The sequence below is a fragment of the Hippoglossus hippoglossus genome, chromosome 11 (genome assembly GCF_009819705.1).
Source record: "Hippoglossus hippoglossus isolate fHipHip1 chromosome 11, fHipHip1.pri, whole genome shotgun sequence".
Taxonomy (NCBI): Eukaryota; Metazoa; Chordata; class Actinopteri; order Pleuronectiformes; family Pleuronectidae; genus Hippoglossus; species Hippoglossus hippoglossus.
This window is the reverse complement of record NC_047161.1, coordinates 8,464,412-8,529,670: the sequence shown is the minus strand read 5'-3', so window position 1 is coordinate 8,529,670 and position 65,259 is coordinate 8,464,412. Positions and strand designations below refer to the sequence as shown.

The 65,259-nt window shown below is 40.2% G+C and overlaps 5 protein-coding genes across 12 annotated transcripts in view; 3 read left to right on the top strand and 2 right to left on the bottom strand.

Moving 5' to 3' along the window:
- LOC117770322 (cathepsin S-like) overlaps positions 1-2,579 on the bottom strand; it is a 3,331-nt gene extending 752 nt beyond the window's left edge. Inside the window, exons 1-3 of the mRNA XM_034599634.1 lie at positions 2,535-2,579; positions 1,389-1,509; positions 1,182-1,304 (exon numbers count right to left, since the gene is read on the bottom strand). Of these exons, the coding sequence (XP_034455525.1) occupies positions 1,182-1,304; positions 1,389-1,508 (243 nt within the window). The 5' untranslated portion in view covers position 1,509; positions 2,535-2,579. The remainder of the gene's footprint in view (positions 1-1,181; positions 1,305-1,388; positions 1,510-2,534) is intronic.
- A 2,682-nt stretch (positions 2,580-5,261) lies between these two features.
- On the bottom strand, positions 5,262-12,175 carry LOC117770321 (cathepsin L1-like). Its single transcript, XM_034599633.1, has 8 exons — positions 12,084-12,175; positions 10,936-11,056; positions 10,729-10,851; positions 8,041-8,193; positions 7,737-7,961; positions 7,228-7,393; positions 6,363-6,465; positions 5,262-6,239 (listed from the first exon to the last, which is right to left on the bottom strand). Exons 2-8 carry the CDS (start codon positions 11,053-11,055, stop codon positions 6,140-6,142), a joined length of 990 nt encoding a protein of 329 aa, XP_034455524.1. The 5' UTR covers position 11,056; positions 12,084-12,175; the 3' UTR covers positions 5,262-6,139.
- Positions 12,176-13,981: 1,806 nt separating this feature from the next.
- Positions 13,982-19,768, top strand: LOC117770314 (leucine-rich repeat and immunoglobulin-like domain-containing nogo receptor-interacting protein 1). Of its 2 annotated transcripts, XM_034599625.1 has the most exons (3): positions 13,982-14,221; positions 17,063-17,139; positions 17,254-19,768. In XM_034599625.1, exon 3 carries the CDS (start codon positions 17,277-17,279, stop codon positions 19,110-19,112), a length of 1,836 nt encoding a protein of 611 aa, XP_034455516.1. In that variant the 5' UTR covers positions 13,982-14,221; positions 17,063-17,139; positions 17,254-17,276; the 3' UTR covers positions 19,113-19,768. The 2 variants fall into 2 exon arrangements, with proteins under 2 accessions (XP_034455516.1, XP_034455517.1); XM_034599626.1 differs by lacking the exon at positions 13,982-14,221 and having other exon boundaries at positions 16,972-17,139.
- Positions 19,769-20,348: 580 nt separating this feature from the next.
- vps72a (vacuolar protein sorting 72 homolog a) lies at positions 20,349-25,264 on the top strand. 2 transcript variants are annotated; one of them, XR_004615372.1, is made up of 7 exons: positions 20,352-20,717; positions 22,327-22,479; positions 22,991-23,111; positions 23,221-23,397; positions 24,114-24,258; positions 24,399-24,911; positions 24,948-25,264. XR_004615372.1 is itself a non-coding variant. In XM_034599623.1 (6 exons), the coding sequence occupies exons 1-6, from the start codon at positions 20,601-20,603 to the stop codon at positions 24,787-24,789; spliced, it is 1,104 nt and encodes a 367-aa protein (XP_034455514.1). In that variant the 5' UTR covers positions 20,349-20,600; the 3' UTR covers positions 24,790-25,264. The 2 variants fall into 2 exon arrangements, 1 of the variants encoding a protein (XP_034455514.1); XM_034599623.1 differs by having other exon boundaries at positions 20,349-20,717; positions 24,399-25,264.
- Positions 25,265-31,472: 6,208 nt separating this feature from the next.
- Positions 31,473-64,130, top strand: LOC117770310 (ras/Rap GTPase-activating protein SynGAP-like). Of its 6 annotated transcripts, XR_004615371.1 has the most exons (21): positions 31,473-32,747; positions 35,815-35,915; positions 43,678-43,766; positions 44,213-44,358; positions 47,779-47,932; positions 48,292-48,390; positions 48,519-48,758; positions 49,056-49,391; positions 49,860-50,004; positions 50,937-51,081; positions 51,591-51,827; positions 52,260-52,461; positions 53,055-53,245; positions 54,273-54,477; positions 55,293-55,871; positions 57,891-58,481; positions 59,032-59,178; positions 60,353-60,564; positions 60,811-60,851; positions 61,780-61,852; positions 63,359-63,377. XR_004615371.1 is itself a non-coding variant. In XM_034599616.1 (20 exons), exons 2-20 carry the CDS (start codon positions 35,819-35,821, stop codon positions 63,395-63,397), a joined length of 3,927 nt encoding a protein of 1,308 aa, XP_034455507.1. In that variant the 5' UTR covers positions 31,473-32,747; positions 35,815-35,818; the 3' UTR covers positions 63,398-64,130. The 6 variants fall into 6 exon arrangements, 5 of the variants coding, with proteins under 5 accessions (XP_034455507.1, XP_034455509.1, XP_034455510.1 ...); XM_034599616.1 differs by lacking the exon at positions 60,811-60,851 and having other exon boundaries at positions 63,359-64,130; XM_034599617.1 differs by lacking the exon at positions 60,811-60,851 and having other exon boundaries at positions 31,476-32,747; positions 44,237-44,358; positions 63,359-64,130.
- Positions 64,131-65,259: the final 1,129 nt, after the last annotated feature.

Sequence of the window (65,259 nt, the reverse complement as noted above, 5' to 3'; positions counted from 1 at the left end):
CTTCTGGATTAATTTAATCAGATTGTATAAAGTCAGATTAGAGCTGTTCTATAGGTTGAGCTTTAAATCAAGCCTTTAAATTAAGCCCACATGGTGCAGGTTTAAATGCAGATTAACAGTGTTGCTCTGCCTTGTACCAGTGAAGGTCAATGGATTCACTTTAGCTTATGAGACAGTGTGGTGATACAGTGTGAGGAGAATTGTGTCTTCTGGCTAAATGTTTGTCATGAAGTTTGTGTCCACCAGAGGTCTCACACACACATTTCTGTCCTGAACAAACTCTGGTTCTGTTATTTGACCATTGTTTGGCTGCAAATTCCTTTATATTGAATATATGAAGTTATGGATTATTAGTTTTCCTTAGTTATATAACTGTTGGATCCTAAGCTGTTACCATAAAGCCATGTGAGTCGTAGGATGTGCACAGTACTGCAGCCAGTAAACTCGGATTATTACCTCCACCACGGAAGTTATGTTTCCACCCGGCTGTTTGATTTGTTTGTTTCAGCAGGATTATGCAAAAACTGCAAAACAGATTTCCATGAAACTTGGTGGATGTTTGGGACGAAGGCCAAGAAACTAACCCGTTCAATTTAGACACAGATTCAGGATTCAAACAGACTGTTGGGCCTCGGTGGAGGTTTGTGCTCCACTGAGATCCCTTCTAGTATTGAAGCAGTTATTCAGTTCACTGTTGTTAAGTAAGTAGATGAACAGAGCAAAAATAGACAGTTAACTACACAAAGTTGTACAAGAAAAAAAGTGAAAAATAGATAAATCAAAGTACAATAGTGGTAGATTTTAATCTGTGCAGATATTTAATTTGTAGCTCAAACAAAACAAAATATTAGAGTTAGGTTTTGATCAGATTTTACCTACGTTCACCACTGAATTTCAACACCTCACACCCACATTAATACACAGCACAAGAAAGGTGCTGCACTTGTCATTTAACACTTACTTGATTATTATAAATCATCTGTAATACAACACACACCTTCTACATAGTTTTGCTAATAATACGAACTGTATCTATGTGAATCCAGACAATAATAAGCTTATTATCTGTAAATCTATGAATTATCCACATTAACACACGTCTTTCTGTCATGATCCAAAACCGAGAAGTCTAAAGTTCCTCTTGTCAAAACATCAGTGTTTATGTTGGAGCAGAATCGTACCATGTCCGACAGGTGGTTCAGTCCCAAAGTGTAGCTGTGTTTTCCTTCTGAAGCCTCCTGGTTGTGTTTCAGCACCAGGTTCATGTTCTTCTCCCACACCGTTCTCCTGAAGCTGTTCTCCATCTGAAACATCAGCACTGACTGTGTGAACTACTAGTCTACCAGTGGGAGTTGTTATGTGTGTATATCGATAAAGAAAAGTCCCACCTCGTTGTCATAAACCCTGTGATTTTCGACTTTCCACTCCTCCCACATCTTGTCTACAGCAGGTGAAGAGTGGCCGAGGACCAGAAAGGCCAAAAGCAACACCACATGCAAAATGTGCATCCTGCGAAGGAAGAAAGTAAAACTGATCACTTTATGTGAGCGATCACAATCATGCCCCCTATATGAGTTTTAGTAGAGATGTGATTATTCGACTCATCAATATACTTTTATATAATTGATTAAATAAAAAATGTTCCCAGTAAAATTGCCAACATATTATTTTGTTAGAGGCTTTAAATTCCGAGGGTTTATGGTTTTTCCCCAAAAAATCACTTCAAACATCACTTTACTGGGAATTTGTGAAGGACCATTAACAGATGAGCAGATAACCAGGATTCTAGACAAAAATGTCATGATTTGGACCAAGCGCCAAAAATACACTTTAAAGTTTTTAGTAATTTGGCATCTTCTATCGAAGAGTGAATTTTATTTCCCATCCCGACAGTAAAAAACTAAACTCCCCCACTCGCTAGAAACTGTTTAAATAAAATGTGTTGATTGGATGAGTAGTAGTTCCATAAACAGCCTTAATATTAAACATAGAGATGTCATATTTCTATATAAATATTATCCTCTCCTTAAATGGAAGCTTAATATATTTTGGATAATAAAAATAAAAGTAATGATAATAAACATTAATTATAATGCAACTTTCAAAACCAGAGTTGCAATGTGCTTCACAAAAAAATTATATAATTGGAAAGATAAATCATCGGAAAACAGATCACACTCAGCAATGCAGTAAAAAACTGATAAAAGAACAACAATAAAACAATTAAAAAAACTAAGAGGAATAATCAATTCTAAATGAAACAAAAAATAGATCCCGACAGTAAAAAACTAAACTCCCCCACTCTCTGGAGTAGAAACATTCACAAGTACACATCAACAGTCATGAAAGCACTACGTACATGCACGGCTCAGTTAACAGAGTCTGAAACCTCAACATCCTGCAAAACAATCGAATATAGTCAAAGCTGCTGTAAGATGGAGCTTTACAGTTCAATAAGAATCAGAAACACACATTGATCCTGCACAATAGACGACACACAAATATTCTTCTCCTCAAACAGGAGGAATTCAAACCTGTGATCTCTCAACGTCTTTCTCTGCAGCACAAACAAGCCAAACAACGTCGTGTCATTACATCATATAAACCATCTACCTTGTTGCAGAATATCAGCAGGATATTAAGCCACAAGAAGAAAGTGCAGTCGTGTTGAAACGGACAAGAACACCTACACACTTTATAGAGGAAGTTCATTTTTCTTACAAAATGTTTTTCTTGTTTGTTTTTTTCCCACTGGCTCGTCTTGTGATTCTAATTCTCAACCAGCTGCAGCAGTGACCCAAAATATCTCTCCAGTCCGAGAAGTGCAAGCGACAGAGGTTGAATGTTAGGAAAAGGCCAGTAGATAAATGAAACTGCTCGTGGAAGACATGCAAGTGAATGTGAAGAGGAATCGTTTAGCAAATGAGGAGGATTTGTGCAAAGGAAACAGTGAAAGTGAATCTAATGTTAAATAGATCAGATAATCTGTCTATTTCGCGTGACGTGACCATCGCAGGAATTCATTACTTGTGATGGTCATGAAATATGTGACGGTAACGTTTGAACAGTCACAGTCGACTTTGATGCAGTGACAGAAAAATCCTGCAGATGGTCAACATCACTGCATTTCTCCAAACTAGTGCACTGATGTATTTCTGCGTTTGCTGCCCCCTAGTGTTTGGTTTAGAAACTGTTTAAATAAAATGTGTTGATTGGATGAGTAGTAGTTCCATAAACAGCCTTAATATTAAACATAGAGATGTCATATTTCTATATAAATAGTATCCTCTCCTTAAATGGAAGCTTAATATATTTTGGATAATATAAATAAAAGTAATGATAATAAACATTAATTATAATGCACCTTTCAAAACCAGAGTTGCAATGTGCTTCACAAAAAAATTATATAATTGGAAAGATAAATCATCGGAAAACAGATCACACTCAGCAATGCAGTAAAAAACTGATAAAAGAACAACAATAAAACAATTAAAAAAACTAAGAGGAATAATCAATTCTAAATGAAACAAAAAATAGATCCCGACAGTAAAAAACTAAACTCCCCCACTCTCTGGAGTAGAAACATTCACAAGTACACATCAACAGTCATGAAAGCACTATGTACATGCACGGCTCAGTTAACCGAGTCTGAAACCTCAACATCGTGCAAAACAATCGAATATAGTCAAAGCTGCTGTAAGATGGAGCTTTACAGTTCAATAAGAATCAGAAACACACATTGATCCTGCACAATAGACGACACACAAATATTCTTCTCCTCAAACAGGAGGAATTGAAACCTGTGATCTCTCAATGTCTTTCTCTGCAGCACAAACAAGCCAAACAACGTCGTGTCATTACATCATATAAACCATCTACCTTGTTGCAGAATATCAGCAGGATATTAAGCCACAAGAAGAAAGTGCAATCGTGTTGAAACGGACAAGAACACCTTCACACTTTAAAGAGGAAGTTCATTTTTCTTACACAATGTTTTTCTTGTTTGTTTTTTTCCCACTGGCTCGTCTTGTGATTCTAATTCTCAACCAGCTGCAGCAGTGGCCCAAAATATCTCTCCAGTCCGAGAAGTGCAAGCGACAGAGGTTGAATGTTAGGAAAAGGCCAGTAGATAAATGAAACTGCTCGTGGAAGACATGCAAGTGAATGTGAAGAGGAATCGTTTAGCAAATGAGGAGGATTTGTGCAAATGAAACAGTGAAAATGAATCTAATGTTAAATAGATCAGATAATCTGTCTATTTCGCGTGACGTGACCATCGCAGGAATTCATTACTTGTGATGGTCATGAAATATGTGACGGTAACGTTTGAGCAGTCACAGTCGACTTTGATGCAGTGACAGAAAAATCCTGCAGATGGTCAACATCCCTGCATTTCTCCAAACTAGTGCACTGATGTATTTCTGCGTTTGCTGCCCCCTAGTGTTTGGTTTAGAAACTGTTTAAATAAAATTAGTTGATTGGATGAGTAGTAAATACTATTATTGTTATTTTTATTCAATATAATTTAATCTGTGTTTAAAGTTTTTACTATTTGTACACACTCAGTTCCTCTAGATCTGAGCATATACCTGAAATATAAAATTTTAATGTTGTATCTTAAATCAATTTTTTTCTGAGGTTTTATTTTATTTTACGTGTTTGAGTAAATATAACATATTGAAAAAGCCTGAAATTAAATAAAAAATGTATGATGTGGCCACATTTAGAGCAGAAATAAATATGAAAAGATTTATGTGAAATATGACACTTTTAAAACAATATTAAACATGAGTCATGAAAATGTTTGTCTTGTATTGATCCTTCTCCTCTCCTTAAATGGAAGCTTAATATATTTTGCGTAATAAAAATAATAGTAATGATAATAAACATTTATTTCTATGGAACCTTTCAAAACCAGAGTTGCAAGGTGGTTCACAAAATAATTATATAATTGGAAAGACAAATCATAGAAAAGCCAGATCACACTCAGCAATGCAGTAAAAAAAACAGATATAAGAACAACAATAAAACAATAACAAAAACTAAGAGGAATAATCAATTCTAAATTAAACAGAAAAATAGACCAAAATGCAATTTTGATTCTTTATTAAACCATCACCAAATAAAAGCAAAATCCTACACAGTTGATGTTTGTATGTATAAGCTGTGAGTGATATTTAGCGTTAAATGCCACCACACGTCCTCATCAGTATGTTGCTGCTACATTATTCTGCATATAAATAAAATCTATTTGCCCTGAAAGATGCAGAACATTATGGAAAATGGCAAAAGCGGTCTTTTAAATCTGCCTGCAAACAGCCTTCCCTGTAATCACAACATCTAATAAACAAAACATGACATACTCAATGTAACAAATGCCTGGGAAATGCTGCCACTTTGATATTGTAATTTGTCCAGGAGACGGATGATGTTTGCAGTAATTGTGGACCCGCAGATAATTGAGCATTTAAGTCCGTGTGATGCTTCATTTGGTGCAAGGTTACACCGTCTCCCTCTTTCTGCTTTCAGACTGCATGAATCAAACAAGAGAGGACAATCTGATTTTCTGTTCTCAATTGATTCAATATGAGTCTGAAGTTTTACAACAATCAAATCATGAAAAAGTCAAACTTCTCTTCGAACCACCGCTGAGAGAAAAACTGTGAGATCTGAGGAAGAATAATGTGATAAATGAGACGTAGAAGGATGGTGACAAGTAATTCTATGAACCAATCAGATGAAACTAAAATTAAATGCAGCAAATAAAAAAACAATTTCTATCTTTTTATGTTTTCTTCATTGTCAAGAGAGTTATCTAATCACTTTGGTACATTTGACATCTTGTACATTGTCATTGAAATAAACACAGCAACTCAAAAATACACTTAAAACTTATGAGATATGCAAAAGAGTACAAAGCAAGTTTTTTCTTGATTATCATCCAAGAATTAAAATCATCTGTGAGAAAGGCCACCATGGCAGAAACCATAATTTTTGTGAAATTTGGTTTAGTTTGTTGGATATTTGCTTCATTTTTAACGTTCAAGACAGCATCTGCAATTTAAAGAGAAAAAAACATCTTGTCTCTGATATTAAATTTAAAAAAGAAATCTTCTGAGAGATGATTCCGGTGACGTTTTCACAGAATTGGATAAACTGCAAAGTTGGCGATGCCGCAGAGGTTATTCTTGTTCCTCGCCATTCGGATGTAGCCTTGCTCTCCCCATCCAGTTCCCCAACTGAAACCATAAGAAAAGAGTCGGATTCAACATTGATCATACACGTGGATCCACATGTTTCTTTTCACATATGAGTGAAGGTGGCAGGATTTCAACTATCCAGTCATAAGAGGCAGCAGTCACCTGTTTTTCACCAGCCAGTAGTCTTGTCCGTTGTCGGTGCCGTAGCCCACAACCAGGACGGCGTGAGTTACAGAGCTCGAGCATTTCGGGTCGTTGTATATACCTGAAAGGTTCATAAGTTTAGTAACATGACACTGTTGATGAGAAAATTATCAAGTGTCACAAACCCTCTTGAAGTTTGAAGATTGAGTGAAGCCTCAGAAGTTATTTACTAAGGATGTAAATGTAAGAGATGAGTTCATAAACTGTAAACTTACTGTTGTTCTGACAACTTCCAGTGAAAAGACATTATATTTGATTTGCCAAACTAAACTAACAGAGGCCTTGTTAAAATAACCCAAATCCTCCTCACTTAAAATACATCTATCTATAGATAGAGGACCTTAATATAAATCTTACCACCTTAATAAAAGTTAAAACTTAGATTTGTTCACATATTGCAAAGGTTCATTCATCTTTAGAGACTTGGGAACAGTATAAATGCTGAGATAACAGTATTTATCCACTTTATAATGACAGTGTGAGCTTCAAATGCAGAATCAGAGGAAAAGATCACAAAATATTTCATTTATCAAACAGAAATATTGAGAGTATTTGTATTTTACAAAGTACAATCTTACTTGTACTTTAAAATCATACTTAATCCTCGTTTGACAGATTGCCTAATATAGTGGATACCTCCACAAATCTGAAATCAACAAAGGATAAATGAAACAAAATGATTTAATAAAAGCGAAATGTCAATGTGAAATAATTGTACATGTCATATAATCATTATATTTACACAGAAACCTCATGTACAGTGACCGATTAACTTCACTACAAATAAAGGGTTTTAGTTTTCTCAGATGAGAACCAGCCTCACCTGCTTTGTACTGGTGGAACGACGGCAACTTGGCGTCCACAAGCACAGAGACAGGTCCCACTGATGCTGTCTCGTCCCGCAGAGCGATCTCGTTTCCTTTTGGAAGGACTTTAAAATTAGAGCAGTGTCCAGCTTTTCCTTTCACATCGTAACGACATTTCCCGTCCTACAAAGAGAAATGAGAAGAATGAAATCAGAAATTTGATGAATATAGAGTTGAAACATATATAACATCACAATATTACACAGTAAATTACACACATTATGCAACTACATTATGTTCAGTGGATTATTATTCACTTTACACATCAAAACAGGTTTGCAGCTCTAAAAAATAACAACTGGTTATAAATGTTATTCCTATTGTGTAAAAAATTATCAAATATTTGGAAATTACTGCAATAAAAAAACAAAAGAATCAACAAACAAACAAGTTAAAACTAACAAAAACTAAAAAACAGCATTTCAGGAGGAAAGAAAATGTGGCCCTGGTGTTTTCTGAGGACAACCTTGGCTTCGTAGGGGTAAGATATGTCAGAGTCGACGCCTTTGTTGCGGATGACGTAGTTGAAGGCTTTGGAGAGGTATCCTTCAATGCAGCCTTTGTTACCGTCGGTGGTGCTGCAGTCCACCAGGTTCTGTGGACTCAGGGGGACGAGGGCGCCGGTTAGCTTCGCTATCTGCCCCTCGAGAGCCCCCATAGAGCTGAAGGCCCAGCACGACCCACATAAGCCCTTTTGAAGAGAGGAAAACATAATGACCGCATTTCTCATCGTAGGTTCTTCATCAGATTGTGCTCAGCTGATTTCTTACTTGGTTCTGCACAGCACTGACCAGGCCCGACTTCCTCCAGTCAACACTCGGAGGCGCCACTGAGCCGCTCGCTCTCTTGAATGTCTCGTTTCTGAGAAGATCCACCTCCTCCGGCCTCGCACCGTTCAGCCTCTCGTTGATCTCCTCGGTTGTCTTAACAGAAAAAGGACTGTAAAACACTAGAAAGGAAATAATACAGAAATGTAATATATATCTCTACTTAAGTCTGGACCCATTGTTTTCTTGGAATATTGTGTATCAGCAGGTTAAATGTATTTACTGTATTTTTACAGCACTTCTCATCGACCTCTCTAAGTGCTTCACAGTACAAGTCACATCCACCCATTCAAACACAAATTCATTCAGCGTTACTATACACAGCGCTTTTTCTACAACACGTCGTTCACACACTGTCGGCACAACTGTCAGTTGCAATCTGCGGTTTCAATGCACTTCGGAATGCAGACTGGTGAAACCGGGGATCGAACCACCGACCACCATCTGTGGCATAGGTACAGCGGGTTGTCCTTTAACCACAAGGTGGAAGTTTCAATCCCAGTTTCCCTCGTTATCTCCTGACGTAACCATGACAGAGAAAGTGCTGCAAACAAATGCACTGTATGAATGTGCGTGTATATACTGTCATATACATGTTTTATTGATTTGTGTCCAGCATTATTATTATTATTATTATTATATTATGTCCTGCACTTCACTTACATTTTGCTGCAAAATCCTCCTGTGTCTCCTGTCAGATTGGACAATAATCCCACTTTAATTGATCCCAACACCTTTATTTGTCTCAAAGGAAACTGTATCACCTCGTCCTTCGGGATCTTTGACTGGAGGCCAAACGCCTGAATGTGTCCAAATCATTGTTTCCAGTTTCCTGCAGCGTCAACACGTCACACCTACACACCTCCACTCTCCTCTCCTGAGGCTTCCTGCTGTCTTTAGGCTCATCACACAAAACAACCTCTTTCCGGTACCTTCCAGTGCATCTTTATCAAGGCCCCCCCCCCCCCCCCTTGTGTTTACTCCACACATTCTCCATTCCCTCACACGTCAAGTATTAATCTGAACAAAGAGACGACACTGAAACATGAGGAAATATCCTGGCGGCCAATATATATCTTTTTTTTAAATATTATGTGTAATTGCTTCTTGTACTGTATCTTGTTACATACTATACATAATTGTTTTGTATATATCAGGAGATAATAGAGTTAATTGTAATTTCTTTATCGATGAATTGCTTGATTGCTTTTCCCACTTTTAAATCCATATTTATTTAAATGCCAGACCTGAAGTAGCTGAAACTGTGATGTCAGAGCAACTATTTAATTATAGAAATTATAATATGGAACAAAATGCAGACCTATAGTAATTATATATATAAATATTTGACTTTTTATTTGAATTTATGTAACTTCATTGCCTCCCCTCATGATCTGTAGGTCATATAACGCTACTGATTGTCGAGATTGGCCCAGCAGCCTCTTCTGGATTAATTTAATCAGATTGTATAAAGTCAGATTAGAGCTGTTCTATAGGTTGAGCTTTAAATCAAGCCTTTAAATTAAGCCCACATGGTGCAGGTTTAAATGCAGATTAACAGTGTTGCTCTGCCTTGTACCAGTGAAGGTCAATGGATTCACTTTAGTTTATGAGTCAGTGTGGTGATACAGTGTGAGGAGAATTGTGTCTTCTGGCTAAATGTTTGTCATGAAGTTTGTATCCACCAGAGGTCTCACACACACATTTCTGTCCTGAACAAACTCTGGTTCTGTTATTTGACCATTGTTTGGCTGCAAATTCCTTTATATTGAATATATGAAGTTATGGATTATTAGTTTTCCTTAGTTATATAACTGTTGGATCCTGAGCTGTTACCATAAAGCCATGTGAGTCGTAGGATGTGCACAGTACTGCAGCCAGTAAACTCGGATTATTACCTCCACCACGGAAATTATGTTTCCACCCGGCTGTTTGATTTGTTTGTTTCAGCAGGATTACGCAAAAACTGCAAAACAGATTTCCATGAAACTTGGTGGATGTTTGGGACGAAGGCCAAGAAACTAACCCGTTCAATTTAGACACAGATTCAGGATTCAAACAGACTGTTGGGCCTCGGTGGAGGTTTGTGCTCCACTGAGATCCCTTCTAGTATTGAAGCAGTTATTCAGTTCACTGTTGTTAAGTAAGTAGATGAACAGAGCAAAAATAGACAGTTAACTACACAAAGCTGTGCTAGACAAAAAGTGAAAAATAGATAAATAGATAAATCAAAGTACGATAGTATTAGATTTTACTCTGTGCAGATATTTAATTTGTAGCTCAAGCAAAACAAAATATTAGAGTTAGGTTTTGATCAGATTTTACCTACGTTCACCACTAAATTTCAACACCTCACACCCACATTAATACAGAGCACAAGAAAGGTGCTGCACTTGTCATTTAACACTTACTTGATTATTATAAATCATTTGTAATACAACACACACCTTCTACATAGTTTTGCTAATAATTAGAACTGTATCTATGTGAATCCAGACAATAATAAGCTTATTATCTGTAAGTCTATGAATTATCCACATTAACACACGTCTTTCTGTCATGATCCAAAACCGAGAAGTCTAAAGTTCCTATAGTCAAAACATCAGTGTTTGTGTTGGAGCAGAATCGTACCATGTCCGACAGGTGGTTCAGTCCCAAAGTGTAGCTGTGTTTTCCTTCTGAAGCCTCCTGGTTGTGTTTCAGCACCAGGTTCATGTTCTTCTCCCACACCGCTCTCCTGAAGCTGTTCTCCATCTGAAACATCAGCACTGACTGTGTGAACTACTAGTCTACCAGTGGGAGTTGTTATGTGTGTATATCGATAAAGAAAAGTCCCACCTCGTTGTCATAAACCCTGTGATTTTCGACTTTCCACTCCTCCCACATCTTGTCTACAGCAGGTGAAGAGTGGCCGAGGACCAGAAAGGCCAAAAGCAACACCACATGCAAAATGTGCATCCTGCGAAGGAAGAAAGTAAAACTGATCACTTTATGTGAGCGATCACAATCATGCCCCCTATATGAGTTTTAGTAGAGATGTGATTATTCGACTCATCAATATACTTTTATATAATTGATTAAATAAAAAATGTTCCCAGTAAAATTGCCAACATATTATTTTGTTACAGGCTTTAAATTCCGAGGGTTTATGGTTTTTCCCAAAAACATCACTTCAAACGTCACTTTACTGGGAATTTGTGAAGGACCATTAACAGATAACAGCAGATAACCAGGATTCTAGACAAAAATGTCATGAATTGGACCAAGCGCCAAAAATACACTTTAAAGTTTTTTGTAATTTGGCATCTTCTATCGAAGAGTGAATTTTATTTCCCATCCCGACAGTAAAAAACTAAACTCCCCCACTCGCTAGAAACTGTTTAAATAAAATGTGTTGATTGGATGAGTAGTAGTTCCATAAACAGCCTTAATATTAAACATAGAGATGTCATATTTATATATAAATAGTATCCTCTCCTTAAATGGAAGCTTAATATATTTTGGATAATAAAAATAAAAGTAATGATAATAAACATTAATTATAATGCACCTTTCAAAACCAGAGTTGCAATGTGCTTCACAAAAAAATTATATAATTGGAAAGATAAATCATCGGAAAACAGATCACACTCAGCAATGCAGTAAAAAACTGATAAAAGAACAACAATAAAACAATAAAAAAAACTAAGAGGAATAATCAATTCTAAATGAAACAAAAAATAGATCCCGACAGTAAAAAACTAAACTCCCCAACTCTCTGGAGTAGAAACATTCACAAGTACACATCAACAGTCATGAAAGCACTACGTACATGCACGGCTCAGTTAACCGAGTCTGAAACCTCAACATCCTGCAAAACAATCGAATATAGTCAAAGCTGCTGTAAGATGGAGCTTTACAGTTCAATAAGAATCAGAAACACACATTGATCCTGCACAATAGACGACACACAAATATTCTTCTCCTCAAACAAGAGGAATTCAAACCTGTGATCTCTCAACGTCTTTCTCTGCAGCACAAACAAGCCAAACAACGTTGTGTCATAACATCAAATAAACCGTCTATCTTGTTGCAGAATATCAGCAGGATGTTTAGCCACAAGAAGAAAGTGCAGTCGTGTTAAAACGGACAAGAACACCTTCACACTTTAAAGAGGAAGTTCATTTTTCTTACACAGTGTTTTTCTTGTTTTTTCCCCCCACATTTAGTGCTGATGATGCTGATAATATCAGCATCATCTTATTCTTATTTACTTTATCCACTGCATGTGCTTGATTTCCTGGCCTGGATCATTGTTTTTCTGTCACTGCCAAGTTGTCAGGCAACGTAAACCACCATAAAACCACAACAAATCATTTTTACACATTTTTTCTTGTGCCGATCTAAGAAATAAGATGTGAAAAGATCATAATATACTCGATTGTGAGTTTGATAGATGCTAATTTTGTTTGTCTTATTTTAAGCCATGCTCGCTGTTTCCCTCGTTTCCAGTCTTTATGTCAAGGTACGCTAAACTACATATCATGAGAGAGGAATCTAATCATCCAACTCCCAGCAAGAAAGAAAATAAATAATATAAATAACTAATAATAAGATAAAAATATGAGTAATTGTGCAATCATTTCTATTCGTTTTTCGGATTTCCAGTTGAAATATGGGAGAAACTCAGAAAAACACCATCTACAGGAGGGAAATTCCCAGAAACCACAGCCGGCATCACTACGGGGATGATAGTACGTCAGGAGGATATTATGCAACGTGGAACTTTGATTTGGTGGAGGCCGTATAATTGGCGTTGATCTCTGATCTCTCCTCTTCCTGAATCCGGGGTTGGATGGAGATTCGCTGATGAGCACAGCGTCCCCGAGGTACCAGATGGTGAGTTCCTGACTCAGCAGTGGCCTCTTCTTCTGTGGTGAGCGTGCATCTTTCCTGTCGACACACACACACTCACTCCTCACATAATCCTGCAGCACTGAGACGGGACGTCCCACTCACACACCTGATTGTTTCCGTTCTTCTGTTGCTTTAAACTTTTTTATAGAATCTGCAGCCAGCATTAATATAAGGTAACTGAAAAAGATTCCTACATGGAAAGAGGACTGTTCCTTCACTGATACAGTTTTTAAAATATATATTCACCAATAGTAAATATGTGGTAATGCCATGAATATAATGATAGAGATACCATGTGTTGTGTCTCTCCCCCTGATCTCAGTGCTTTGTCGGTCTGTGACACCAAACTTGTATTTAACCTGTTGTTGTATAGTTTTCATATTGGATCTGCAGAAATATAATCATTGGCTAAAGATAAGATAAGATGAAACTTTATTGATCCCTCACTGGGGAAATCCACTTGTTACAGCAGCAGAGTCAGTACGAGATAGACAAGAGAATAAAAGTGAAAAAGGCAAAATAATAAAAAATAAAATAAAATAATACAGAATATGTACATAATATACACATCTCAGCTTGTATAGAAAAGTGCTTCAGTAATGTTAATTTAATAATCACTGATCAATGATATAACTGTAGCCTCAGAGCCTGTGTCCACTACATTTTGGCTTGATTTAAATACTGAATGTTCACCTCATTCATCATCCGCCAAGTGATCATTGATTGTTCAATTACTGTGTTAACCTGCAGCACTAAACCATGAATTTACAAAAAAAAAAAAATTAGTATATAGATCACAATCAAACTTTCAAACGGCTGCGAAGGAGAGAAAGATAAAAGATATTCTTTAAGTGTCAGTTCTTAAATTCGTGCCCATCTGGTGTTGCCCCCTAAATCTCTGCGTTTGGCCGACCTGTGCCTGCCTCCTGTCATCCAGCGCAGCGCGTTGGATGCTGTCCAGCAGCTAGTGCATATAATCCCCCAGCATGCACTTGCGCGTCCAGAGCCAGATTGTTGTTGTTGCCATGAGGACAGCAGAGCAACAGGGGAACTGAGCTGCAGCATCACAGCGCCTCCAGTTGGAAAATATCACAATGGGAGGATGAGGCGTTTTTCTCACCGTGCGTGTGTTTCTCTCACGTTGCAGGTTTCATCTGGATGTTTTTCTGAGGCAGGGAAAAGTGACATACTGCAAACACAACAAGAAGCCCTCCACAGTGAAGAGACGGTGAGTCACAGTACTTGATTTTCCTCCTTCTTTACTTGAAAATTGCTGCAATTTTGTGTTGTTTTTTTGTGTGACATAATTTGAGTTATTGAGCTTCAGCTGTGAAGCCACAGCAAGTGACTGCAATTCAACCGTTGTGATCCCGGAGGAGTTCAGGAGCAGTCAGCCTCCATCACTCCAGCTTCTTTCATCAGCAGCAGTCAGACTGTAATACACAGGGTCCATTCAAATATCAGGACGAAGGGGGGGGGGTCATTTCCTCCTGCCTCACTCTGTCCTGTTTGTTCGATGACATCTTGAATGTCAGACCAAGTTTCCTCGGCCGCCACAAGTTTCAAATTGAGATGATTTATGTGGGAAATCACCGGGAGATTTAAATTAAATCAATAATTGTGGCGCCAAAACAAATTAGTTTGCAGGGATGAGAAAAAGCACAAAATAACATTCACTCTTTACATGACTAATATTAAATGTTCCTAATATCTCTACTGATGATGTATCTGCAGTCAGTCGTCCTGTTGGTCCTCTTGTATCGTCTCTGTCCACACACGCTCTTTAAGTGTTGCATCCTCCTGCACAACAACATGTGAGGGGAGCTGCCAAAGCTGAGGGTGGCTTCCCACTAGAAGGTGTTATGTATATTTTTCTTTCTTCTCTCGCTCTCTTGGTGGCTGATATGTGAACAGCACATTTTGTCCGAGGAGCTGCTGCATTAGTCATTTCTTTTTACAGACTTACAGTTTGTCTGCTGCCTCAGATTCTTGTTTCCACATGAGAATAAATCAACTGTTTACGTATTTCCTGTGACGTGACCATCGCAGGAATTCATTATTGTGATGGTCATGAAATATGTGACGGTAACGTTTGAACAGTCACAGTCGACTTTGATGCAGTGACAGAAAAATCCTGCAGATGGTCAACATCCCTGCATTTCTCCAAACTAGTGCACTGATGTATTTCTGCGTTTGCTGCCCCCTAGTGCTGGGTTTAGAAACTGTTTAAATAAAATGAGTTGATTGGATAAGTAGCAGTTCCATAAACAGCCATAATATTAAACCTAGAAATGTCATATTTCTATATCAATGCTATTATTCTTGTTATTTTTATTCAATATGATTTAATCTGTATTTAAAGTTTTTACAATTTGTATTCACTCGAGTTCCTCTAGATCTGAGCATATACCTGAAATATATATTTTTTATGTTTTATCTTAAATCTAAGAGAGGTTTTATTATTTTATGTGTTTTAGAAAATAAAGCATATTGAAAAAGGCTGAAATTAAATTAAAAAAATTTGATGTGGCCACATTTGGAGCAGAAATAAATATTAAAAGATTTTTGTGAAATATGACACTTTTAAAACAATGTTAAATATAAGTCATGAAAATGTTTCTATTGTATTGATCCTTTTCCCCTTCTTAAATGGAAGCTTAATATATTTAGCATACTAATAATTGTAATGATAATAAATATTTATTCCTATGGCACCTTTCAAAACCAAAGTTGCGAGGTGCTTCACAAAAGAAAATTGATTTGGAAAGATAAATCATAGAAAAGACAGATCACACTCAGCAATGCAGTAAAAAAACAGATAAAAGAGCAACAATAAAACCATAAAAAAATTTCATTTCATTAGAATGCAATTTTGATCCGTTATTACACCATCATCTAATAAAAGCAAAATCTTGTATGTATAGTTTGTATGTATAAGCTGTGAGTGATATTTAGCCTTAAATGCCACCACACGTCCTCATCAGTATGTTGCTTCTACATTATTCTGCATATAAGTCAAATCTATTTGCCCTGAAAGATGCAGAACATAATGGAAAATGGCAAAAGTGCTCTTTTAAATCTGCCTGCAAACAGCCTTCCCTGTAATCACAACATCTAATAAACAAAACATGACATACTCAATGTAACAAATGCCTGGGAAATGCTGCCACTTTGATATTGTAATTTGTCCAGGAGACGGATGATGTTTGCAGTAATTGTGGACCCGCAGATAATTGAGCATTTAAGTCCGTGTGATGCTTCATTTGGTGCAAGGTTACACCGTCTCCCTCTTTCTGCTTTCAGACTGCATGAATCAAACAAGAGAGGACAATCTGTCGTGACAACCTGTTCCTGCTTTTCATGTGATTCATTCCCGGCAGAGCTGTCAAGTTGAAATAAAAACCATCCACAGGACGTCGGGCCTGTTAGATGAGTCAGTCTAATGTAGCATCATTAGAGTTGCATAAAGTTGTGTATAAGGGGATAAGCTCTGCTGATTGATTGGTGTTGCTCTTGTAGAGGTCAGACATTTAATTAATGGTGGTTTAGACGTTTAGAGGTTTATCGTGGTTAAATCACAGCCAGACGACTTGAGTCTCACAGAACAGCTACAAATTAAAATCTCTACTTAAAATGTTGAGTGTGCTTTTCATAAACTAAACTACAACTTGTTGAAATATAGTGAGGTTTTTTGTACGTCTGTGGTGCCAGCAGCAATATTTGGTACAAAAAACTACAACCAGAGAATGGAGTGCTTAGTTGAACTTTGTATATGTATATGCCGTTAATAGAGCACAAACCTCATAGATATCAGTTCCCTAAATGTGCCTGAATTTTTCCATCAAACCATTCTTCGAAAAATTTAGGAACCTGTCGAATAATGTATATCACAATGTTAGAAAAAAAGTATTCCAAAATTGAAAGACTTCTGTCCTGACTCATACCACATCTTTCTACCAAGTTTCGTGGCTATCATCATCATCATCATCATCATCATCATCATCATCATCATCATCATCATCATCTTCCAACATTTGACAACGTCCTTCCTGTCTTATTTTGTCTCCAGTATTTGTGAGTCTATGAAGACAGGCCCAACATCAGCAGCTGTCGGGTTATGAAAAGCTACTTCCTGTTCACTGAGAGGTAAGAAAAAGGCATTTAATACGTATTACATATTTTCAGTTTGTTGAATTATTGTGTTGCAGGAAGTTGAATTTTCCTGACGTGACATGAATCCCTCTCTCACTCTTTCCTCAACTGCCTCTCTCTCTCTCACTCGCATGCAGGCACGTCACCAGATGTCCGAGGCGTTTTCTTTCCACCGACGCCTGTGCTGGGGAGTTCTCTACTTGTTGGCAGTCGGAGTGGCGTTGACCTCAGAAACACGCCGGCCGTGTCCACAGTCCTGCCGCTGCGACGCCGAGCTGCTGGAGGTGAACTGCTCTCGCGGCCAACTCAGCACGGTGCCTGACGATCTCCCTCAAGACACTAAGACACTCAACTTAACGCACAATAACATAAAGACTCTGGTGCATCAGCAGTTCCAGAGTTTGACACAACTTTTGGACTTGGATTTAAGCGACAATCTTCTGGCTGTAGTTGAACTGGAGGCCTTTCTCGGCCTGCGAAGCCTGCTGACGCTGCGTCTGGCCCGCAACCGCCTGAAGATTATTCCTGTTGGAGCGCTTGCCGGTTTGCCAAACCTGCAGCTACTGGACATCAGCAGCAATGAGATCCTCGTTCTCCTCGATTTCACTTTCCGTGACTTGGCGGCCCTGCAGTGTCTTATAGCAGCGGATAACGACTTTGTTTTCATCTCACATCAAGCTTTCGCTGGACTAACCAGTTTACAGGAGCTGCACATCGATGGCTGCAACCTCACTGCTGTGCCGACGGAGGCGCTCACACAGCTCGGCGTGCTGAGGAGCCTTCGCTTTCACCGCCTGGGCCTCACCACGCTGCCAAACTATTCTTTCCATCATCTCGTGCGCCTCAAGGTGCTGGCCATTTCTCATTGCCCCTGGTTGGAGACGCTGACAGGAAACAGCCTCTTCGGCCTAAACCTCACATCCCTCACTATCACACACTGCAACCTCAGTGCCGTGCCCTACGTCCCCTTGCATCATCTTGTTTATCTCGTACGCCTCGACCTTTCCTTTAATCCGATCACTCACATTCACGGGAACCTGCTTGGAGACTTGCTGCGGCTCCAGGAGCTCCATCTGGTCGGCGGATCGTTGCTACGCATCGGAATCGGAGCATTCCGGGGGCTAGCACATTTCAAGTTGCTGAATGTATCTAGAAACCTTCTCACCACGCTCGAGGCAGGTGCTCTTCAATCAGTGGACGCCCTAAAAACTCTGGGGCTTGATAATAACCCACTGGCATGCGACTGCCGTTTGCTGTGGGTGGTGCGAAGACGCCTGCACCTGGACTTTGGCGGACAGTCACCCACTTGCACTACCTCTCTCCAGCTGGAGGCCTGGAATTTCCTGGACTTTTCTGACGCCGAGCTCCCGGGCCTGCTCACCTGTCGCCAGCCGCAGATTCTGAACCGCAAACCTCAAGAAGTGAAAGTAGATCAGGGACACACGGTGGTGTTTTACTGCGATGTGGAAGGAGACCCTCTGCCGTCTGTAAGCTGGCTAAACCCACTGCTAAGACCATTAACGCCTACTGGTAGAATACGGACTCTCTCTAATGGCTCGTTGGAGGTTCGCTATGTGCAGCCTCAAGACAGCGGCACTTATCTCTGCGTGGCGTCCAATGCGGCAGGAAATGACAGCCGGGCCGTCAGCCTTCGAGTCCGAGCCTTTCCATCGTCCTCTCGTTTTAAAGGTTGGTTCTCCCTCCCGTCTGCCGCTCCGGGGGTGAATGGAAACCAGAAACACCCATTTGATGTCAAGACTTTGCTGATAGCAGCAGCCATTGGGTTGCTTTCATTTTTCAGTTCTGTGAGTGTATGTTTCATTTTCATGTTCTTCTGGAGTAAGAGCAAAGGCCAACTAAAGCACACGGCCACCATCGCATACGTGCCACGCAGTGCTGTGTTGAGCAGTAACGGAGGCAAAGGAAACTATATGGAGACAAGCAGGTTTACCATGAAACTGATATGAGTCGATAAAGAAAATGTCAATTCTAAGCAATTCTAATAAATCACAGTTGATTTTTAACAGCATGTTCATTTGTGCGCAGTAGCTGAAAATGAATACTTTCATGTATGTGTGAGAACATTACCTAATATTTCTGTTGCAAAGAATTTTTTTTTGCTGCTTTCTGCTCTTCTGGGAAAAATAACAACCAAAGTCGATAGAATAAAAAATGCACAATGTAGATATATAAATGTATTTGTTGACTGCCTGCTGCAAATATTTCCCGTTGTTAAGGTTTATTCATAGAAACTATTTAAAATCTCATTACACAAATAGTAGAATACAACAGTTCATAGGCCTGTGTGGTTCAATTATCTTATGTTCTTTAATTTTTCAGTTTTATAGATATAGATATTGACTTATTAGAAAACAAGAAAATAACAGAGAAACCTTATGTTAAGGTTAATTTGTAAAACACTTGCATGTCTTTTCTATTGTAATTCATTTGTTTTTACATTGTTTTTGCTATTATTCTGATATTGGCATATTTACTACTGTACTCATTCTTTATCAGATCTGTGCACTGTATTTTTGTATGTTTTTATTTCCCCAATAAATCACTTCATGTGTCTTCTGTAAAAAAACAACAGCAGACATTAAACTTATTGTGCTTTCAAATATGTAAATTGTGGTGTCGTTATTCCTGTTCTCAGTCCACACACACACACACACACACAAACACACACACACAAAACATCAGGCACAGTTAATATCTTGTTTGCTGCTGCTGAGAACATTTTCACCGTGCAGATTTTCAAGGTAATTTTTCATATGACACCAGGAAGTCGCACAACACCTAAAATACAAATTACTTAAATTACACAAATGAAAGTAAAATGTGTGAGACAGTTGGTTACGTTAATTCCTGTTAAGATAAGATGATGAACAAAAATCATAATGTTCATCATCAAAGTGGTTCAGCCAAGTCATGTTGTTGCCATGGTAATACATCAGCTCAGCCTCCAGGCATCAACCATCACTAGTTTCCATGACGATAGAACCAAAGGAAGAACTACGTTGTTATCGTTAGTTTAATAAAAGTATGTAAACACATATACAAGGTAAAATATCATGTTAGTTTTTAACAAGCTGTGTTTTCAAGTCAAAATTAATAAATGATAAATGAAGAGCAATTTTATTGTGAATTTTATTGTGAACACACTTTTTTTTACCATGAGCCGGAAGTACATCCCCTGCCCCGGAAGTGTTTCTGAAGGCAGCGGCTAGTGGCAGCTAGCACTAGCTTTGTATTTGGCTGAGACCACAACAACATTGTCTATCGTTTTAACGCGACTTTAAAGAGGATTAAACAGATATAAAACATCAATGCTAACATATAATCAAGTAACCACCGATAGTAGCGACGAAGTGATATAAACCCCCCCGTAGTTTACACAGGTTAGCACGAAGCTAGCTACCAGATTCATACCCGAAGGTAAGACATCTGCAGCCATGACTCTGGTGGTGGATCGCGAACCGAGGACGACTGCGGGGAACCGCATGTCCAAGTTACTGGACGCAGAAGAAGAGGACGAGTTCTACAAGACCACGTATGGAGGCTTTAACGAAGTGAGTGAGCCGAGTGAATTCACACAGAGGGAGCTAATGTGTTAGCTTTAGCATCCAGTCAGCCTGCTGGAGGCGTTTCACTGCAGCACAAAGGGAGATGTTGTTAAATATGAGTCTTTATGAGGTTGTAGTTGACTTTAAATTCAAATTTACTGTATTAGTCCCTTAAGAGATAACCTGACACATGTAAAGTACATGATGAGAGGGTTAAGGGATGTGTGCATGAACCTTAGCTAAGATTGTTTTTATTTGATGAATTGGAGAAGACCCCCACTAGCAGTGTGTTGTCAATTATGGAAAGAAGATATTATTATTTTTCTGCAGACAGACTCATCATTTCTTAACAGTCACAAATCGAAACATTAAAATAACTTTGCAGATCAATAGTGAATATTGATTGCTTGGGGAATATTGTGATAAGATTAAGCAATTGTTTTGTTTGGGAGAGGCCCAATGAGGTGTTTTGAATATTTATTTTACGGATATAATCTCACTTTAGTCTCCATAAAGATAATCCCACCAACATGTAGGATTTTTTTGTATCTGCGTGCACGTTGTAACCTGGCAGCTGAGTGTGTGTTAATGTATTTCTGTTTGTCTCTGTATCGCTAAAGGTTATTCAATTTTAACTGTGTTCATGCAATAATTTCTGATGTTAATCCTACATCTGACATTTAGGTGTTAGAAGATAAAACTTAACTCTGTGTTTAAAAAAAAAACTTTCTCGGTCTGCAGGACTTTGAGAGGGGGACAAATACATCTTAGCTTTGTCAGTTCTGAGAGTTGTCAAGTGTCCTTTACTTGTGTGTTACCAAGAGAAGTAAATACAAACACATTCAAAAATCAGATTTACATAAACAAATATATCTAACACGGAAAGCACACTAAAATGAAGTGTCTACAAAATGTCCCTTAGGTGAGACATGCGTCAGCTCTGCCATGCCAACATGATTCATTTGAAAACATGACCGCTACTCCAAAATATCTTGGCACTCCGTCTTTAGATCTGAAAAATCTTTGAAGACTGGATGAAAGTGTCAGTCTTTCTCGCTTTAGACCCAGAAAGAGAAGAGAAGCTACAGTATAACGGCTTCCAGATAAATGAAGTCTCAGAACATCACAAGCTTTACTGTAGCCATGTGATCGGAGGCTTATATTTTAAGATTTGTTTTCCTCATTTCGCAGTCGAGCTAATTTTCCTCTAACGGCTGTTGGATCAGCGGTCACCTTGTGTAGGGGGATTTGACAGTGACTGCTCTGATGTTCGTCTCAGCCGAGGGCGACAAGAGTTGATGGATCAAACTAATCCTGAGATGCCTCAGTCATTTCTCCTGACACTTTTAGAAAATGCTAGTCTGACTGATAATGTCAGTTTTTAACTTGTGACCAGCTTAGTAGTCACTGTAGCTTGTTTTGATTGCACATGTTGTCATGATTTTAATCTTTCAATTAGGCTACTATGCAGGTTTTCTCCTATCTGTGCACTTTGTATTTACAAACAGACATTTTAGGGATTTAGTTTTACCCAACTGACCCTATAGGGGGTCAGGTAGTCTCTATTAATCCTATTTTAACACTGAATTGTTGTTCATTTTTTGTGTCCTTTTAGGAATCAGGAGATGATGAGTACCACGGAGAACATTCAGACACGGAGGACGAGGTGGACAGTGACTTTGACATCGATGAAGGAGACGAGCCAGACAGCGACCAGGAGGACGACGCGCCGCGGCGGAAAAGCCGAGTTGTCACTAAAGCTTATAAGGTAACATCGTTTCAGCAGCTGTCAGACTCTGAATCAAGTCGCTGCACTAGGACATGAATTTAGATGAGACCTTTTGAATGACTAAGCATTATTAATGACTTTCTTTTGTTCCGAACATAGACATGGAAACTCTAAAACCAAATTTTCAAGCAGTTAGTTGGCAGCTATTTTTTTCTGTGCTTTATCTTTTGAGTATTTGTCTTAGCGTATGTGTTCTTTTGTATATTTTCACACTATTTCACATATGAACCACTTATCGCTGCTTTTTACTGTGGCTGCTCTGCAACCAATAGCACGTGCAGCTCCACTGGAGCAATTAGCTGCCAAATGCTATTCTTTCAAATGAAGCCATGGGAGCAGAAGGATAATTGATTTAGCTTTGCCACCACACTTCTGAATTAGATCACATTATGTGCACAAGAATTTCTAACTTGCTGTTGGGAGAGTTGGGACTTTGCTGACTTGTCATACATGTACAAAAACTATGGCTTTTATTTTTGTTTAATTCAAGGAACCTATAAAGGTTGCGAAACCCAAACCCAAAAGACCGTCTGAGGAACTGAAGAAGACTGAGAAAACTAAAGTGGAACTAAAAAGGAGGATTCCACCAGAATTCCAAGATTTTAGTGAAAGTAAGCTGGCTACACACCTCCCACAAAAACCACACAATTTCAGATGCATCCCCATAAACAAAATTCTTCTCTGGTTTTGTTTGAGCTGTATGCCTTAATCGTTTCATAGCTCGGAAGTCTGTGCGACAGTCCACCAGTGAACACACCAGAAAGACCAACCTGCGCTTGCAAGAGCGTCAGGACGCCCCTCGGAGGAGGAGAGGGGCTCATCGGGACCGGCCCCTTACCCAGGAGGAGCTGCTGGCTGGGGCCAAGATCACAGCTGAGCTCAACATTCGATCTCTAGGTAAGAAATTAATCAGAAGCAAAGAGAGTGTTGGTAACAAATATTTTTCTGTAAAACTATTTGTCAAGTATTTATGTTTACTTAAGCATATACATTACATTTTTATAAATTACCCCTTTTTTAAGCAGTAATTACCTGGGTTGCTAACACCATTTAACATATAACATAAATGATTTTCAATAAAACTATGTCTGACTTTCATCAGTGACATTTTTGCTCTTTACATCCATTTAATTGGGTTGATACAGCAAAATATTATATATAAATATTACTGTGCTTAAGTGACAATAGAAAAAGTTAGCTTACCAAATTGAAAGTCTAAGTATCCTTGAAATAACAGTATGTTGAGTAATATTTCCTCATAAACCGACATTATACCTGATATGGTTAGTGACGTGTTTATTCCATATCCTGTGCAAGAGCTAAAGACATTTCAGAATATGAATGTAAAGAGGAATATGTATGCGAGTATGTGTTGGAACAGATGTCACCAACTTTATTCAGAATATTTATGAATCCATGTAGCCCATCTGTTTGGCAAGGACATAATACCGAGTAAAGTAAATGTTGTATAATGATTAATTCAATAGTCATTGTTCTCACTAAATTAGTAATAATATGACATATTTTTTCTCAAGTTGTCTCAATTTTTTTCACTTAATTACAATAAGTCTAAAACATGGATTGTGCCTATTTCTTTGACTTTCTGCATGTAGAGAATTATGAGCGTCTGGAGGCTGACAAGAAGAAACAAGTCCACAAGAAGCGGCGTTTCGAGGGACCGACCATCCGCTACCATTCAGTCCTGATGCCCCTCGTGTCTCACTCAGTCCTGAAAGAGGAGAATGTGGATGTTGAAGGGTACGTATGAGCTCACGATAGACGTGGGTGACTTGAACGAAAAAAAAGAACTGGAAGAAAATGGAATTCATTATATATATTTGTAGCCCCGTGGTATGTTTCGGCAGCAATGTAATTTTTCAATTTGTCATTTTTCAAAGGTTGGATCAAGATGTTCCTCAGACAGCACCTCAAAACCCCACCACAGCGGCCCAGCAGGCTGCCGGGGGCTTGTGCTCCCGTACCTACATCACCTTCAGTGACGACGAGGCCTTCGAGGCGGCCTTTCTTCACAGCGCGCAGTCTAGTCCTCAGCTTCCCATCCAGGAGGTTTGTCCTGTCACCCACAAGGCCGCACTGTACCGAGACCCGGTCACCGATATACCCTACGCTAACACACGGGCTTTCCGCATCATCCGGGAAGCGTACCGCAAATACGTGGCCGCTCATGGATTTCCAAACACTTCGGGAGGGATGACGGGACTTGACTCCTCAGCGTCTAAGGGCGCTCGTCAGAAAGTGGTTGTCAAGCAGAGTGGGGTTGCAACATAGGTTGGACTTGTAAGGAGTTTAGGAAATCGGTTTGTTCAGGTACAGTCACTGGATTGTGTGACATGAGGGAAATATCATTAGCATTGGACATTTTTGGGCCAAGGAGTCACTGTGATGGTTACGTTACAGTTGCTGGAAAAATAAATGGTAATATTTTGGAAATGTTTTCATTGCAGTACAGCAACTCAGTGAAAAACCAACATTGTCAAACCAAACCAGTTGGTCTATTCCCCCCAAACATCAGAAACAGTCTTACTTGTGATGTCTCTGTGAGTAAGAGTAAGAGTTCAGACTGAGCGCATGTAAACTTTCAACTTGTCTTTGGAATTCAAACATCGTTTACATCTGCACTTTGGCAGCTTTGATTCTTTTAAAATAATGATTTGCCTTTTTTTTTTTTTTTACTGTTCAGATATTTTGTTTCTACAAATGTACATACGTCTCAACTAAAAAAATAAATATTTGAAACTTTGAATAATTTATATTTACTCTCTCTATGAACTCTGGTTTATAACACATTTCATGAACATCAAACACTTAAACATCAGTTAGACTGAAATGACTCAGACAACAATGAACTGCAAAAAAACTGCAATGCAATCCGAATGCTATAGAGCTTAATATTTCCCAAAAACTTATTTTCTTCCTTCATTCCAAACCCTCACAGGAGACCAGGCTTTTTAAAGCTATAAATACTTGCATCCATTTCTCATTGCTTAAATTTAAAAGAGGCTTTGAAATACAGAAAACCTTGTATTGTTTGTTTCTGACAAATAATGACATTTTAATGTCTTTGTTCAATGTTTCTTAATGTTTAATAAGACTTCAATTTCATCTATTGGTAACTTCCAGACATTAGGTGAAATATGACATTGAATAATGTCTAAATAAGCCAGACAGCTGATTTACAAGCATTTGACTACATTTATTATAGATTTATTAAGGTGAAATGTGTTGTTTTCTGTTCAATGTCAAAATTGTCTGAGCTCCAGTCTTGAGTGTTACAGCAAAGAACACTGTTGGACTTCCAGGACCTTCAATTAGTTTTAATTTATTCTCTCAGGGTTCATTCACTGAGGAACAGAGTCACCCTGAACTCCACTTAGTGCTCGACTAGCGTTGGACCTTTCGACCCCCTCGAAAAGGGAGCACTCCCCTTCACAGCGTCTCACAGCTTTTGGCCATCTCAGCCTTTCTCATTTTTATATAAAACCCCACTGAGAAACAAAACAAAATGTGAAGGTTTTGTCCAGCAGCTTTTCAGGGTGTGAGGGTAAAATCCACACTTCAAAAATACAATAAAAATACCTACAGTGTGTTTATTAGGATAAAACCATCAAGGTTGAGCAGATGCTCGTGCTTCAGCTGGTCACGTGATGGACGAGGATGACCTTGAATTCTTTTCAGGTACCAGTCCTGCTGCGTCTGCCTTCATGTCACTGAAGCCTCCAGCAGATGGTTCAGGCAGAAAATTTCTACCTTTTGCAGGAAGGCTCCCAAATTTCTGATTTGACATTTCTGCCAAAGGGACCGAGCTGCACTCGAGCATATTTTCTCCTGCTGAGCCTGTAATGTCCTGATGATGTTCAACAGAGCATCTCGCTAAACAGTCGGCCACGTCTTCATTCGGTTTTAAGTAACCAGGCCTTTTCATGCCTGATGTTCTTCAGCTCTTTTATGTCTCTACTGCTCAGGAGAAAATGCATTTTACATGACCTTATTTAGAATCCACGTCCCTGATCTAAGACCAACTACTGTGGATGCTTCATATTTCTTTAAACGTAGTCTGGTTCGTGGATTTAGAAAATGGAAATTTTGCCTTTTTATAATTTAAAGTATAAATCAGTTGCAAGATGAATGTCTTTGAAACTAAATGTCCATCCTCCATAATAATCTACACAGGCTTTGAGTATGACGTGCATTCACAATGGTAAAGTGTCAAATGCAAGAAGCAGGAGAAGCTGCTGACACTTTATTAACCAATAAGATGGTATTAAAATGGCTCCAGGTTCACCTAACGTTCATATTCTTTTAATCTGCTAAGTATTCATTTTTGATTAAGTGAATAATATTTTCGTCGATAAAATGGTGAAAATCGTCTAAGAAAAGCATCAAAGCCTCAAAACTGAAAAGCTAGAAACACTTTTTATTTTGTTATCAAAAAACGACCATTCATTTAACGGTTAATCGCTGAAGCTTAACGAATATTTCACATACAAAAAATTTAAAAACACATTTGTCTGTCTGCTCGGGAAGTGACATTATTTACACAACATTCTAAATAGAACCTGACGGACACATACGTTTATTTTCATATTGGTATCAAGCACCTATATACGTATTTGCTGATATGTACCAATACAGAATAATGCAAAAAAAGGTGCAAATTTATGTTTGAATTTCACATTAAAAGATGTGTATTTTTTTAATTCAAGTTCTATATATTTAGGTGTATTTGTGTTTTTTTTTTTTATTTAAAGTTTATAGATTAAACATTAAACCGCGAATATATTTCTTTGACATAAGGGTTTGATTACGACGTCTTTGGAATCAATGCCAAATGTATATTTATATGTTGGCCGATATATCAGCGTCAGAAATTCTTTACTCCTCAAATGTTGTCATCATTCCCAAAAAGCCATATGGGTTGTGCTCTAGTCAAATATACTGTATTAGTTCCTCTTAGTATACAAAGATAACGTATGTTGTTAAGTCTGTTGCTATTATACAAACAGCTAAACCAGCATATAGTACATAATATATACAGTTAGGAACACAGGAGGATTTCTTTCATGTTTCAAAGAGCTCAGGCTGTTGTTGGATGTGTTAATGGATATCTGTCACTTAGCTCAGCTGTAGATAGACAGTGCATTTATTAAGACGCCGATCCACTGAAAGGAATAAGTGAATAATACATTACTTTAACCTAATTTGCAAAAACATGAATATTCTATCATAGTTATCATTTTTTACCAAAATTGAGGAGAGGGGGGGTAGATCAAACAAGGGCAGGGCTGAAGATAAGAGATACAAATCTCTGTCACCACTCAGTCACATGGTCTCCATCATGATGCAAACGGTGCTGGTGATGTGAAGAGCAGAGGCGGACCGGCCATCTGGAAGCCGTCCTGGTGGGCAGTCCGACTCCCGACCTCGCTTGCACTGTATGCTGAGTTGACAGCTTTCCATACAGTCTATGTGCATGACAGACCAGACTGGCTGTACTCTTGTATTAATCATGAGAATCTGCCTGACAGTTTAACACAGAGCGACAGAATAAAATCCCCTCTGACGGAACCTAACACCACAAACCGATGGAGGATGAGTTCTGCTGACAGCTACACACACAGTTTGGAAATCACAAAACTCCAGAGTGGAGGGATCGGCCCCCTGCAAAGATGGGGGGGGGGGGACACAAAGAGTCAATGTCTCATGTAATTTCCCCAGACTTTGATGGTTAAGCACAAATTGTAATCAAGCACAGGCTGCACGCACAGTTCGTGCCATGTCCTCTGCACGATTGTTGTCACATAATTTCACAGTAACAACCCCTGTGTTCAGCACACTGAGGTCCTCGCAGTCTGAGGGACACAGATTTTCAAAGAGCAACGCTGCGCAAAAAAAAACCATGTGAAAAAGGGGGTTTGCGGAGTTGTTATGGTGTCGCTTTACATTCACACCAGCAGCAGCAGGCACCACGTTGGGAGAAATGTATTTATTTTTATTGTGCCTTTTCAATTCCGATCAACCCCGATGCGTCTTTAAAAGCGCCCGCTGCCCACACACTGAGCCGTTGGCTTCGGTGAAGAAGGAGACAAAAAACACATTAATTAAAAAAAAACAAAAACAAGTTACCCCCTAAAGCGATGATGATGAATTCAGTGTCAGCCGATGTCTCTGGTGGATACACGAATGAAATGAATGAAGTTATATCATTAGGCTGGTATAGTGTTTTAATTTGACGTTTCTGAAACACTCCTCACATCATCTGCGCCGACAGAACACCGAGCGCTTTGTCTCCCACATAGTGCACAGTGCATATGGTACCAAGTGAACAGTTTTCAGAATAGGAAGAGAGGGAACTGCATTATCACTCGTTCTCGTGTGGTAGTTGCCATGGAGACGAGTGTAGGTGGTGTACTGTGCTGTACTCCTTCCCTTGTCCTCTCCCCTCTTCTGTTGCCCACCCTCTCTGCTCTGCTATCTGCAACATCCAGCGCAACTTTCATTCCTTCATATTTGCTCAAGTCCTTCCTGCCACATTTGCATTGTTTGCATCGGGCAGTTTCCTCCAGCTCTTACTCATATTAAATATACAATAGGCTGTAATTTAATTGAAAAGAAAGCAATAAACTGGTAAAAAAAAAAAAATGTTAAGATGGATTGCAAACACTTTAGAAGCTGTTGATTTTGGATTTGAAATATTTAAATGAGCATCATTATTTACTCATTTAAAAAGAATATAATATCTAGTTACATATTCTATGACGGATGGCCTTAAATGTTAAATATTTTCCTTATTCCGTGAATTTGTTTCTTGCTGAGCCTCCAAACTCTAATACTGTATCTTCATCATCAGTCTCTTCTTTTTGCAGACCAGCTATTTCTTTTCATCAGTTTCCATGGCGATGTGTGAGTCTGTTTCTGACTATGTGTGTGTGAGAGTGAATGAGTGAGGTTTGAGAGTGAAAGAGTGGAGCTGTGTCATTTCCAGTTTATATTTTTGGTGCATTTATGAGGACTGCATGTGCCACCCAGTGTCCCCAGTTAGGATTTTGAAAAAACTGTAATAAAACATGATTTTAGCCTTTTCCCGTGCGATTTGTCAAACCTGCTCATTTCATACCAGCAAGTGAAATGAAAATGTCTGAAGAAAAATCACTGAAGTATTTTAACCACATGAAATACAGCCACATCACAGTCTGTAAACGCAACAAAGAACACAAAGATTTTTTATTTTATTCTTAGATTGAGCCTATAATGTTTTATTCAAATAAAAAACGTCATTATTACTCATTTCTTCCACCGTTTCATACCCACAGTTTATCATCATGTTAGTGATCTTATGACAAAAAACATAACTGGGTTACACCTCCATTATCTGGGATTTATGTAATTCTGTTTTTATATATGTATATATACAAGCCCACGGAATGATCTATGACACATTCGGGATTTAGCAATTAGCGATACACATTTATGCAACATGTTCACAAATAGCAGATATCAAAATAAAAACCCTCTCGACCAGAGACGTTGCTGTTGCCTCCACACTTCTCCACCTAAATGGACAGTTTTGTCGGACTGGCATTTTCTCAGTGACCAGAATAAAACTGGGTGCAGACTAATAAAATCCAAATGAGTCATGCAGACACACAGATCTCTCCTACATTTGGGCGATTAGGTTTCTTTTCAACAGAGAAAATGTCACTGAGCGCCATTAAGGACCATGTGCACTGAGAGAGTTTTACTCTTTCTCCATTAAGCGATGCCTTCTCGCAGGACACCCATGTAAGAAATCAAAAATCGAACGTCTAACTCTGTGCAAAAAAAGGCAGGAGCTCCAAAGACGTTCAGCAATCTGCGTTAGTCAAATCAAGTGTGTACATTCTAACTTTCAACTCAGCAAGAAAAAACTGTCTTCACACTGAATTTCTCTACTAATAGGACTATGTATACTATAGCTTCTTTATGTGCATTTAACTTGTATTGATACAACTTTTTGATGTCTCCTCAAGCAAAAAAAAAAGAAATTGAATATAAAATCATCCTAGTGATGTTTTCACTAGTGTGTTTCATCTTAATTGTACGATTTGTTGTTTTCTTTACCCTTGAATGGGTCCTTTATATTTAAATACTTTATATTAACATCGGGAGCTGGTCCTCTCTATGGAGGCCGCCATGTTTTTTTTTTACAGTAGCCCAAAGAGGCCAAACTAAACACCTTATGAGTTTTTATGACAGCTGAAGGCTACCACAGGTTCTCCTTCATGTTTGGAAGGGGCGTGTGAGGTGAGGGGTGTTCAGCTGCAACATGACACTTCACCTCTAGATGTCACTAAACTCTACACACGAAAGCTTTAAGTTTGAAGAGTGAGTTTTGCTCCATAGGGAAGTTTATGGTTCTAAACTCTTTTATGGACAGAAAATGAAATGACAAACATTTGACAAACAGCAAAACATGTAACACTTCTGATTATGTGTTACCTTCACTCTGTGCACTAAATCAAGATTTATTGATATTGTCATCGATGGAAATTATATTGCGATAAGTATTGATATTGTCTTATGTCCCAGCCCTGCACAGACCCATTCCTACATAGTGAACCAGAGTCTTTTGGTGGGTCCCTGGTGCCATTGTTATCAGAAATGTTTAGTCCCAGCTATAGAATGAGCTGTTTAATCACTTGTCACTAATGCACCTCGCAGCTGCTTAAAACACATCAAAATGTTTGTCCTGATGGAACCCCAGAAATATTAAATCCATTCCCCCACCTCTTCAAAATAAGTTCACTCTGCAAACTCGGCATCGTGATTGATTAAAAGTGCATCCTCCTCCTCCGGATGCGTTTTACTCGCTCTCCGCAGTCCAGAAGTAACTTCAGTGAACTTTGTTCGGGTGATGGCTCGGTGCAGTGGGCGGTGGGTCCGGGCTCGGCTGTCACACACTCCAGAGCTGGAGCAGCGCAGGGCGGACTCTGCTGCTGCTGCTGCTGCCTTCGGAGGCGGTGGTTTCTCTCTCTCTCTCTTCTCTATCTCGCGCGCTATCTCCGCCCTCCAGGGAGAGACTACTACGTTTACCCAGCGCCTTTTATTCTCCTCCTCCTCCACCTCCTCCTCCGCCTCCTTCACGCACTGCTGTTAAACGGAGATGAGGTGTGACGGACGGAGCGATCAGTGAAGGACGCGCCCGGCTCCAGATCCACCTGCCCGGGATGAATTTGTGGATTATTCTGGGGACGTGGTGGCGCCGCGCAGGCTGAAGCACCGACGCTTTCCGAGATTAAATCAACCGAGATAGACACAAGGAGCCCCCCCCCCCAAAAAATGTGGCAGGTATTGTGGAGATGCTGCTGCTGCACATCTTCGTCATTCCGCCTGTAAAATAACCTCTGGGATGTTTATTTTGGATGCGTTTTTGGTTTTAGTGCGCGCGCCGTGCGGTAGCCTTGCGCAGAGTTGGCTTCATCCTCGTTTCAACATCACTCATCGCTAACGTGCAGAGGGGGGTGGGGGGGCCGTGGGTGCAGCCACTCACAATGCGTGCGCTTTGTTTTAAATGTAAGATATAAGTGACAGAGGATGAACTAATTGGCTCCGTGGATCATTAGAGCTCCAGCGCCTGACAGGAGCTCCCATCATGGCCAGATACTGAAGCGAGGCAGGGGCCGTTTGAAGTCACATGTGCCCAGAACAAACAAGTAAGATGACAAGAGCCGTCCTCGCAGGAGAGTGTCTTTATTACCGAGGAAGCTGCGTTGGGATCACATCCGAGTTCCTGGATTGCAACAGAGTTGGAGGGACAGGGAGCGGAGGGAGAGGAGAGGGAGGAGAAGCAGAGGAGAGCTGCTGAGCTGCACCACGGAGATGATGGACAAGCTGTGGCTCCAGTGATGGACTGAGCTGAAGGTGATTTTAATAAAAAAACGAAGAAGGGATCCTTTTGACACTTTCATTCACACCTGACGTGCATGGACACACAAGCAGCTTAGGTGAGAGGAGCCGCCCACTTTGAACCCAACAAATTGGCCCAATGGTTGAAATACAGCTCCAGGTGGACGACGCCGGCCTTCATCTGGAAGCCGTCTCTCAGGTCTGCACAAACTGATTCTACAAGTAAAACCTGGAACCTCAGCCCCTGTCCCCAAGTGCCCTGGAAACCCCCACGGGATTCAGTCTGCAACCACAGATGTAACAAGTTGTCAAGTTTGCGTCACCAGGGAGTCCTGAGATTTTGGGTAAGTGTGGGAATCTGAGTTCCATGCCCCAAAACGTAAAAGTATTTCAGAGATAGATACCCCATGTCCGAGTGAAGCGTTAGAGTCAGCTAGCCTGGAGATGTTCATGAGCTGTTTGAGCTGGTTGTCCACCTTAGAGCTTCCAGTAGTCTACAGCTCAGGCAGGATGGTGTATAACAGCTTTCATTAAGTGTCCAATACAGCTGCACACAGAGGACAGGTGATCACACTGGGTGTACATTTTAAAACTGAAATGTAACCACGGGCGGTTTGACCATTTATGGAGGGTTCCGGCACGTGAAGCTCTGATTACGCACCACGTTTCTTGCAGGATACGAGGCCGTCAGCATCACTTGCTGAATTTGCCGAGGACATAAAATGCATTTTATGCCCATTTGTAAATGATTTCTTTATGAATGCAATTTTGTGGCATCGAAAATACCTGCAAGTTTATGTAGTGCCATTAAGTTAGCAAAAAAAAAGCTAGCCGAGTGTCTTAGTTAATTTTATAAGTTATGCCAAGTTGCATCTTGTACGTACGTTAATGGATAAGAAATTTCAAACCTATGATGGCACACTGAGTGAAGACTAAGGAAAGTGTCAGGTTCGTGGTCGACTACTCTCGAATCAGCACTGATTTCTCCGATACCTGCAGTTTGCTAATGAGCTCCCCCTCGGTGTTGTGCATTGAACACCTGCACAGACTACAGGGGAGTTTCTGGGAGCTCGGATATGAATAATGAGATATTGACGAGATGCTTCTTTCATTTTATTTAAGTTAGAAAAAAAGTAAAAGAGACAAAACAGGACTTTCAGGGTTTATTTAGCCTCTCAAATAAGATTACGATAAAGATTAGTGTTTCCCTAGACTTTGTTCTGGAGCAACAGATAAAAGGACATCACCTGGTGTCATGTTTTTTTTGTGTGTGACCGTTTTCCTTCCCCAGCTTCCTCCATCTCAACAGGAAAGATCAGATGATGTTAAGACTAGAGCCCGACCGATATATTGTTTGGCCGATAATATTGACACATATGAGCCTTTCACGTACATATCAGTGTCGGTGTTTGCCAATATTTTATATTAAACGATATTGTTAAACTACTTCAATAACATTTCTTTATCATGAAGGTTTAATAATGACATCTTAGGAATCATTGCCAAATTACTATATAGTAGTGGCATCAGCCCCAAAAATTCAAATCGCCTGTGCTTTAGTCACAATTATTACACTTTAACTCTTAACATATCGGGTGATGGATCTGTTTATCTGATAGGGACAGTGATCTTTAATCAACAGACAAAATGAGCCAATTAGCATTATAAGCTAATTGTGCTCTATTGTGCCTATAGCAACCTGAAATCAAATATAATGACCTCACTAACATAATAATTAATATCTATGGACAATTCATGGGCAGATTAAAATACTATGGCAGAATCGGTATTGGAAATTCTTTACTCCCTAATATCAGTATCGACATTGGCCCCAAATATCCATATCGGTCGAGCTCTAGCTTAGACACTTGATAACATAGCAATGACGAAAGGTGTCCACCATCTTCATCGTCTATTTGATTGTACAGTTAAGATACTGTGATGTCTTAAGGGATAAAAACTATAATGCAGTGCAGAGAGAGGAGCGACACTTAATGAAATGTCTGAGGCTGCACATCTGATGGAACAAGATAAGTCCGGCTCACTCTGACTCATTGCCCCTCGCAGGATTTCCTCGTCCTCCTCCATATGAAATATCCATCTATGTGGGAGAACGACTTTCTCATACATCTCCTCATGGAGTGAATTTGTTATTTTAGTCGTGGACATTTATTAATTTTCTGAAGTGGTGAGAATCTGGCGTCTTTGCCGCTCTGCCACAGTTGTCAGGCTGGAGCCTGTCAGCTGGCAAAGAGCTGATTCTCCTCCAACACCAAGTTTTCCCTCATAATTCTGCCGCTCTTCAGCCATCTTCAATGAAATGCACAGAGGGGCTTTCTGTTGCTGCCAAGGACAGAAAGCCTTTGTCAGTCTGTTTGAATGTTCCCTTAAAAAAAGAGAAAACGCCTGTCAGTGAGCTTCTGGCCCAAAATCTTCTCATATTGCTTTCTTTTGCCTCAGGCCATGAAGTGCTTACCCATGCTTATTTTTTTGGAGTAACCCAACAGAGAAAACATCAGGTATTATTATCATTCTGGTAATTGTCCATCCTGAGCCTCTGTTTTCAATTAACATAATCTAACAACCTTTTACCTCACACGTTGCAAAAAAAAACACACAGTGGAGTTTAACAACTTCTCTCTGGAGCTCCGCAAAAAGTCGGTCAGCCAATCAGAAGAACCTCAGAGCTCTGTAGCTGAGGGCAGAGGGTGGTGACTGTTTAATGACATCACAAAGTTAAGGACATAGTGTCTGAATTTGGTCTTTGTGCATTGAGTGTTGTGATACTTCCCCAGTATTTATATATCACCTGCCTGCTTTATAATCAAATAAGACACGGCCATCTCACTTTATACAATATGGGACCTTAATCGTAAATGGACGTGGCTGCTTCCCGTTACGAGAGAATAAATATCTTCAATGTTTTGCCAACATCCCTGTTTGGATTGATTAATGTAATGGCTGTTTAATGACCTATTAGTGCCCATTCAGAGAATAAGGAATTGAAGACTTGAGAGTTACACACTGATGTGCCTGTAGGAAAGCTTATCAATTAATCATAGTAACAGCTTGTGGTTAGGCAGCATCGTGACATTTAGTCTCAGAGTCTATAAAGGCCAGTTCGTTGTGGTTGCAATACAATTTGATCATTTACCCAGACCTGCATGTTTCCAAATGTCTTATCCATGGTGTTTGAAATTAAGGTGTGACTATATATTTAAAAAATGTAAGCTACAAGTAACATTTCACCTTGTTTCCTTTGTAAAAATGAGCCAAACCAAATGTTCACATTTCAGCGTTTATTTCTTATCCTCAAACACTTTTAATATTTTTCTTGTGTTGGTTTTTTACTCATGTTCATTGTTGTGTCGTAAATATAAAAAAAAAAAAAAACCTGTCTTTGCCACATAGCTGCATGGACACATCAAAGACGTGGCTGCCGCATCAGAGTCAGTTTGGGTTGGTTGGTCAAGCGGAGGTTTGCTGTGGCGGACCTGGAGTTTTAACCCCAAGTGAGTCGGTTTAGCCCCGGATCTGTCAACGTTCCTCCACTGTCCGCTTTGCTCTCTGTGACGTCCCAGCTTCTCCAGTCTGTCGTGGTCCGATGAGATTTCTTTTTCTGTTGTATATGTTTTTATGTGTTTCCCCTTTAACACGCTGTTTTTCTCTCGAAAATCCACCGACACCACCGTTGCCAATGGTTTATGAAAATGTTTGACACGTACTTCAGCCTGTGCCACTCTGCTCCCTTTCCTCTGCTGTGGCTTTCCAGTCCTTTTCACTCCTCTACAGCTTTACAAGTACCGTCAATATCATTTTTTTTTTACTCTCAATCCTCCAGCGGAGCAACACTCGCCCTCTGAGCCCTGCTTTGTCACACTCCCAGAGTTTTATTTTGACATCCCTTAGGTTTGATAGCACCATTTGCCTTTCACTCCAGCTTTGATACTCTCCCAGTCGTCCTCCTCTCTGTGCCTTTCACTTCCCCAGATGAAAGCAGCCATTTCTGCTCCCTCCAGGGGCGGCAGGAGGAATCATTTTTTCTGTTGGTTTGCGCAGCGTGTAAAGCTGTCGTTTGATTTCGAGCATTTAGTCTTTTTTGTTTTGAGCTGAAACAAACGAGGTGGTTTTAATTCTGTTGGGGAAGTCTTGGTTGAAAATAACCTCGGTGTGAACTGTGATGTGATGATATAATCCAGGAGCGCCTCAGTCATTGATAAGAGCCTCAAACTCCTGATTGATCCCCAGATTTTCCCAGATTTCCATCCCTTTAATCTGGGTTTGCTCATTTACCGGCTCAGCAATAATGCTTATAAATACATTACTAAAAGTGAAGGTAGTTGGATGGAGATTAGTGCACAAACTACAAACAGGTTCCTATGGTAACTAGGCCACACTCCCCTTGGCTGGCTCACACACAGGCAGAGCGAGAGGCAGGAGAGATGAAGACAGGGATGCTGGAAAAAAAACATGATGGAGAGCAACTTCAGATTGTTTATTCAGGTTACTGTTCTTGTTCACATCTTATAGAGTGTTTGCATTTGTTCAATAATCTTGAACCTGAGGAAATGTTACAAGTCCCTTCCGTTTCTTTTCCTCCCAAAAATATCTGTCAGCTTCTCCGAGCCGATCGCAGGTTCTTTCCCGTGGCTCCCTGGCGCCCACACTGCCCCTGATTCCTCAACCCCTCCACCCACCTCTGCTTTCAAATGCTGCAGCTCTACCTCTTCTGTGCATCTTACATTTACTTGATTACAGAGCTGTTTCTAAACATAGCACCAGAGTGGGTCTGAAAACAGTCAGAAGCCTCACATGTACATATTTTTGCTCAACTTTTACCAGCGCAAAGCCAACAGCCTATTTGCTGCATTTAAACATCTTGTAATTAAATCACTGGTAAGCGTATGCATTATGTAGGATGCATAATTGAGTAAGTCTGAATAGATTAACTCCTCGATGTTTGCAGTCAAGAAGCAGTTTAACTGTAACAAACAATAGCCCTGATGTTTATTCACCTTGCGTTTGAAATCACAAGGCAGAGGAGAGGAGTTCATTCCATTTAGCAGCTGACTCTCCGTGTGCCCGGCGTCTCCGGTGTAATCCCGTGTTTTGTAAACCGCTGCTCCAGCTCAAACCGTGTCAAACCTCCCGGGCGATGCCGGCAGCTTGTCAGAGAGCCACGAGGTTGATGGAGCGAGGTTCTGCTCCTGTCAGTCACGCAGGCTGATTGTTTGGACGGCTCACTGTTAATGAACATTCTGCACTTGTCCATGGGCTGTACTGAATTTGTAGTCGCAGATTCCACTCAACCTGAAATACAAGAAAACATATTTTCTCACTTGCCCCTCGTGCAAATAGATTTGTGCTTTTTGTGCTGCGTAGTCGGGACGTCCTCCTCTGAAACTTCTGTCGCATCTTTCTCCAAAACACCTTCCTACTTCAGAAAATGTCCCTGTGAAAATGAGTTTTCTTTGTCTAATCATTTATAGAGCAAGTTAACACCCTGTTTGAGTTTGAATTCTCCTCCTTTATCATACTCAAAAACAATTATTCATCCCGCACGCAGAGATCAGAGTGAACTTAAATGATTCTCAAATTATAAATGTGGTGATGTCACAAACTGTGGAATCGTGAAAGAATAAAAATGGTGCTTAAAGTATATTGTTTTTGAGACAGATAACATTATTATTTCAGGATAAACAAAATGAAAATGATCTAATGGCCAATATTAATGTTTATTGTAAACATAACATTTTAACAGTGACTCAGTATTAACTGAGCTGGAAGTTTGGGCTTCATTCAGGTAATTTATTGATTATAATTAACCGAGACTTGTCTTTGGCATCTCTATGGTCCAATCTGCTACTTATGGAACATCATAAACGTTGATACTGTTGACTGTTTGAAGACATTATTATATCGGCCGACCAATTCATCTGTAGTGCTACAAAAATTATGGAATGAAAATGCACGTAACTGCAGTATATAGCTTGCTTAAGATAGGTTTTTAACTGCACCATCAAATGCCTTCAGTCCTCTTGATTTGTATAGATATTTGAAATGAAACAGTTTGATAGAAACAACATAACTTTTTGAATAGATAATTATAAACATTATGGCAAGAGATTAAACTGTCAAACAGTTTAATCTGTTTAAGTTTGTATATACAAACCATGAACTTTCTGAAGTAAATGAAAGATGAGCCTTTGCTTCAGCATCATGTTACTAGTGGCAGAACTTGTGCTGTGATATATAGATGTCATTATATTTTCCAAAGGTTATGAACTTGCATTAATTTGTCAACATGTTCAACCACAGTTCTATGACAGGAAGATTTTGTAGTAGTTAAATTAGGGTTTAGTTGGGCCACCATGACATATTGACTTTATTACGGACAAGTTGGTGCTGTTGGAAAAAAATAGCAATTTCCCAGCTTTAATTACCAGGTGGTTGTTGACATGAGCAGTATTTACTAGTCGGAATATGGCAATTACAGAGACTTCCATATGACATGAGCGCGACATCTGCCCCGGCAGGTCTGTCTGTGAGTCACCAGAGAGCTCCTCGTTGTCAGATGCTCCAGAGTCAGACAGAACAAGATCCTGTCTGCGTGGTCTGGGACTGGAAACCTCGCCGGCCGGACAGTCACAATAAAATCAGGCTCGCTCACTCAAGTCTGAAGTGTCAGCTCCCACCTTCAATGCAGTGAGATGAGCATTTTGTACATTAAAGCTCAACACTTGAGAAAACTCATATATATATAATACATGGGACACAAAAACTGAATTAATATGACAGATATCAAAGAGCCTCGTTTAGTAGCATAAAAAGTGACGTTTCTCATCATGAGTAAAAAATGCAAGTGACAATTCTTTTATTTCTCCATTTTCTTAGAGATGCAGAGTGACATCAGTATAATGGATTTTCTGAAATATGTCTGGGGCTGCGCAGTTTATCATTTCAGCATCGCTATCATGATGTGAGAATGAACAACAGTGACAGAGAGGTGTATAATGTCAAGTAGGTCGTGAGGCAAATCAACTCAAACATGTCATTGATGTTATCTGGTGAAAATTCATATATTTCTTCATAATGAAATATAAAGGGATGAAAAATAAGGTCACTCTTCTCCAATATCGTGTTTATTGACTCTTTTTTTAAAAGGAAATTAATTGGACTAACCGACTACCCTGAAACGTCCATTGTATAACACCCACAGAGTATTATAAGAATTTGGCCATGCTGCTGTATTTCCTTTGTCCCCCACATGACACTTGAGAGGACACAGTGAAACTCTCTAATAACTTTCCAGACCAGTGACACTGTGCCGGGCTGAGAACTGTTTTGTAATATGTGTGAACACTTGTTCACTAGCAATCTTCACTCTTTCTTTTTTTTTTTAAAAGGAAAAAGCACCAATTCAAGTTTCATCCTCTGATATTGATCCCGATACCTCAGCTATTACTATTTCTTGATATAAAGCACTGATCCAAAACCATGTGCAGTCTTTAGATTCTGACCATTATAGGTTGGCCAGTCCACCACATTTGAATATCTGAACAGCTATAGGATGGATTTCAATTTGGTTCCATGGTGACCAGAGGATGAATCCTACTGATTCTTTATGGTCCCGTGATTTTTGCCCAATGTTTATAAGGTTTTCGACCTCGTTGGATTGTCGGATGACTTTGGCAACTCTCTCAACCAACACCTTTTTTGACATTGGATTCTATTTCATTAAACATTCTAGTTGTTGAAATTGACTATAGGAGGAGAGACGCAGCGGCTCAGGGCCTCCTGAAACAGATGTGTGTGCAGGAATGCATGTATGTACGCATATTGTTTTTTAGGTGCTGCACAACAAATTTAATTTGTGCAATGACAATAAATCCTTCTATTCTATTCTATATGTATTTGGGGATTAGCCTCGTCATAGGTGATTCCCAGTATTGGAGCTGTAACCAATCCATTATATCAGATCGGTGCGAGTGCAGTTTCAGTAATGATTTTTTAATGACTGTACCGATGGGTTGAATGATAAGTTGGTATCAGTTTTCACTGAGCACCTTTTTTGCTGAATGAATAGCTGCCGTGAGATTTCATGGTTATTAAAAGCAATTGCACAGTTTGTGTGTGTTTCTTTTTAGGGCTATTTATGTCGTGATCACTTCCTCTGAGCGATGGCACATTGAGTTCTTAATTATACTGCATCAAATTTGTGTCCGATCCTGTGAAAAAGGTCATTTTATTCACTTTATTTAAAAACAAAGTTCCCAAACATGTATTAATAGAGAGTGATACTGTAAAGGTTGAGTATGTTTCTCTAACACCCACTCAGTCTTCCTCTTTCTGTCTTTCTCTCCCTCTGTATCTCAGTTAGCTAGAGGCTGTTGCCACCCACACACTCCGTCCTGACAGCAATTTACATTCAGAATTGCCCATGTGAATTCATCTGTGTGTTAAAATATATACGCTTACTTACGGCCCTTCATGTCGCAGGTATTTAGTGGCAGCTATGTTAAAATTGGAAATATGCTAAATCTTCCCTTGCCAGGATCCTACAATCAATTGGATGTAGGTCTTCCCTCAGTGAAGTGTCAGATTTCAGACCCACATGAGACACAAAAGAGGCTGAAAATCTTCCACCAGCTGAGGAAGATTCCCTCTTGTGGGCATCCGACAGGTCTGATCGGTTTCGCGTGTTTGCAGAGACGCAGGCTGGTGCAGCGTTTTACTTTTTTCATCATCTTTTACTGTGCGGTTGTGTGCCAATATCTTCTACAGTTCAAGTAGAAGCCCTCGGAGTTGTTTCCATGGATACCAAACAATTAGCTGGGATTCAGAATAGAACCTGGAGAGTCGCCTATTTACAGGCTTTGGGAGCAGGGAAATCAGAGGATGACAGAGTGTCTTGATTCTCTGTAGCAAAGGAGGGGAAAAAAAGCTCCTTTGTGGGTAATGGGCGATTAAAAAAAAAAAAAAATGACCCCAACAGATGAATCACAGACAGAAATAGCAGCGGCGGGTGAATATCAACATGAAACCTGATCACATGCAGCTTTCAGACATGAACCTATGGAGTTAATGTTGTTATGCTCCGTTTCAAAGGATCAAATGTATGACGCGCGGTTTTGATTACACAACCAGCTGTTTTAAGAAAATGAATGAAATCCTAACAATATATATCAAATACAAATGCACCCCCCTTGTATAAGCATGGCTGAAATATCCTTTATGGCCTTAAGTACCTAAGACATGCTTTACTGCTTCTTGTGCTGCTGTCATCACAAACCCGGAGCTGAGTCAAATTCAGTTTTTCAATTCAGCCTGACATCATGTTCATATTATCTGATTTCATTAAGATAGAGGATAATTTGTTATGTTTTGCCCAAGTCATAAATTGGTAGCGAGTGATCTATCCGTCTCACTGATAAAAAATGTTGATTTGCCGGAAGTTACTGAATGTTTTTCACATTGATCAAACATAACGATTTACACGTTGTTATTTTTAGAACTCTGCTTAGAACCACTTATATTGTGCTTGCCCCCATTTTCTCGTCATCATTTCTCACGAACAGAGCTACATAGCCAGCTAGCTACCTACACTCATACACTGCTATATCCTTCTACATACCGTATCTTTCATATCAAGCTATATCTTTGTACATGGCTAGCTTAGGGGTGGCTGAAGTCCACGAGGGAATCCACTAACCAGAGAGTATGTGGTTTGATCCCTGACTCATCTAGTCTGCATTCCGACGTGTCCTTGTGCAAGATGCTATACCCCAAAGTGCCCCTGACGGCTGAGCTGACAGTGAATGAATGTCGTGTGATGAAAGTATGTGGGTGAAAGTGAATTGTAAAGTAAAGGGCTTTGAGTGGTTGATAAGACTGGAGAAGCACTATAAATATACCATTTACCATTTAGCTAGTTTCGCTATATTGAAAGACGGTTCATGGACGGTCGTCTTCCCCTGATAGAGAAACAATCAGATGTTACTTGGTAGGTTAAAGAATGGTCCTCGTCCTACCTTTGTAAAATCTGATTGGTTTCTCTATCAGGGGGGAAACGACCCCTTTAAATCAAACATATTACTCATGTGAATGTGGCAGTGATTCACAAGTCAACCAGGCGAGGACATAGAACAAATACGTAGGAAATAGGGAGGAATTTCGTACTGTACTACAAAATAATCTGCTCCTAGATTTGGTGATTGGAGGGACACGATCACATTTGCCTTCATTCTGCCGTTTGTAAAGCCCCTCTTGGGTTCTATTGGTCCTTGTATGGCAAGATAAGTATTTTTGAGTCATGTATGGAGTATTCACTATCTTTATGGTCCTTGCTCCGTGTTCTGAGTCAGCACACAGTCATATGGAGGCAGCATCAGGTCGGATTCCCTTAAGATTACTGCTCATACTTTTATAGATCCATCACCATGTTCCAGAGTTTGCACAGGCCTCAAGTCAGACTAAGGCTGTAAAGTTGAAGATGAGTCATATGAGTGTTTCCTCTTCAGATTAGTTAGGTAGAGTTCTCATATCAGCATCTGCGTCATTTTTTTTCGTTGACCTTGACACAAGAAGTCTTTTCCAATAGAATCGTCATAAATAGCTTCTTTCTCAGACAATACACACGTCTCTTCCAGACACGGCGTCGCTCTTTCTTGTTGTTTTGAAGCTGTGGCTGTTTGTCCTCATTGGCGACTCTTCTTCTCTTCTGCATTGTTGGTGTGTCGGTAGCTTGCTTGTGATCAGTGTGTGTTCTGTCATGATTTCTGATGCTGTTTCCCTTTGTCTGTGTCCGAAGCGGCTGCAAGGTAATGATTTTAGCAATTTGGAATTTCTTTTGAAAAACACATTTTTGACCTTTTCTTCCAAAAGCGTAGTCCAGTTTGCTCCGAAAGTGTCAAACCAAACTCTGACATATTGATTTGTGCATGAGAGCATTGCCTTTTCATCGTTATCTTCCATCTTGTGCCTAAAGCTCGATTTGTTGTGAGCTGGAATAAGCTAAAGATAAGAGACTTGATACCATTGCTGAAAATAATGGGCTAACTTTGCAGAGTTCATACGAAAACTGAACATTTTGGCAATTCTGATCACGTTTTTTTTTTACTGTATTGATTTGTACTGTTTGTAGTTTAAAGAGAATCTGGAACCAGATACAGATACAAATTAAAAACTGTTTATATTATCTAGATTAGAATGAACAATTTTCTATGGATTTCACTTTTATTAATACCCTTTTTTCTTGGCACTCTTTCCTCATAGACCAATCTCGCAGGGCAAGTTTTGCCTCTGTAAGACAGTCAAGCATGGAAACTCCTCCAAATGCCACCCCACAGCCCTTCAGACAGCCGGTGAGTGTTTTGTCTTATTTTGTCATTTCACAGAGAAAAATGTATAGATTGTATTTTTTTAGTCTGATATTGTAAAATACCAATTCTTACTTGGGAAGCAAAGCCAATATTTGTAATGCTTAAGTTAGAGTTTACTCACTCATTGATAAGAAGAACATTTCCATGTACATTGTTTTGTATTTTAGTATTTTCATTGAATTATGTAGGATTTTAATAATGCTTGGAAATCAAGGCAAGCAATAGAAAACATTTGAAAGCAGTTTAAATATTGAAAAAGCAATAGGGCAGAACTGTAAAAGTAAGATGGGGAAAATAGTACAATAATATGAAACTTTAATGATTAAAATTGTCAGTTAGATCAGAGCTAGGATAAAAACATTTGTTCAATACAAGTTGTTTTGAATAACATTGTGTATTTACTCTGTTCTTATATATCTTATCTGTAGTTTGGTTTGTTTTTGAATTTTCAGAGTTTTCTCAATCGAAGGTTGAAGGGTTCCATCAAAAGGGCCAAAAGCCAGCCCAAACTGGACCGGACCAGCAGCTTCCGACAGATGATCTTGCCCCGGTTTCGAAGTGCCGACCAGGAGAGGTAATTAAACTTCACGGTTCAAAGCATTCCAATAATTTCAGGCAATAACATTCATCCAGTCTAGTTGCATATTCTAACTGAGACTCGTGGGGGTTCTGGAGCTTGTCCCAGCATGTTTTGGGCAGAAGCCAAGCCAAAAGGCTGCGGACAGGTTGCCAGTTTATTACAAGTGTAATAAATATATTCTTACCCATTGAGTGACTAAGTGCTCGCAGTTCAGCCAAGACACATTATGAAAAGGCCAAGGGTGCTATTAATCATGCGTCTCCTTGTGGTTTGTATTGTGGATTTGTTTTCTTTACAAAATAATCCCCAAAACCGCTAATTTCCAATTTTATAAACATGTATAATTCACAAGTCAGTCTCAGTACCTGTTCTGTTACAGCTTGTGTTGTGTTGAGCTCACACAGATAAAAAAACAACACCCTTGATCAAACCCACACAATCCCTGAGAGAATATGGCAACTCCATGCAGAAAAAGACAGATGATGGAAATGGTGTCATGTTGTTGTGCTTATAATTGTGCATGAAGAAGGATTTTCATACATGCTAATGTGGGTGCAGTAGTACAGCAGGCAAAAGGCATTATAGTAACATTATAGTTTTTTATGCTAACATTGTATTTTTAAGTTTAAAATGTAATAGATTCCAGTTTCACATTATGCATACATTTATTTCATCAGTGTGATTTCTATCATCGTGTCAGGATGAAATATTTTGCATCTTTACACGCTCTCATGAGCTTTCTCTTGTTTCGTGTTCTGACGTGGGGTCACATCCCCCAGGAATCTTGCTTGCGTTGTGTTCAAAATGTTATGCTGTCCTGACACAATCCAGTCATGACGCACACATGGGACAAGTACACACGTAGAGAGGGAGAGGCAGAAAGTCAAAAAATACATAATGCTGACAGTTCACTTTCCTCCCACCACGATGCATAATAGACATTTTTAGGGCAGGTGTGGATGTCCGTTGCTCAGAGATGTGGAATGTGTCATTTAGCAAAGGATGTGAAAATCTTTTAGTTCTAAAAATAAAGAGTGAGAAGCCCAGTTAAAGTTTAAAAAAAAGAGTTAACCCGAGGGGTTTTGTGGAGGCTGCACTGAAGGACGATGGGGAGGAAGCTCAATGTTGTTGGGGTGACAGTGACTCTGTCTTTCAGTCACTATGCCGTCCACCACTGCCTCAGACAGCTGCCTTCACAGCCTGCCTCCAGTGCTGCCCACACACGCCTAATTCACTCAGTAGTGTTAAGTTGACTTAGCTATAAACCATCGCCGTCCAACTTCACACTCTAGCTTTCCAGCACAGCCGCTCTACCTCTGCTGCCAAGTCGGTTTACCAAAGCCTTTTCCACGTACTGCATTCTGCTGTGGCTCTTAAACCGGACGATTTGCTGTATCTCTGAGCAGCATTAAATCTGGCCTCCGATTAGTGCTCGTCATTTGCAATTAACTGGTGTCTCTTAAAAGCTGCCCTGTTCTTCTTCTTCCCAATTATATTCTCTCCCCATGAACAAAGCTAATGTTAATAATAATGATGAAGCTCCAGCTCTTCAGTGCCGATGAACGCCAGAGCTTCAGCTCAACGTGTTTCAATTGTAGGTTCTGAAAATATTGAGGGATTAATAAACCTTGACCATGTCACCCCATGGATAAGGTGTCTGACCTGATCCCAGTAAGATACTGAACCCTTAGCAGGACCACTGTAACCATGGGCACTGCAAGAAGTAATCCAGCACATTACCTCAGTAAAGTACTGAGTTATAAAAGAGTTATATGTTCATTATTGAAACTAGACATATCAATGTTTTATATTTTGTTCCCTTTGGACAGAACCAGGTTAGTTTTCCCCTGCATGTAGTTTTACTGAGCGCTAAACAGCTGCAGGCTCTATAGCTTCACATTTAAAGCACAGACATTGATCGCATTCATCTTCTTATCTAACTTTAGCCGGGGAAAGCAAAATGTTTCCAAAAATGTTGCAATGTCCCTTTAAATCAAAGTGACAAGTTGAATATCTGTATTTTTTTAGGGGGGAACTTCACCTCTGTATCTTACTGTTCCATCAGCAACCAAATCAATTTACTGACTCACATTCAGGCTATTCGCTACAGCTGAACTGAAAGGGCAGGCACCCACTCAGCTGTCTGAGATGGTGACACACACACACACACACACACACACACACACACACACACACACACACACACACACACACACTGAAGCTATCCCAATAGTGGATTTAATTTGTTTTTGCCTCTTTTGCCACAACTGGTCAGAAAAAAAAGTGTTTTCCTCACAACATTTTCTTTTCCAATTGACCCGCTGACCTTGCTTCGCCTGAGAGGCCGACTTGACTCACCTTGATTCTTTCACTTCCACCAACACTTTCTCTGCCTTGATAGAGCTGCCCTGTTTTAAAGGTCAGCCGGTGACCAGGTCTAATCCTCTGTGCCTTTTTATACCTGCACTATGATGTTCCTGCAGACTGTAACTGCAGAGCAGTTTATTACAAATTTACAGTTTCACACCATTTACACAGCAGGTAATATCAACATTACATCTACAGTTTGCATTGATAGATTCTTGTGTGGTTTGAGTAGAGCTGGGTGATAAAACTAAAACTTTCTGTTTGTCTATTAGAAAACAGAACAGCCAAACCGATCTTCACAAAATTCTGTGTGTGTGTGTGTGTGTGTGTGTGTGTGTGTGTGTGTGTGTGTGTGTGTGTGGGGGGGGGGGGGGGGGGGGGGGGGGGGGGGGGGGGGGGGGGGGGGGGGGGGGGGGGGGGGGGAAGAAAAACCCATAAAATGTTGGTGCTGATCTATTTATTTTACTTTCTTGAAAGATAGGGGGTATTTCAACACTTTATTGATCTCTCAGAGAATAATTCATGAATCTTGATGGAAAAAATCGGTCTGCAGTGTTTATGGGACTGATATTTATGAGTGTGTGCAATTTGGTGCAGATCCAAATAAAAATATGGATCTCGGGATTTTAAATGTGGTTTCATGAGGGGACTGTATGCATCAATATCAATGTATACATAGGGTTTGATGCTCTACATCAGATTTGTAAATATTATCAATATTGACTGGTATCAAGATTTTTATATTCGGGTTTTATAATCTGAGACACTGTCGGCCATTTCTTAAAAACATACAGCATGAGCCACATGAGCTGAGTCTACAGAGCAAACTGTGAACTGAAAGTCTGGCTGTCTTAACGTCTCCATAAACTCATTATAAAAGGATCTGGTCTGAGGAACCATGCTGAAATTGCAGGAGGGACTCACGAGGATTCCTCAGCCTCACTGACTTATTTTGTATTGTATGAAGCACTGACATAATCACATCTGACTTTGAATTGTCAATAAATCTCCCCCTCGTTCTTCTTCTTCTTCTTCCCCTCTCGCCAGGACTCGCTTGATGCAGAGCTTCAAAGAATCCCACTCCCATGAATCCCTGCTCTCGCCGAGCAGCGCTGCGGAGGCTTTGGACCTAGTTTTGGATGAAGAGGCCATAATCAAACCTGTCCACTCGAGTATTTTAGGACAAGAGTACTGCTTTGAGGTGTGTTAAGCTGTTTAACCCTTCTACAATTCTCCCACTTTTTCCCGATTCTCTTCCTTCTCTCGCAACTAAAATAGTCATTTTATGCTGTGTATTAAAGTAACAAATAGATATACCTTTAAATGTAATGTTTATATTCTGTTTTTAAACAGGATTTCTTCATCTCACAATCAATCACTTTTAAGACGTAGGTTTGGGCTGTGAGAAATTGTGATTATCATTTTTCTGGGTTTTTAAACAACAGATTAATTTATAAAAAAATTGTTAAATTTATCAAAGAGAAAGTAATTGTTATTTGCAGCCATAAAAAGCAGATTCCCTGATTATGATAAATATGTATTTCTTGTTTTTTTCTGAAGGTGACGACCAATTCAGGGACAAAATGTTTTGCCTGCCGCTCGGCTTCAGAGAGAGACAAGTGGATCGAGAACCTCCAACGAGCTGTCAAACCCAACAAGGTTGATATAATAGATTTTTTTTTTGTCCACTTGTTACTTTTCTCAGCAGACCCAGGGTGCAACATCAATGTCAGTTGTGAAAAAGGACTGTTATAATGCAGTAACAGAACTCCTCGTTTCGTTTCCAGGACAACAGCAGACGGGTGGACAATGTGCTCAAGTTGTGGATCATCGAGGCCCGGGACCTCCCAACTAAGAAACGCTACTACTGCGAGCTGTGTCTGGATGACATGCTGTACGCGCGCACCACCAGCAAACCCCGCACGGACACCGTCTTCTGGGGCGAGCATTTTGAGTTCAACAATTTGCCTACCATTCGTAGCCTTCGCTTGCACCTCTACAAGGAAACGGACAAAAAAAGACGCAAGGTAAAGGAAGGGTGCCAGTAAAACCATAGAATAAAACTGGGCAGCACAACTTTGCAGTGGTGCCTGACTTTTTGAATTCCGGCTTGGCAGGGGTCCTAATGTGTGGAGGTTGCATGTTTTTCCCGCATAAATTTTCTTGGGATACTCGGGCTTCCTGCCACAGTCCAACGACAAGGAGATTGAGATTAGGAGATGCTAAAATGTTCATAGGTGTAAATGTGAGTGTGAATACGCCGACGGTGTAGATAATGGATTTATGGATCTAATAAAACATGTTGTTTTGTTTTCGCGACCCAGGAAAAAAGCACATACCTTGGCCTTGTCAGCATCCCCATCTCCAGCATCACGGGCCGGCAGTTCGTGGAGCAGTGGTACCCGGTGATACAGTCCAGCGTTCTGGCCAAGAGCGGCGGTGTCGGAAGTGGCAAAGTCATCAATGCCTCGCTGCGCGTCAAGTCTCGCTACCAGACGATGAACATCCTGCCAATGGAGCTGTACAAGGAATTCGCCGAGTACATCACCAACAACTACCGAACACTGTGTGCCGTTCTGGAGCCGCTGCTGAGCGTGAAAAGCAAAGAGGAGGTGGCGTTTGCTCTGGTGCACATCCTTCAGAGCACCGGGAAGACAAAGGTGAAGATACAAGATATCTGAGTGCATGCATCTTTGTCTTTGAGTTTTACGGTAATTTTTCTTCTTGCTGCTGTCAAGTGAGCCCTTGTTTGTTAAAACCCGATCAAGCTAGTTGGCGCTTAAAACGTGATGCTTGTCTATTAGAGGTATTACAGTCCAGGTGCTTGAAGCTTACAAAAAGGAAAAACACACCTGTACCGTAAACCCACAAATAGACAAGCATCAAATTTTAAGAGAGAATCGGCTTGTTCAGGGTTTTATAAATGACGACATGACCACAGACGCTCACTTGCGTTGTGGTTGTGTTTCTGTTGTGAGGCTTTTACATTTGTGTTTTTAATGCGCTTTTGTGAGAAGTCTCGACCACCGTACAGTTCTCTATGACCAGTTAATTTTAAATGTCTCTACAGAAAAGTGTTGTTTCCTTTTCCTGTGCTCCACTGAACTGCAAACGTGATCTCTTCTCAGGAGTTCCTGTCCGACATGGCGATGTGCGAGGTGGATCGATTCATGGACCGCGAGCACTTGATCTTCCGGGAGAACACGCTGGCCACCAAGGCTGTGGAAGAGTACCTCAAGCTGATAGGTCACAGATACCTCAAGGAGGCTATAGGTAAACCTGAGCACCACCGTGTTTCCTATTTCCTGCAGAAAGAGTGAAGGGAATATGTGTAAGTTTAACGTAAATCTGATATTTTGATAAGTTGATGTCTTAGACCTGACTACACTTCAACATCTTATCCAAACATCTGCCTCTTAGCAAAGGTAATGTCACAGTTTAGAGTCGACATAGTTTTACATCGTTACATTTTCCAGATGTCCCCTTATTTGTTGTGGTGGCAGCATTTAATACATAATTGAGCTGAGGAACAAAAGTTTAAATGTCACATCAGCAAATATGAATCACGCTATAATAACTCTTATGCAAATGCATAAAATACTACATTCTTCTTTTATTTTATTCAAATGTTAATCTGCTGATTATAGGTCTTTTTTTAAGGCACATAGAGAATAAAAAAACGACAGTATTTTTATGTTTTAGCCCCATTATGTGTAAATATGCTTTACAGTTATATTTATATATCAGATTTAGACCCATTTCACAACATCTAAGCAGTCGTCCTTCATTTTCTTTCAAAGACACGATCAAATAACATCTAATAATAATATTATAAAGGAATGTAGGTAATAACATATTTCCTCTTGCCACTGGCAGCTTACACGAGAATGATCTGATGTAGAAAATATGTATTAGTAACATTTGCTTGTAATTATTTCACTGTAATTAATTATTAACACAGATGGTTGCAAGTGACTTAAATGCTTCCTCCTGAATAGTGATCAGGCCGTGGTTTCACAGTAGGACAGGGATTTAAGATTAAAGCAGCTCAGCTCTACAAAGGCAGACCAACACAATCTGATATAAGACATTTGACGTAATTATAACTTGGACGAAGGACTAAAAAGTCAGACATAAACATCACATAAAAGTAGTTGATGATGCATTTCTAGAAACATAACGAAAGTCTGTTCTTCAACCTCCAGGTGACTTCATTCGAGCCTTATACGAGTCGGAGGAGAACTGTGAGGTGGACCCCATGCGTGTCCCACCGTCGGTGCTCGCCGACCACCAGGCCAACCTGCGCATGTGCTGCGAGCTGCTACTCTGCAAGATCATCAACTCTCTCTGGTCAGTTTGTACACTCCACGAAACTATATACCAAGAAAAGTGTTTCATTATAGAATCAGGGGAAAAAAATATATAATTTTTAATAAGGAAAATAAATATACAGACAGAAATAAAACATGTTAAAATGAATATCTTTCACATCTTGCATATCACATATTGTTTGATTTTTTGAATAAGCACGACAACTTTCGATTTCAAATTTTACCCCTTCTTTCTCAAATTTATCTTATAAATGATCAAAACAAAGTAAAATCAATGTAAAAGCTTTCTTCTTGCAATGTCTTATACTGAAACAGAAATTAGAACATTATCATTCAGTGTTTGCATGTTTTTCCCCCAGTGTTATTAAACATAGTCTCTTTAGAAAGGGTTTTATAAGTATGTTTCTTTATTCTGAGCAGGGTACAGTCCAGTAGTTTTCTGTACGTCTCTGGATCTTGATGAAACGCCAGATTTTTACATCTCACTCCTCCCCGACAGCTGGTACTAAGGTCATGTTCCCGTTTCAGCATATTTCCCCGCGAGCTGAAGGAAGTCTTCGCCTCGTGGAGAGCCAGATGTGCTGAGCGCGGAAGAGAGGACCTCGCCGACAGCCTCATCAGCTCCTCGCTGTTCCTCCGCTTCATGTGCCCGGCCATCATGTCCCCCTCCCTGTTCAGCCTGATGCAGGAGTACCCCGCCGAGCGCACCTCCCGCACGCTCACACTCATCGCCAAGGTGATGCAGAACCTGGCCAGCTTCAACAAGTGAGTGTTCGTCATCGCTCGAATCTCTACACCCTCTGATTATGTTCTGGAAGTGTAGACGTTGATGCTCGTGCACGTCACAATGAAACGTCACATTGGAGCACGGCACTCATGTTCATTGAGCTCTGAACCTTTCAGCTGCAACAGATTCAATCCTTCACTCTGAACGTTTTACTGACATTCATTGAATATCACTGACTTTAACTGGAACCTGTAATAAAAACATCAATTTTTGATGTAATTTAATAAACTCCACATTTCAGAAACATTGGAAAAAATATTCTGATGATCACAGTTGTCATATTGAAATATATCGTACCAGTGTCGCTCCAGACCAGAAATTTGATGTTCCCATATGATGGCTAACTGTGTGAACATTAGATCCGTCCACTCTTTAGTTGTTATTCACTCCCTTGTTTGTCTTTCACACAGATTTGGACCGAAGGAGGAGTACATGTATTTCATGAATGAGTTCCTGGAGATGGAGTGGGGCTCCATGCAGCAGTTTCTTTACGAGATTTCCAACATGGACACTGGGGGAAACGCCGGAGGGTTCGAGGGCTACATTGACCTCGGCAGAGAACTGTCCATGCTCCACAGCTTACTGTGGGAAGTCATGGGCCAGCTGAGCAAGGTTCGGTGGAATAACACTACGATACATTTGGAGAACAATTTAAATATTTGATATTTGATCATTTAAATATTTGATAGGATTTAATTTGGATAATGATGTTCTGCAGTTTTTCCATTTAACTCACATAATGAATATAATTTGAACTATGAAAAACAGAGGTGGAATTAGCACTTCAATATTTAACTCTAGCTCTTACGCTGTCGATGTAACCAAATTTCTACTGTAGTTTCAAGGTAATTAAAGATATAAATACTTTGGGGTCAGCCCCGAATATCCTCCTGGATCATTTGAATTTAGAGAACGATGAAGTGAGATTTACAGCAGAGGTTCTCAGCCCTTGGGCCGTGGTTCGGTAACACTTGCCTCCAGGCAGGAAACGATATGATTCTGCAAAAACAAACACTGAATAATGATTTTTAGGAAAGCACTGATCCAACTTCAGTTCTTCTAATACACATTCCACCACATAAACTGAGCATATCTGTCGATACTGAGTACAGATCAGATACTATGCTGTCGTATTCTCAAAATTAAACTTTTAATTCTTTTTAAACATAGAAAGCTTGGTTTCCTTGACTGTATCTGTGTTGTAGGACGCCATTCTCAAACTGGGACCTTTACCACGGTTGCTGAACGACATCAGTGTCGCCCTGAGGAACCCGCAGCTGCACATGCCTGCAAATCACCAGCCCGACCGGCCGAAGGACCGACTGTTCTCACGGCCGTCTTTCAATCGTCTCATGTCCTCCGACTTCCAAAGCCTGATGATGCGGGACTTAAACAGGTATCGTGGTTTTCTTATGATCAATATCACACAGCGAGTGAGAATTCAAAAGCTCATAACAAAACACTGGTGTATTTCTAAAGAGCCCGTAATACTCCTCTGGCTTTTTAAAGTATTCTATCAATCCAAAACTGTCGGGCACCATCTGTTCCCACACGCTCTTACCTAAACCCTGTTTCCTCTGTGTTTTAATTCACGTCAGCACTCTGCTACTGTCGGGGGACGGTTGTTCTAATTACAGCCTAACTGTTTGAATTAGAAGTCTTTAAATGAGAATAAGAACAGAGGAAATATCAGAGGACGCCACCGCAGCTATTTTGTGTTTTCTATTAGAAGTTCCTCCTACCGAGCGGTTGTCTGCTGGGAGCAAAATCTGCCGGAGTAAACACGGAGAGCGCTCAGAGTGAGTGACAGGAGGGAGTCAGGCCTCGTTCATCATTCTTAATAAAACATGAAGGTCTTACAAACCTTTTAATCCCATAGACATGTGCGAAGGTTAAAAACATCTTGACTAGAAGCTTGTGTGCTCACTTTATTTAGGCCTGTAACTAACAATTATTTTCATCACCCTGCGAGGGGTTCGCAGATGAATGCAGTGGTTAACTGGATGAATCGAGATGATTGCTCAAATAAGAAATAATAAAAAAAAAAACACAGATATTCCGATAAAGAGCAGATTTTTCACATGTGTGCAGAAGCAGCAGTGTGAGAGGAGCTGAGGCCTGAGCACAGGGAATCTGAGGAGTGTTTCCTCATATTAGTTCCATTATGTTCCTCCTCTTTCTTGCTCTCCTTTCCTGTCAGCTCAGCTCTCCAGTGTCCTCGGTCTAATTAAGGTATAAAACATCCCAAAATACTTAAAAAACACAGGACAGTAAGCAGAATAAACCACTTGGGACTCTTCATTGTGTGCTTACACTTTTGCTTCCCTCCCCAGGGCCCATGCATAGTAATTATTAAATGCTTAGATGCAAAACAGTATTCAGTTGGTATTACTTGTTTTTATCTCTCTCTGTTGCTTCTGCAGCTCAATAGACATCTCTCGCCTGCCGTCCCCTACGACGGGAGTATCAGCCGTCGAATCCCTCTCATCCAATCTGAACATGAGGCGCCACGCAGAACGAGACCTCCGCTCGTCGAGGGAAGTCTTCTACGTGACCCGTCCACCGCTGGCTCGATCCAGCCCTGCATACTGCACGAGCAGCTCGGACATTACTGAGCCCGATCCGAAGGTATGGTGAGAAATGGACATGTAGTCGTTTATTTTCACTCTGGTGTCAAAACTTTTGACAACTTTGTGAGTGTGTTTGAGACCCCAGAGAGTAAATACATACATCTTAAGTCGTCTATGTTGGCGACAGCAGTGGTCAGAGGCCGTCGGTCCATGCATTTCATTACATCTGCTACAAACATTCAGTCGGACTCAAGAATCGCCTGATTAGAAATTGGTGGTCAAAGGTCAAGGTCCCTGTGACTTCACAAAATCAGTTTCTTGGCCATAACATACACTAATTGTAACAAAGATTTCACGTCATTGTCCAATTATGAAGTGACGGAATTTTATATCCAAAAGGTCTAAGGTTAACTTCCCCTGTGACACCATTGTGTTCTGCAAAAATACTTTTCTGCTCATTATTCAACATCACGTGTGAAAAACAAGTCTCAAACAATTTCTCACTAGAAATTATTTGGAATCAGACGATGTCAACATAGTGACAACTTCTATTTGGCCAAAACATATACTTTATATTAAATTGCTTCACAATCCTCACTACTTACAGTAGTTGAGGATACAGAGTTTGGACAGATGTGGATGTTAACTTTAAGTTGACTGGTTTGCGGAGCCATACAAAAGCAAGGAGGTAATTAAAGTGCTCAAAGTGCTTTAAATAAGATGTTAAAATGTAGAAATTAGATTTAAAAGAGGAGATAAAAGATAAATAGCTTTTATCTCTGCCGTAATAAAATCTACAGAGGGAACTGAGAGAACATTTTTCGTTTTTAAATCTCATTAATCTACAATCACAGTTTGTCTTTTGTGTCTCAGGTCCACAGTGTGAATAAAAGTGTCTCTATGATGGACCTTCAGGACTCCCGCATGAACAGCATTTCCAACCTGAACTCGGTGGGAGACATGCTCACCTCCTCTCAAGCCTCCATCGCTGGGCTCGGCCACAGCTTTGGGAACCTCGGCGGTCCTCTTCGTATGGGAGGGCATATGCCGGCGGGCTCGTCGGGCTCCGGTTTGAGGCTGAGCCAGATGGGCCACATCGGGGGGCCCACAGAATCCATCTCTCAACAGCAACAGCAGGCAGCAGCGGCCATGCACTTCCCACTATCCTTCCAGAACCCGCTATTCCATCTGGCCGCCCAGAACTCTCCAGCTCAGTCTCAGCAACATCCCCCTCCTCTCCTGCTCGCCCCCGAGCCTGAGAATGGCCACCATGATTACACACCCGCCTTTGGGAACAGTGCTTTCTCCCGCAGCGAGGACTTGTCCGGCCTGCGGTCACAGAGCAGTCTGGTGCAGCCCAGCATTGTCCACTCGCACAGCTACAGTGATGATTTCACCCGACAGAATCAGAATAATGACTACGCCTGGCACCAGCTGTCGCTGCAGGTGCAGGTAGGAAACTCTCAAACTATATTTGTCTCTTGCAGAACACTTCGTTAAAAGCTTTCTTTTCTCATTAAGAAACACAAAAATGTTAATATGATGATTACTAGGTGACAAGCAAAATATTACAAACCCATAACCTCTGTATTTAAGTACATTTATTAATGCACCATCACTACCACACTGACCAATGATTAACAATTAACATCTTACTTCTACTACTATTTGTTGAAAAACATCAGTGGAACTGAATTCCTATTTTTTCCACAGTTTCCTTACTTTTAATCTCCCAAATGAAATACAAGCAGCACCAACATTGCGATGAGGACAGTCTAGAATTCTTAAAAACACACAGAGACACATTTTTTAATTCCAAGCCAAACTGCCTGACAGACAGAATCACCTTTAACATCTCGTCGCCACACTCGGATCAGCCCTTCCGTTTCCCGTACGAAACAAAGATCCAAACAAAATGGCAAATGTCTACAAAAAGGCGGTTTTCCTGAGTAGTGTGGAATATGTAAATCTAAGGGCACCTCTGAGAGACACTCGTTATGCAACAGCGAACACGCTGAGGCCAGATGATTCCCTCACCTTCTCTGCCGAGCTGTGGAGGGTGCTTGACATCTATCACACTGTGCGTCCTTGTGTCAACAGGGCTGGAAGCTAGCTTAAGGTCAATAGAGCAGAGAGAAGTGTCTTAACTGCGGACAGTACAAATATCATCATATTATATGTACTCAAAACCTGCTGCAGATCAGACTTGAGAGATGTAAACTCAAATCTATACTGATGACTTCAGTTTGAGCAATTTCTGTTAAATCATATAAATTAAACTCAGGAGATGATTGTGTTTTGTTGAAGCCAGTGACTGGTGGACTCGATCACACTCATTAGTTTACTACAGCGCGTCCGTGTAGAATTACAGTGTTTAATGACACTGTCATGTCGTCTTCAGCTATTTCTGTCCTGCTGCGTGGGCCTTAATGGAACAAACATCACAAGCGCGTCCTGTTTTATTAATACAGATGGTGCTATCAGGACGGTGCTTTAGGCATCAATCATCCATCCATGCATCCACACTTGGACAGGTACACATGTTTTATTTTTAGGTTCTGTGCTTCTATACATTAAATCAAATAATTGATGCAACAATTAAGTATGCAAATGCTCACAGTTCTTCTTATGTGGAAGTAAATCCACTCCAATTAATGCTCAAACTAATGTAACATCCATTATTTTATGTCAAATTTTATATGCTGAAGCTCAGAGCCGTAACAACTAAAAATTGTGTAACTACCCAAACGCAAAAGGTCTTGGCTGTACACTCATCCGAGTCCAGAGTCCGACCAAGACATCAGCATTCGGCTTTTCATGCCCCAGAAACCCTGAGCTCAAACTGTCAAAACATGTTAGAAAAAACCATTTGTTAAAATTGAATTTGGAGCAGCACCACTTAGTGGAAGTAATGATTTAACATTTATTCTTATTTCATAAATGTTTGCTCATTTTTTTTTATGTATTTCTATTTAGTTCTAGGGTTTTACATTCTCCTTATGTACCTTTTTATATTAGCTCGTACAATTTTTATTTCTTGACTTAATGTCATTTTATGTCTTGTATGAATCCCTGTGAAAGGCTTTATACTTTAGAGCTGTGAAACAAATCCATCTGCATGTCCATCTATGTAATATTTTTACAGCATCTCATATTGATTCAGATGTCCTATGTTTTTGTTTGGAAAAAAATGATTGAATCTGTTTAAGAAAGTGGTGAAATTATATAATTTCTTTTACATCCTTGGGTCAAACACATGACTTGGACTTGAGGGGTAGTCATGTGCACAGCTGCCTTTGTGTCTTACTGGATTTTACCACTGGGGGGCAGTGATTAGAGCGTGATCATTTCAAATTCTCTATATACAGATTTTCAGGAAACTAATTTAAGTGATTAATTCATTCAGTAAATGAGTTAAAGCTTTTTTTAATTTTTATTGTGTATGTGTGTGGTTTTATTCCCTCCTCTCAGGAATCTCTCCAGCAGCAGCACCTGATGGGAGTCGCATCACAAACTACCACTGGGACGGGCACCCCCGCCTCTCTGGCTACGCCTCCCACCACAGTCCATCCTGTCCGCCAGTCATCCATCGCCCCGCAACACCTCAAGTCCCAGCGGTCCATTAACACTCCAGCCACCGCCACGCCTCCGAAGGTTCGCCCGCAGAGCAGGAACCTCCTCCTCAACTCCTCTGAAGCAAACTTCAGCGGCAGTCAGCCGAAACAACGGCAATCGCAGCAGCAGCAGCAGCAGCAGCAGCAGCAGCAGCAGCAGCAGCTGCAGCAGCAGTTGCAGCAGCAGCTGCAGCATCAGCAGCAGCAGCATCATCATCAGCAGCAGCAGCAGCAGCAGCAACACACTCAGCAGCAACAACAGGACACACAGCTGTCGGTGACTGACAGTCCAGCTCCCGGGCTTCCGTACCAGACGAGCGCTGCCAAAGAGAACCAGGGCCCGTCAGCAGCTGCAGAGGAGTCAACTGACACTCCCACGAAAAGCACCAAGAAGCCTCAACAGCTGCAGCCTCCACAGCAGCATCTGCTCAAACCAGTCAATAAACAGGTGAGTCTAACCTCAAACCTTCAATAATAAACTGTCTTTTCTTTCTCAGCTCACACAACATCATAAGAAAGAGTAGATTTAAAGGTTCAGTGTTCAGAATTTAGTGACATCTAGTGGTGAAGTGTCATGTTGCAGCTGAATACCCCTCACCTCACCCTCCCCTTCCAAACATGAAGGAGAACCTGTGGTAGACTTCAGTTGTCATAAATACTCAAAAGGTGTTTAGTTTGTCCAGTTTGGGCTACTGTAAAAAACAAGGCGTCCTCCGTAGAAAGGATCCGCTCTCAATGTAAATATAAATGATTTAAATCTAAAGGGCCCATTCTAGGGTAAAGAAAACAACAATTCATACAATTTCGATGAAACACACTAGTGAAAACATCACTAGGATCATTTTATATTTAATTTCTGCCAATAGATCCCTTTCCCCTAAATCGTACACACTGGACCTTTAAAACTTAATTTGAAAACCTCCCACTTCAGTCAAACACACTTTTTATTTTTAGGACATGATTCAGGCATCAGTTTGAAACGTGTGTTCCTGTTCCAGGGTTCTCAGTCGAACTTGAACGAGCGGACTGTGGCCTGGGTGTCCAACATGCCACATCTGTCTGCTGACATCGAGAGCCTGCGGCCGGACCGAGAGGGTCAGCTGAAGGAGTACTCCAAGAGCATGGATGAGTCACGGTTAGAGAGGGTTAGTGCGCTCACCTGCTTCCCTTGATAGTGGGCTAAAAATACAACAGTTTCAAGTGTGGGAATGTGTGTGTGTGTGTGTGTTGTAAATATGACACTATTTAAAGTGAGAGCTGAGATGAAAACGAAGATTTACAGGAAGAAGCAGATTCAAAGAAACATTATCTTGAAGGCGTAATGTCATAAAACATCTGCTTAGCTACACAAATGTTTTCTTAATATGTGACGCACACACTCCGAGTGTAAAACTCTAGTACAGGACACTGGCAACTAAGAAAAGCTGCAAGAATCAATTGTTTAAAGGGAATTATGCATTTCAGTGATCAATAACTTGTACAGAAGATTAATTTCTACCTTCCTGGACAGAAGAATGTTGGGTCATTAGTATCAACAATAAAGATCAATTATTGACCCAAAGTTTAATTTGGTATATTAAAAACTATGTGACTAAGAAATCAAAGACTTCCTGACTTACTGGAAGCATGACTTTAATATTTAGTTCCAAAAGTGGTATAGTTTATTTTATTGTACATGAACAACATTTCCAGAAAGGAGTTTAAATCACCACGAGTAGAAATGGCGTCATTAAGTACCATAAGTTTGTTTGGAGAACGACTGATTTCTTTCTACAAGTATTACCTGACTGTTTTATTTATATATTCCCTGTTACAAAGTGGTATTTTAATAATAATAATAAACTTTATTTGCAAAGCACTTTTCACTTTTCAGCTGCAGAGTGCTTCACAATAAGAAAGACAACAATTCATTAAAATGAAAAGAAATAAAACAAACCAACTGCCAAAGGTCGAACAACATTTTAAGGAACTTCTGTCAATATGAATAGAATAATTAAAACAACTGAACTGGTTCTGCCATAGTGTGAATCTCTATCAAAGCTTAACAGAATCATGTGTGATTTAGACAGTTGTTGCTGTTGTTGTTCGTTTTCTATAATTAACTCTCAAACTCTTTCCTGTATTAGAAATGGACAACTACTTTGTGGAGCTTATTACATTGAAACCTTTGGTTGCGCACAGTCTCGCATCAATGCCTCTGCAGTCTTGTCTGCACAAGAGATCTTTTGTCATCTGTGGTTTATAGATAAATAAAAATCACTCATCATTCAGGAATATTACCACAGAAAAATGGATTTCTATATTTCCTTCCTCTTTCAGGTCAGAGAGTACGAAGAAGAGATCCACTCCCTGAAAGAACGGCTGAAGATGTCCCATCGCAAGCTCGAGGAGTACGAGCAGCGGCTCGTGTCGCAGGAGCAGACGACCAGCAAGATCCTGATGCAGTATCAGAACCGGCTGGACGACAGTGAGCGCCGCCTCCAGCAGCAGCAAGTGGAGAAGGACTCTCAAATCAAAGGCATCATCAACAGGTGACTTGTGTTCAGGTTGAAGTAGGACCGGCAGGAAGTAGGTCGTGCAAACTTAAAATCCACATGTGGCATATCTCAGAATTATTTCCAGCTGTACATCTATAAGTGACGGTGCATTGACCACAGAGATACTTTCCAGTCTGTTAAGGCCACTCGTGTTCAATTGACCTGGACGGGCACTGACAGGGAACTATACAACAGTATTTGCTGTTGCTGGAAAGTGTAACAGGTTGCAAATGTTTTCAGGGACACACAGAGGGAAACATGCAACGTAAAGGTTTGAAGTGGTGAGTCTTTTCCAATTCAACAAAATGTTTTCCAGCTCAGAGAGAAATTCAAAAGTTTTCCACTAAAATACTTCGCAGTAAAACCTCAAATTAATTATTTTACATTTCCATGCAAATGCTGAAATTGAAAATTGGTTTATCAATAATAGCATAATGCAACAGATTTAGCTAACACAAATATTTGTGACCTACACCTTACTCAGGTTTCCCCTCCGCTGAAGCCCAACTTGTAACATTTGCTAAATGATAGCAGATGAAATTCACAGGCTCAAGTTTCATTTTCGTTTTTTAGATTTTCTGGAAATTCAGTTAGTATTTGTGCAATATTTGGAAACATGGCTATTGTGGCCATGCTAGTGGAATATGACACAGAAATACATGAATAGATTCATTTCTCCATAGCACTACCAGGGTTATACTTTTACCATTTTCTCATCCAGTTCTCAGAAAGCAAATAAATTGATTATTTCCCAAAATATTCATTTAAAAGTATCTCATTTAAATATCATGACTAATGCAGAAATAAATATCCATACTTCACATGAATTAATTATAAACATAGAGGAACCTAAGCCAGCATTATTTTAATAGTATCACGGAGGTCTCATCTCATTTGGCAGAAAGCCTCCTTCAGAGTTAACTTATTCTTAAATACTCTGAATGCAGATATGGCAGATGGGTGCACACTTCACTATCCTGCACACACTCGTACGTTTCCACAAGCTGACAGCTGAATTTGAACTGTCTGAGCGTTCTGCAGGCAGCTCAGCTTGAGCTTCAGGAGGATAGCTGAACGTGCCCCGGAAACATGTCAGGACCTTAATATCATCATATGGCCACATAATCCTACAGTAAATCTGAAGACCGCCGGCTTCGTCATTCTATTTTTGTCAACCGGTTTGTTTGTCTCTATTTTCCCTGTTGTCAGACTCATGGCTGTGGAAGATGAGCTGAGAGGGGGTGCCATTCCTGATATTAAGCCTCGAATCCTCACAGACCAGGTTTGTGCCTGTGTCTACATCTGTTATCATCTCTATTCGCCAAACCAAGTCTTGTCCTAAGAAAAAAAAGAAAAAAACCCAGTTTGCATCATTCTTACATCATTATCCAGAGCATTCGCTTAAGCCAGTGCAGGAGAGAAGCTTGCAGCTGCCATGCACGTCACCTATTTCCCATCTTTTCAAGAAGTCCGTTCATGTCACGTCTGAGCTTTCACCATTTTACTGCACATGCGCGAGGGGGAGACGATTAACAGCTGGATTGAGTTTACAGAGGTTGTTATGTTTGTGTGAAGGAATAAGATGTATTCAGCACTTAACTTAAAGGTTATTGTTTTACCACATAATGCATTAATCATTAGAGGAACCTTGTCTGTGAGTCACCGGCAGCATCACAGTAATTCCTCCGGGCTCAGCCTTATAAATGCACCATGTGGGCTGGATTGTGACGCAGGTGGAAGAGGCTCTGTGTGTGTGTGTGTGCACGTGTGTGTGTGTGTGTGCACGTGTGTGTTTACTCCAAAATGACTCAGGAGAAACATTTGCCGTCCTTGAAATTCGCTGTCACCTTCCTCGCAGCCGTCAATATCGAGGGCAAACAGACATAATTGCCTCCTGGAAAATCAGAGCGTTTATAGAAGCGTTCCACTGGGTCTGTTGTGAGAGAGTAATTGTTTTTACACCAGACTTCTCAAACAAATACGAGTGAGCGATGAGGTCGGATCCAAACTCTGCAAACAAAATTAGAGTCTATAGTTTGCGAGCCGTCCTCTGTGGCTCAAAGTCACAGCCAGAGGAAATTTTAAATAAGAATTAAAATGCTTATCAGTGCTTCGGCTTCAGAGACAATGTGTGAGAATGAACAGTTTTCACATCCATAACAATAGTTTTGGGAAATACGTTAATTTTTTTTCTTGACCAAGGACTCGTACCACTTTATAACACTCAGATGACTTTAAGCTACAGAAGGCAGCTGGTTAGCATCGCTTTGCTTAGCACAAAGACTGGAAACAGAGAATTGAGGCAGGGGCTCATGTGCTGGACTATAATTAGCCAGGAGCAGTGACTTCCTGGAGTCTCTGCTGGTTGCCTGGCAATAGATCCCAGCCAAGAAATATCAGAACCCCCCTCTCTCCTCTTTTAAAAGTCACCCTCAGACAGAGCCAGGCTAGCAGTTTCCCTACTGTTTCCAGTCTTTGTGCTAAGCTAATTTGCGTTCAGGCTCTTTATCAAAACAGACACGTGAGGGGTATCCAGCGGAAGTGGGACAAAATAAGAATAAGGCAACATATCGTCATCCTACGTTTATCGCTGTATCGTGATATTATCGTTGTCGTGTATCGTATCATTTCGTGAGTTACCCTGCGATTCCTGCCCCTAGTATCCAATCTCCATGAAGAAAGGGAATAAACATTTAACCCAAGAAACGTTTAAACTGTTCCTTTAAAGCTGCACCTTCAGGAGGTTTTAACTGCAACTAGTAATTTCACCTGTTTTCTCTCCCATCAGTCTATCAGCCACGGCTATGGTGGACATCCAGGATCCTGACTGCCAATTCCAGAGTGACCAGAGTTCTTGATGGTCATTTGAGCGAGAGAAGACTCAGATTCAAATCCTCGACAAAGAAATAGAAAACAAACACGAAGAAGAAGAAGCTCTGCAGTGGATCCAGCAGGACGACTGGAGGCTTCATCTCCCGAGGTTCTTAAAAACAAAACGAAACAAAAAACTTTGCACATATTCAAACTTTGCCTGTACCAGAACTTGACAATCAGTTTAGCGTGAGGACCGACGTGTGCGGTGAATCTTCCGCACACGTTGACTGAAATATAAGCCAACGCCACAATTACGGCAATACTGAACCTATTGAATTTATTGATTTGATCGGGAGAGGTGAGACTAGATATGGCGAGGATGAAAATGGAGTTATGATTTTTTGTTCCCTGTTACAAGTGCCACACTCGCTTTTCACCTCAGTGGCTGCAGACAAAATGTAGAAAAGGCTTTAACAAGCACAAAATCTCCTCCTGGTGACGAGGAACGAGCCTGTTGTTAAATCAGAGCCTGAGCAGAGAGCTGCTGTACATTATTACTATTTGACTCTGATAAAAATCTTTCGTAACATATTCTCACTGCAAAGGCGTTTGCACTTAGAGAGGTGGTTATCATTAATGATTTTTGCATCTTTTTGCATTATTTATATTGCAGCTATCCTACGTGAAAAGACACCAAACAACTCCTACAATCAACGTATGTTATAACTGCTTAAAATACAATCTAAATCCCCTTGTTTTCCTGTGGTGGACAGTAATAAAACCACAACTACAATCTATTAAATTTCTGTTTAAAAGTATTTCTTAGAGCTACACATTTTTAATAATGAAAAGTCAAATTTTACGAAAAAATTGGAAGTCAAAATGCTTTGTTCACTTTTTAATAATAATAATAGTGATGATAACAATAATAATCAATATATATAACATTTCAAACAGTGGAACTCGACAGTGAATGTCATTAATTTCTAAATCACTTTTTCGAGGGAACAAAGAAGCTACGACATTAACATCCTGTCACAGCTGCAGCTGAATATCTTTGGGTTTCACTTTGGGGTCTCGGAATTGGTGTTTGCAGTTTTCTGATATTTAATTGGTTAGACATGCAAATGAGTAAATTACTTGAGAGATAAAAATGGACGGAGTTGGTTTGTTTCTGGTTGAATCTGAGAGACGGTGTTGATCAGGGTTAGGGTCACTTTCTGGGACCATCCTAAACTAAACCCCAACCCTCAAACAACTCGCCTTTAGCTTTCTAAACCATGTAGTCGTTGGTCTGCATGTGGAAATCCCACAGTCAGTCTGAAAGAACCCTTACAAAGTCTCTAAAGTAATAAGTAGACCTGGTCAAAGTTATGAAATCCCGGCCTTTAACCTCTCAGCTGTCCACGTCCGCTTTTTTATCATGTTTATGTCGATTTGTTTCACAGCACTTTGCACCATTGCTTTGAAAAGTGCGATATAAATACATTTAAATATCTATGATTGTAAACACAACGTGACACTGGAAACAAATGATATTATAGGGAAGTATAGAATTACTCATATGTTGTGTTCGTTTCTGAAGCATCGATGTGCAACACTTCTGCATGAGCTTTGTTTTTTTTTTTTTTTACATGAGGACGAGTAAGTCAGTTTGCAGTCAGATATTCTAATGTACAAAAAAAAACTGGGCTTTCTTCTCGGAAGGCATCTTTTTTTCTTCTTTTTATTCCAACCTGCTGACTCTTCTGTTATTTTTTCCAAAGAGGGCAGCATTCAGTCTTTTGCATTATACAACAAGAAAGTTCTGGGAGGATCGGACGAACAAAAAGACGAGAGACGGCGAAAAACAACAGAACAATAAAGAGTTTCCAC

Excerpts from the sequence above, each read along its gene's own strand:
- LOC117770310 (XM_034599616.1), top strand. The coding sequence starts at position 35,819 with ATGGACACATCAAAGACGTGGCTGCCGCATCAGAGTCAGTTTGGGTTG. Across the intron at positions 54,478-55,292 it reads TTACTGAGCCCGATCCGAAG|GTCCACAGTGTGAATAAAAG; the intron begins GTATGGTGAGAA and ends TTTGTGTCTCAG. Across the intron at positions 55,872-57,890 it reads AGCTGTCGCTGCAGGTGCAG|GAATCTCTCCAGCAGCAGCA; the intron begins GTAGGAAACTCT and ends CCCTCCTCTCAG.
- LOC117770314 (XM_034599625.1), top strand. The coding sequence starts at position 17,277 with ATGCAGGCACGTCACCAGATGTCCGAGGCGTTTTCTTTCCACCGACGC.
- LOC117770321 (XM_034599633.1), bottom strand. The coding sequence starts at position 11,055 with ATGCACATTTTGCATGTGGTGTTGCTTTTGGCCTTTCTGGTCCTCGGC. Across the intron at positions 7,394-7,736 it reads CTTACCCCTACGAAGCCAAG|GACGGGAAATGTCGTTACGA; the intron begins GTTGTCCTCAGA and ends TTCTCTTTGTAG. Across the intron at positions 6,466-7,227 it reads GTTCCACCAGTACAAAGCAG|GTATATACAACGACCCGAAA; the intron begins GTGAGGCTGGTT and ends TGAACCTTTCAG.
- vps72a (XM_034599623.1), top strand. The coding sequence starts at position 20,601 with ATGACTCTGGTGGTGGATCGCGAACCGAGGACGACTGCGGGGAACCGC. Across the intron at positions 20,718-22,326 it reads CGTATGGAGGCTTTAACGAA|GAATCAGGAGATGATGAGTA; the intron begins GTGAGTGAGCCG and ends GTGTCCTTTTAG. Across the intron at positions 23,398-24,113 it reads GCTCAACATTCGATCTCTAG|AGAATTATGAGCGTCTGGAG; the intron begins GTAAGAAATTAA and ends TTCTGCATGTAG.